General features: G+C 42.0%; 1 protein-coding gene across 1 annotated transcript; it reads left to right on the forward strand.

Moving 5' to 3' along the window:
• The first annotated feature begins 19,391 nt into the window (after positions 1-19,391).
• On the forward strand, positions 19,392-33,026 carry LOC138355173 (myosin light chain kinase, smooth muscle-like). The gene is made up of 2 exons (XM_069309999.1): positions 19,392-19,479; positions 32,512-33,026. Exons 1-2 carry the CDS (start codon positions 19,392-19,394, stop codon positions 33,024-33,026), a joined length of 603 nt encoding a protein of 200 aa, XP_069166100.1.
• Positions 33,027-72,089: the final 39,063 nt, after the last annotated feature.

Raw genomic sequence — 72,089 nt, forward strand, 5'->3', positions numbered from 1 at the left:
CTTTGTTGCACGCTAATTTGGCTGCAATGTCTGTCTCATTATGATGGGTTATATTTATGTGTGAAGGTATCCTTATAAAGAAGATTCGAGACCCTTTACTCTGTGCAACTATTAGTTCATATATAATTGGTAGTATGAGGTTCTTGCTGTCGATCTTCCAGGAGAAGTTTTCGATTGCTTAAAGAGCAGACTTCGAATCACAAAATATTATTCCTCCTTCAATTTTTTTAATGTACTGGTAGCTAGTTGTAATGCTGCTAGTTCTGCTTGTGTGGAGGTCAGCCAGTTGGTTAACCTGACACTGACAGTCTTTGTGCAAATATTATTTCTAAAAAACCTACATGCTTCTGCAGTCCGTCTAGTGGAAGATTGGACTGAGCCGTCGGTGTAGACACAGTGCTCGTGAGATCTTAAATTCTCGACGGAGGAGGCAATTGTTTCGAGTGTGACAGCTTTGAGAAGAGCAAGATTCTTATTATCTTTCTTGGTGACAGGTGTGTATGATACGTGAATGGTGGGGTACAGATAAAGAGGAATATCAGAGACTGGTAGATTGCACTTAAAAGGAATGTTGAGTTTAATGAGATTGTAGGCATTTTTTCTCAGCCATTTATCATAAAAGGGGTGAGTTGGTATGTCGGCACCAGTCAATAGGGTGTTAACAGCACTAAATAATTTGTCTCTGAGCAATGCAGGAGATGAAGGATCTCTCATGACTTTAAGGCAAAAGGTAGTGTTGACTTGCATGATTCTCTCTGGTATGGTTGGAAGCTTCAGTTCTTCCCTCATGTTGATGATTTTTATGCATCTTGGGGCACCAAGAATTATCCTCATGGCTTCATTCTGTACTACTTCAAGTTTGTCCAACACAGAGGAGGGGAAATTAATTAAGTGCAAAGCATTATAATCAACGAGAGATCTAACAAACATCATATAGAATAGTCTAGCATATTTAATATTGATACCAATATTCTTACCGGTAAGTGTTTTCAGTAGTTTTAGTCTTTATTTTAACCTACGGTGTAGATCATTTACAATGTCACTGTTAATACCAACTCCAAGGTATTTGTACTGCCTACACGTTTCAATGTTCTGGATGTTGACCTTGAAAGTTATAGGGACATGAGTTTTCTCTTGGGGATGGAGAACTCTGGATTTAGTTATAGAGATAACAAGACCGCATTCAATGCTTTTAGCAGCGACTGAATCAAGTAGAGCTTGCAGTCTAGTTTGGGTATTTGCAACAATGCATATGTCATCGGCATAACAGATAACAGCTTCGTCAGGCAGTGTAGGAATATCAATTGTTAATTTGTGCATAAGAACATTGAACAGTGTAGGACTTAGCACTCCACCCTGGGGTGTACCCAACTCAAAGGGTGTACAAAGTTTGCTTTTGACCCCCTTGAAAAGGACTGAGGCGGTTCTGTTACTCAGGTAACCCTTCAGCCATATCAACAGTCTTCCTTTAACTCCAAAAGAGGCTATTTGTTCTAAGATTATTTCTCTGATGCTGTGATGTTTTGGAGTTTGGAGTTTGGAGATCAATAAATGGCGCCTGAGAGTTTGGTCCCTCTGATAAAATATTCAGCAAAGCAAGTTTGTGTGCTTCTTCCAGGAAGGAAACCATACAGGTTAGGGTCAAGGTGGTCTTAATTTGAAACATTAGTCTGTCGAGGATAATCCTCTCAAGAACTTTACACATGCACGACGTCAGAGAAATGGGTCAGAATTTTTGTGAATTAGGCTTGGGTATGGGTATTATGAGTCCCTGTGTCCAGGTAAGACACCCTGCCTTAGGCTTTGATTAAACAATTCTAGCAAAGGGCTATATGGCAGCTCAGCAAGTACTCTCATTGTGTTGTATGTGATGCCATCCTCTCAAGGATAGGTAGCCTGACCTTTCTTGAGTGCATTTTTAATTCAAAGGGGGTTATGCCTTAGTTATCATCAGGCCCCATCTCACTACACGCAATTTCAATATTGATGTTACGTTTGATTTTGGTACTAGCCAGATGGTGTTGTACATCTAGGGGCAGGCTGCTTATACTAGCAGTGCTTGCATATTGTTGAAGCAGCATGTCGGCATAGTCTACAGGTGAATGGTGATCAAGTTGACGACTGCTAGGAGAGAAATCTTTTTAATTTTATTCCACATTTAGGATGAGGATGTTGCATGATTGATGCCTTGCAAAAACTGTTCCCAGTGCTGGTTATACACAGGTTCCTTTAGCTCTCTAAACTCTCGGCTGGCTTTAAGAAATATGTTGAGGATGTCAGATGTTTTATGTGTTTTATACTGCTCAGCTAGGAATAGAACAGGGGCATGCAGGGGCTTAAGGCGTGAGTCAGTGAACCACCTCTGTCCCTTCCTCACTGTTTTGAGTCTTGTGGATTTTACAATACTGTCATAAAAAGTGGTTACTTCAGTGACCAGGACCTCATATAATGCATTGCCAGTAGTAAAACAGTAAGTGTTATACCATTCGGAAATGCGGAATTTGAAGTGCATGTGTAAATTTTCTGGGATATTAATTATCGTTTTTTCAAATCTTAGGGGTTTGACATTATTGATAGTAAATGAACTGAATATGGTAAAGTGATCACTAACTAATTCGTGAACAATTGATCCTCCGACAGCATTATCGATGAGACCGTGACCAATGACATAATCAAGCCTGCCACCCATGAGGTGTGTGACGTTAGAGGAGTCAAAGTTGAATACGGACATGTTATTATCTCTTAAGCATTTTACAAAGATCCTGCCATTCCTGTTTGTTTTGGTGTCACCCAGGCTAGTGTGTCTGCCATTAAAATCACCCATAACAATGGTTTGAAAGCTGCTGGTGATTTTTGGAAGAAAAGCTTCCACCATTTGATCGCACCTAATATGTACATTAACTAAGTTAATAAAGCCGGTCGCTATAGCAATCTGAAACTGCTGGTAATATGATTCGTCACTTTTTTGTTTTTTAACATGTTTACACACTAGGTTCCTTTTAACATACGTCAATATACCGACATCATGTGAACCAACATTTGAGAAAGCTACATAACCTGAGAGTTTGGGTGGCGTTTTATTCTTTGTGTTTGCAGTGTATGGTTCCTGCAGGCTAAATTACATCAATGTTGTTGGCACCAGCGTGCATCACTAGATCAAACAGCCTCCTTCGCACGCTTCTCACATTCCACGTGAGAAATTTAAGACTGAGTTGGTCGTGGACACTGGCATTCATAAACCTGACGAAGAGAAGTGTTTACAAGGTTCACAAGTTGCAGACAATTGCGTACTAGTGACAATTGTTTAGTCATCAATGTCAAAGAGTTCTTTCATCTGTGACAAGGTCAGTTGTTTGCCTCCATCTTTCCTAATATTTACAATCATTTCATGTTCATCAAGAATCAAAGAGGTACAAGAGGTATTGTTTGTAATGAGTTCTTGAGAGCATTTGCTAATTACAGTTAAGACACTCGGGTTTTCATATGTTACACTCGGCACAGCGGTACGGCACAGCGGTAATCAGCACTGAAGGGGGGTCAATACTTGCTTGAGACGTGTCATCACTTACATCACTGGAAGACATTTCACTAAATACTTGGACGTTCACTTCACTCATCGGATGTATCTCCATTAATTTATTAACAAGTCGTGCTGGAGCAGAACAGCTCTACAATTAATCCCCTTGGACGTAGTGTTATGGGTTGTATTGTGCTCCCATTATCAACACACATTCATCATCAACAATAAGGGCAGTGTCTTTTCCGATTCCTATTCTATCTAGCTTATTACAGGCCAGTATATTACATTTAGGATATATTCCGGTCTGGACACGTAGCAAGCCACCCAACGGGGTAAATATTATTTAATATAGGCTGTCATATTAGGTTACTGCGATTATTTGGAGTGGCATTTGACAGGTGTAAATGAAGAGGAAGAAGAATAACATCTACCTGGCACCCAAGTAACGAGTGGTTATACTAGCCTCACCCACGAGGATTATTTGGTGTTATCATCCTTGTTCATAACTGGTGGACCAGGCCCACTATATACAGATAAGGCCTCTCCATTTTAGTTAATTACACGTATAGTCTAATACTGTAGTGAATGTCTACTTACCAATAATTTATACTGAGGACTATATAAACCATAATCCCCCAGAATGTGTAAAGAAAGCGATTTGTGAGAATTTTGAATCATACAGTCCATTTTAAACATCAAGCAGTTTGCTATCGAAAATATAAATTAAAGTTACATATAATTACTATTTAAATTAACCCTAGAAGGGTTATTATTATTAGAAGTGGATTTAAATTAATATAAACTAAATAAATATAAATTCCACAGGTCAATTCCCCACATTAGTGGTTATTAAGGAAGGGGATGAACTAGAAATACTACACTGGTCCATCAATGAAAAATGTAGTGCAATAAATTGATAAACAGTATACAAACATATACATTAGCCACTCACAAGGCCGGCGGCGCTAGCCCTTCAGAAACTCTCGACCCCCTCAGTGGCTTCGTGGAGCACACCCACCAATTTCGTGGCGTTAATATTCGTGAAGTGACAGCGCTTAAATTATAACCAGCCAAATTAAGGCTACACCTTCGAGAGTATAAATACACTGAATTTCTGGTGCTTAGTTTACACAACGTTGTATACATTTTACAATAAGTGTAATACAATATGCAGTTATTTATTTCCTTTTTCTTCACCTCAAGCGAAGATGACCTTTAGCGAACTCCTCCTCCTCCAATATATATATATATATATATATATATATATATATATATATATATATATATATATATATATATATATATATATATATATATATATATATATATATATATATATATATATATATATATATAATATATTATATATATTATATATATATATATATATATATATATATATATATTATATATATATATATATATATATATATATATATATATATATATATATATATTGGAGGAGGAGGAGTTCGCTAAAGGTCATCTTCGCTTGAGGTGAAGAAAAAGGAAATAAATAACTGCATATTGTATTACACTTATTGTAAAATGTATACAACGTTGTGTAAACTAAGCACCAGAAATTCAGTGTATTTATACTCTCGAAGGTGTAGCCTTAATTTGGCTGGTTATAATTTAAGCGCTGTCACTTCACGAATATTAACGCCACGAAATTGGTGGGTGTGCTCCACGAAGCCACTGAGGGGGTCGAGAGTTTCTGAAGGGCTAGCGCCGCCGGCCTTGTGAGTGGCTAATGTATATGTTTGTATACTGTTTATCAATTTATTGCACTACATTTTTTCATTTGATGGACCAGTGTAGTATTTCTAGTTCATCCCCTTCCTTAATAACCACTAATGTGGGGAATTGACCTGTGGAATTTATATTTATTTAGTTTATATTAATTTAAATCCACTTCTAATAATAATAACCCTTCTAGGGTTAATTTAAATAGTAATTTATATGTAACTTTAATTTATATTTTTCGATAGCAAACTGCTTGATGTTTAAAATGGACTGTATGATTCAAAATTCTCACAAATCGCTTTCTTTACACATTCTGGGGGATTATGGTTTATTTATATAGTCCTCAGTATAAATTATTGGTAAGTAGACATTCACTACAGTATTAGACTATACGTGTAATTAACTAAAATGGAGAGGCCTTATCTGTATATAGTGGGCCTGGTCCACCAGTTATGAACAAGGATGATAACACCAAATAATCCTCGTGGGTGAGGCTAGTATAACCACTCGTTACTTGGGTGCCAGGTAGATGTTATTCTTCTTCCTCTTCATTTACACCTGTCAAATGCCACTCACAAATAATCGCAGTAACCTAATATGACAGCTATATTAAATAATATTTACCCCGTTGGGTGGCTTGCTACGTGTCCAGACCGGAATATATCCTAAATGTAATATTACTGGCCTGTAATAAGCTAGATAGAATAGGAATCGGAAAAGACACTGCCCTTATTGTTGATGATGAATGTGTGTTGATAATGGGAGCACAATACAACCCATAACACTACGTCCAAGGGGATTAATTGTAGAGCTGTTCTGCTCCAGCACGACTTGTTAATAAATTAATGGAGATACATCCCGATGAGTGAAGTGAACGTCCAAGTATTTAGTGAAATGTCTTCCAGTGATGTAAGTGATGACACGTCTCAAGCAAGTATTGACCCCCCCTTCAGTGCTGATAGTACCGCTGTGCCGAGTGTAACATATGAAAACCCGAGTGTCTTAACTGTAATTAGCAAATGCTCTCAAGAACTCATTACAAACAATACCTCTTGTACCTCTTTGATTCTTGATGAACATGAAATGATTGTAAATATTAGGAAAGATGGAGGCAAACAACTGACCTTGTCACAGATGAAAGAACTCTTTGACATTGATGACTAAACAATTGTCACTAGTACGCAATTGTCTGCAACTTGTGAACCTTGTAAACACTTCTCTTCGTCAGGTTTATGAATGCCAGTGTCCACGACCAACTCAGTCTTAAATTTCTCACGTGGAATGTGAGAAGCGTGCGAAGGAGGCTGTTTGATCTAGTGATGCACGCTGGTGCCAACAACATTGATGTAATTTAGCCTGCAGGAACCATACACTGCAAACACAAAGAATAAAACGCCACCCAAACTCTCAGGTTATGTAGCTTTCTCAAATGTTGGTTCACATGATGTCGGTATATTGACGTATGTTAAAAGGAACCTAGTGTGTAAACATGTTAAAAAACAAAAAAGTGACGAATCATATTACCAGCAGTTTCAGATTGCTATAGCGACCGGCTTTATTAACTTAGTTAATGTACATATTAGGTGCGATCAAATGGTGGAAGCTTTTCTTCCAAAAATCACCAGCAGCTTTCAAACCATTGTTATGGGTGATTTTAATGGCAGACACACTAGCCTGGGTGACACCAAAACAAACAGGAATGGCAGGATCTTTGTAAAATGCTTAAGAGATAATAACATGTCCGTATTCAACTTTGACTCCTCTAACGTCACACACCTCATGGGTGGCAGGCTTGATTATGTCATTGGTCACGGTCTCATCGATAATGCTGTCGGAGGATCAATTGTTCACGAATTAGTTAGTGATCACTTTACCATATTCAGTTCATTTACTATCAATAATGTCAAACCCCTAAGATTTGAAAAAACGATAATTAATATCCCAGAAAATTTACACATGCACTTCAAATTCCGCATTTCCGAATGGTATAACACTTACTGTTTTACTACTGGCAATGCATTATATGAGGTCCTGGTCACTGAAGTAACCACTTTTTATGACAGTATTGTAAAATCCACAAGACTCAAAACAGTGAGGAAGGGACAGAGGTGGTTCACTGACTCACGCCTTAAGCCCCTGCATGCCCCTGTTCTATTCCTAGCTGAGCAGTATAAAACACATAAAACATCTGACATCCTCAACATATTTCTTAAAGCCAGCCGAGAGTTTAGAGAGCTAAAGGAACCTGTGTATAACCAGCACTGGGAACAGTTTTTGCAAGGCATCAATCATGCAACATCCTCATCCTAAATGTGGAATAAAATTAAAAAGATTTCTCTCCTAGCAGTCGTCAACTTGATCACCATTCACCTGTAGACTATGCCGACATGCTGCTTCAACAATATGCAAGCACTGCTAGTATAAGCAGCCTGCCCCTAGATGTACAACACCATCTGGCTAGTACCAAAATCAAACGTAACATCAATATTGAAATTGCGTGTAGTGAGATGGGGCCTGATGATAACTAAGGCATAACCCCCTTTGAATTAAAAATGCACTCAAGAAAGGTCAGGCTACCTATCCTTGAGAGGATGGCATCACATACAACACAATGAGAGTACTTGCTGAGCTGCCATATAGCCCTTTGCTAGAATTGTTTAATCAAAGCCTAAGGCAGGGTGTCTTACCTGGACACAGGGACTCATAATACCCATACCCAAGCCTAATTCACAAAAATTCTGACCCATTTCTCTGACGTCGTGCATGTGTAAAGTTCTTGAGAGGATTATCCTCGACAGACTAATGTTTCAAATTAAGACCACCTTGACCCTAACCTGTATGGTTTCCTTCCTGGAAGAAGCACACAAACTTGCTTTGCTGAATATTTTATCAGAGGGACCAAACTCTCAGGCGCCATTTATTGATCTCCAAACTCCAAACTCCAAAACATCACAGCATCAGAGAAATAATCTTAGAACAAATAGCCTCTTTTGGAGTTAAAGGAAGACTGTTGATATGGCTGAAGGGTTACCTGAGTAACAGAACCGCCTCAGTCCTTTTCAAGGGGGTCAAAAGCAAACTTTGTACACCCTTTGAGTTGGGTACACCCCAGGGTGGAGTGCTAAGTCCTACACTGTTCAATGTTCTTATGCACAAATTAACAATTGATATTCCTACACTGCCTGACGAAGCTGTTATCTGTTATGCCGATGACATATGCATTGTTGCAAATACCCAAACTAGACTGCAAGCTCTACTTGATTCAGTCGCTGCTAAAAGCATTGAATGCGGTCTTGTTATCTCTATAACTAAATCCAGAGTTCTCCATCCCCAAGAGAAAACTCATGTCCCTATAACTTTCAAGGTCAACATCCAGAACATTGAAACGTGTAGGCAGTACAAATACCTTGGAGTTGGTATTAACAGTGACATTGTAAATGATCTACACCGTAGGTTAAAATAAAGACTAAAACTACTGAAAACACTTACCGGTAAGAATATTGGTATCAATATTAAATATGCTAGACTATTCTATATGATGTTTGTTAGATCTCTCGTTGATTATAATGCTTTGCACTTAATTAATTTCCCCTCCTCTGTGTTGGACAAACTTGAAGTAGTACAGAATGAAGCCATGAGGATAATTCTTGGTGCCCCAAGATGCATAAAAATCATCAACATGAGGGAAGAACTGAAGCTTCCAACCATACCAGAGAGAATCATGCAAGTCAACACTACCTTTTGCCTTAAAGTCATGAGAGATCCTTCATCTCCTGCATTGCTCAGAGACAAATTATTTAGTGCTGTTAACACCCTATTGACTGGTGCCGACATACCAACTCACCCCTTTTATGATAAATGGCTGAGAAAAAATGCCTACAATCTCATTAAACTCAACATTCCTTTTAAGTGCAATCTACCAGTCTCTGATATTCCTCTTTATCTGTACCCCACCATTCACGTATCATACACACCTGTCACCAAGAAAGATAATAAGAATCTTGCTCTTCTCAAAGCTGTCACACTCGAAACAATTGCCTCCTCCGTCGAGAATTTAAGATCTCACGAGCACTGTGTCTACACCGACGGCTCAGTCCAATCTTCCACTAGACGGACTGCAGAAGCATGTAGGTTTTTTAGAAATAATATTTGCACAAAGACTGTCAGTGTCAGGTTAACCAACTGGCTGACCTCCACACAAGCAGAACTAGCAGCATTACAACTAGCTACCAGTACATTAAAAAAATTGAAGGAGGAATAATATTTTGTGATTCGAAGTCTGCTCTTTAAGCAATCGAAAACTTCTCCTGGAAGATCGACAGCAAGAACCTCATACTACCAATTATATATGAACTAATAGTTGCACAGAGTAAAGGGTCTCGAATCTTCTTTATAAGGATACCTTCACACATAAATATAACCCATCATAATGAGACAGACATTGCAGCCAAATTAGCGTGCAACAAAGATGAAGTTGAATTAGATCTAGGTATCCCCATCTCTACTGTCAAAACTGTATTGGTCCAAACACTCAGGTCTGATAGGAAAGAAATTACTGACTCCCAACGACCTGAAAGTACTTGTATTAAAAGCTATGATTTGTTCAGATCTGAAACCTATATCTATGGGCAGAACAAAACGTCCACCAGACTGTGCGACACAGTGGTTGCCAGGATCAGGTTGGGTCACCGTTACCTGTGGGAGGTGGCTATAGGTGACGGATCTTCCAATCCTGAGCACTCCAGGTGCAAACTCTGTGAGCAGAAACTGCGGCTTGATCTCGCACACTGCATCACCGAATGCCCAGTTATTAGACCTTTCAGACCAGTTGGCAATGAGGTACCTGGAGCTTTGCAATTACTTTATGCACTCTCGTATTCTTGAAGATATCCTCACAGTGTACCCAAAATTTGCCAGTGCAGGCTACTAAACATATGGCCTTGTATGGCTAACCATCCTGCGAGATGGGAACTTTTATTACCACTGCTACCTTATTCACTCTTGTGTTGATAATATCCTCAAAATGCATCCAGAGTCTGCCAGTGCAGACTGCTTATCACATGCTTCTGTATGACTAACCATCCTGTGTGATGGGGATTTTTTAGCATCACCTAGTTAGCTTTTTTGACACACTGTACTCCACTTCATATAGTCTAGGGTAGCTGCACAAATGCAGCTGTACCTCATGTATTAATAAAAAAAAAAGAGACTGCTGGCCCTCTCCACTGACTGCCCGACTGTCTTGTCCAGATGCGTCAAGAAGTGGGTTAAATGACCCAATGTTACTCTATTTTGGTACTGATATTAATTTGATTCAGGGGAAATGTTTTTATGATGTTTAAAGTCCAGAGCTTGGTGTATTAAGAATATTTCCCAGTATTTGGTGGTGAAACTAATAGTGAAGTGTGGCAATGATATCTCGTTTTCTATGGGAGGAAATTTCCAATGTGCCATGTCTTCTATGAGTTAATTTGTTTATTTCAAAACAGCAGCAATATTATCTGTGTATTGTATTAAATGTTAGTAAATGGTGTCGGTTTTTCCGACAAGTCCCAGTCTCCGCTCTCCATGCTCATTCAAACACATCCTCATGCCCTTCCCTTCTCCACCTTCATTGTTCATACACAAACTGGGCACGTCTCCTTCATCCATGCACACACACACACATACACACACACACACACACACGCACACACACACACACACACACACACACACACACACACACACACACACACACTCACACTCACACTCACACACACTCACACACACACACACACAACATATGTGATGTGGTGGAGGCTGACTCCATACACAGTTTCAAGTGTAGATATGATAGAGCCCAATAGGCTCAGGAATCTGTACACCTGTTGATTGAGGGTTGAGAGGCGGGACCAGAGAGCCAGAGCTCAACCCCCGAAAGCACAACTAGGTGAGTACAACACACACAAACACACACACAGGGGCCGGTGGCTGAGTGAGTAGCATGCTGGACGTGTGATCCTGTGGACCGGGGTTCGATTCCCGGCGCCGGCGAGAAACAATGGACAGAGTTTCTTTCATCCTGATGCCCCATGCTACCTAGCAGTAAATAGGTACCTGGGAGTTAGTCAGCTGTCACGGACTGCTTCCTGTGTGTGTGTGTGTGTGTGTGTGTGTGTGTGTGTGTGTGTGTGTGTGTGTGTGTGTGTGTGTGTGTGTGTGTGTGTGTGTGTGTTAAGAAAAAATATTAGAAGTTAGTAACAAGTTGATTGAAAGTTGAGAGGTAGGCCAAAGCCCCGCCTCTCGAAAAAGTCCATTCAACCCCCGCAAAAACAACTTGGTGAATACAACTAGGTGAATACAGCATGTATCAGGGGGACCCACAAGAATGAGAGGCAATGAGGAACCAGCGAAATTCGACCTAGTCTTCACTCTGAACAACTTCAACATAAGGAAAATCGGTTTAGAGGCTCCCGTGGGAATGAGCGATCAGTGTACTGATGTTAGAGAAGTGAGAACGCTAGCGAGAGGCACTGGCATTGGTACTGCAGCAGAAATTTCGGGTTAGTTTCGTCTCCACCCAAAACTACATGACTTAGCTGCTGCCCATCAAGAGATAATATATGGAGACTTAATACGCCATAACTGACAGTTATCTTCAAAAGTAATCAGCCATAAATAGCCAATTTCCATTGTGCCCGCCTGTCTACGACCCCGCTGCCAGACGTACACCATTTAATGAAGGGGCCATGAGTTCCAAATACGCCAAAAGTATGGAATAAATGAAAACTAGTTCGATTTAATTCAAGGTTTTTTGACGAGGTGTATATGAAAAGGGATTCATCTGGTCCTAGTCTCAGCATCGTAGCATAAATAAGAACGGAGAAAAAATATTGAATTAGGTGTCAAAAATTTTCCAAAATGGTCAAAAATTAACATCAAACACAAATATCAACTGAAATCATGTCTATGACTCTCAGCTATCACAATAGCATATATTAAAAAATAATAATTATTAGTTTTATCCCCCCAAAAAATAAGTTACAAAAAAAAACAATTATTTTTTTTTTTTTTTTATTTTATGTTTCTTATTTGTTTATGAGACGATTTGCATGAAACTTATACACCTGACCGCACGTAAGCCTATCTGTAAGGTTGCCAATTTTGGAGGAAATTGGTTGATGTCAACCTTAACCACAGATGGCAGCACCTTAGATTTAAATTTTTAATGATTTATTTTTCAAGTAACATAAACGTAGTCCCTACTCTTTCATTTTTATTCAATTTACATGAAACTTACACCTTATATGTAAAGTTTATGTCTTTAAAATCTGATGCCAGCGTTTTTTTCTAAGTTTATTTATTGATTTTAAATTAGCAATAAACATGATATATTTGCATAATTTTTTTTTTTTTTTGGGGGTGGGGGAGCTTTGACTATTTGTATTAGTAAAACTAAACGTATTTTGGAAAATTCGCGGCATTAGATCCTTTATTATATGCTAACGTGTCAGAAAAGTGTCATAGAATGATTATATTTGAAACGTGTGGTTGTAGGTTCTTACTGAAAATGTGTAAAATTCCTTGTAAAAGAAAAAAAAATTATAGCTCCCTTTCTATTTAGGCTGCAGGACTGAAACGTGGGACAATTGCAGCCCTTTTCATATACAACTAGTCAAAAAAGATTTGTTAACATTGAACAAAGTTTGAAAAACTAATTCATGCCTCCTCTTTCGTCCACTACCAATCTCCATGTATCTACCTCTGTAAACATTACCAAGTATCTACCACCGTAAACATGTCCAAACATGGCAACAAGCAAGGAAGAGGGGTAAGGCCTCTCGCTCATTCTCCTTGATACCAAGAGATCTAAATGAAACAATGTCAACACTGCCATCGTTGTCAGTGTTGGTAAACACAGCATCTGGCGTTTCCCTCCCTCCCTCTCAGCCGCCTCCAAGAGAGGCGGGCCGAAAGAGCCAGAGCTCAACGCCCGCAAGCACAGCTAGGTAAATAGAACTAGGTGAATACACACACACACACATGAACACACTCTCCTATTCTCCTCCCTTTCATTGTCCTCCATTCCTTAACCAATCTTTATATACTATTTCCATTACTGCGACCAGAATGTTGCACATAGAATGCAAATCTGTCATCCGAACAAAACTTTTTAAAGTTAGTATATGAAGTGATTATTATTTCAACTATTGCTAAAGTCTGTTGACATTAGCAATAATTGAGTTGACATCCACAGGCTTCGTGAAGGAGGAGCTGTGACTCCGTTCAAGGAGGCACTGTGCTGCCCGCGACCCATGTATCACACTCCCGATAAACTCAAGTTCAATCCGTTTTTATCAGTTACGGAAATAAATCAATATACATCAATACTGACCAACATTGATGGATTAATCGAATGAATAAATGTGAATAAACATGTTTATCCATGGCACTAGATATAATTTGAAAAACAGAACTTACGGCAATATGGAAGATTAAAGCTATTACACATGCACACACATCTACAAGAACCAATTACACACCTCTTCCGTGACTCGTTCAGGAGCGCAGCAGAGAGCAGTCACCAGGAGAACGTTCCTCATCAACTCGCAGATATAGTAGACCAGATTATTCTGGACCGTCGTAGCGGAGGTCAGCAACGCGAAGAGCATAGCTGTGATCGAGACCAGGGAGCAGACCATGATGAAAGTGACGGGCGCAGCGAAGTAGCTGTTGAGGGAACGCTGCAAGTCTTGCAACTTGAGTGTGAGACACACAGCTTCATCCACAGCTCTGGAGGTCAACCTCCGGCGGGTCCAGTGATCCTCAGCGTCGTCCCAGTGTTGGTCAACGACGGCAGATTGAACTTGGACGACCGTTTGATCACTTAAGTTGAGAGGTCTATCTTCTGGTATACCAATAACATTAGATGGAAGTATACTAGAGAAACTATATGACATAATCAATGCTAATGAATAGAAAAATGTGATCAAGTTTGCGATTACTGTATATAACAATACAAAAACTACAAAACAGTTTGCAACGCCGAATATTGCTGCGAATGACAAAAAACTATCCACATGTGCTCCCTCAAATGCCTTAGCAGCGTTGTACCAGATAATTGCATACTGAACGACCACACTAGTTTGAGTAAAAACGAACAATCCAAATAGAAGGTTGTCGACAGAAGAATTCTGCAAGTGGGACGGGATGAGATCAAGGACTATGTTGATCTGGTCGATGATCCGAGCTAGCCGAGGACTGTTGAGCAGGTGGTGAACATTGACGAACAACCCAAGTGTGATGATGGTGACGTTGGTCAGCCACTGAGTGGCTATCAGTGTCGACATGGATGCGAGTGTCACATTCTCGCTATAAACCGTCAAACTATATGTAACTTGGGCCGCCACAAACTGACAAATTACAACAATCCTACTTGTCCAGGCCCACACCACCAGACACGGGCTCCTCCTCAGAGCGCGGGGGAACCTGGCAGCTGAAGAGGACTCAGACTTGCTGGCAGCAAGACTCTTCCTGCCGTCTTGACTCGCTGTCTCCAGCGACGCCCGGGTCGCCCATCTGTACGGCAACCCTCCGAAACCCCGCATTAAGAGGCAACATGTACGAAGTATTGTCAATACCGGAATCTTCATGTAGGTTTTCCATGATTTAACGGTCATGTTCTTAGGCAGTCAAGAGGTAGAGGGCGGCGTCAGCTGCCAACCGGTGTCAGCAGCTAGTGGTAGAGGGCGGCGTCAGCTGCGAACTGGTGTCAGCTGCTAGTGGTAGAGGGCTGCGTCAGCTGCGAACTGGTGTCAGCAGCTAGTGGTAGAGGGCGGCGTCAGCTGCGAACAGGTGTCAGCAGCTAGTGGTAGAGGGCGGCGTCAGCTGCGAACAGGTGTCAGCAGCTAGTGGTAGAGGGCGGCGTCAGCTGCGAACAGGTGTCAGCAGCTAGTGGTAGAGGGCGGCGTCAGCTGCGAACAGGTGTCAGCAGCTAGTGGTAGAGGGCTGCGTCAGCTGCGAACTAGTGTCAGCAGCTAGTGGTAGAGGGCGGCGTCAGCTGCGAACTAGTGTCAGCAGCTAGTGGCAGAGGGACCAGTCAGCTGAATACGAAGAACAGGGCAACACTGGAGGGAGTATGAGTTGCATCCAATTATAATATACATAAAAAATACCTTTCACAGCAGCACGGTTCTCAGGGCTCTATTAGTGAAGAGGAGTCGTAGTTGCTGGTTGAAAGGCCATATATAAGTGGCTCTTGACAGCTATGGAGTTTTGAGATCGATGATGACTGACAGGATAAAATTGCCAGACAACCGCCTGTCAGAGGGTGAAGGAGGTGGGCAGAAATTATTGGCTTGCATTAGCAGCAAACACCTTGTTGACGTGTCAGTCAACATTATCGAACAAACCGTCGGGTCACGGAATAACAGCTTCAGGTGTTCTCTTGCTCTTGGTACAACTGACTCATTTCCAGATCAGCTTTATATTAACATGAAAGGAAAAGAATCGAGGAAACTACCGCAAACATCTCTGTCCTTCAACCTTGGACAGACTCAACCAGACAGTCAAAATACAGACACACACACACACACACACACACACACACACACACACACACACACACACACCCACACACACACAATCTTGCCTTGCCTTACAGGCTTGATAGAATTCTACGATCAGGTGACAAAGGTTAAGCAAGAAAGAGAGGGCTGGGCGGACTGCATTTTCTTGGATTGTCGGAAAGCCTTTGACACAGTACCGCATAAGAGGCTGGTACATAAGCTGGAGAGGCAGGCAGGTGTAGCTGGTAAGGTGCTCCAGTGGATAAGGAGTATCTAAGCAATAGGAAGCAGAGAGTTACGGTGAGGGGTGAGACCTCCGATTGGCGTGAAGTCACCAGTGGAGTCCCACAGGGCTCTGTACTCGGTACTATCTTGTTTCTGATATATGTAAATGATCTCCCGGAGGGTATCGATTCATTTCTCTCAATGTTTGCGGACGATGCTAAAATTATGAGAAGGAATTAAACAGAAGAGGACTGTTTGAGGCTTCAAGAAGACCTAGACAAGCTGAAGGAATGGTCGAACAAATGGTTGTTAGAGTTTAACCCAACCAAATGTAATGTAATGAAGATAGGTGTAGGGAGCAGGAGGCCAGATACAAGGTATCATCTGGGAGAGGAAATTCTTCAGGAGTCAGAGAAGGAAAAAGACTTGAGGGTTGATATCACGCCAGACCTGTCTCCTGCAGCACATATCAAGCGGATAACATCAGCGGCATATGCCAGGCTGGCCAACATACGAACGGCATTCAGAAACTTATGTTAAGAATCATTCAGAACTTTGTATACCACATATGTCAGGCCAATCCTGGAGTATGCAGCCCCAGCATGGAGTCCATATCTAGTCCAGGATAAGACTAAACTGGAAGTAAGTAAGTAATTATCAAAAGAAGGCACCAAACCGGGAAGGCTATGTAGCACCATGTTACGGCCCTCTCGGGTCGCAACTGGGTTCGTACTCTGATGTCGTTAGAGGAAGGGTATCCGGCCCCAAGCCAGTAGTGGCTTTCAAGGGATGAGATCCGTAACGCAAGTAACTTAAAGGGGAAGGGAAATAAAGTCAAGAACTTAATACTATAATTATTACCATCACCAATAAATAATATATAAAAGGTTACACAGGGGAAGGGGTATTAACACTTATTTACACTGTCGTCTTCTTCTGAAGACTCTGGATCCTTTCGATGCCAAGTTCTCAGTGCTCTCGTGGCCTCACGACGAATCCTTCGAAAAGCTGAGTCTACCCCGGCCACAGGCCAGCCAAAACACAGTTCCACTGGGGGCACCGCCGTGGGGCCGTCAACCACAAGTCCAGCAGAACAGCTGGCAGGTTCCGGATCAGCAACGCTGGTCAGGCCACTCCACGAGCGATACTAGGGTAGCGCCCTAGTCAGGAGCCTCGTGTGATACCACAGATCACTCTCCTGTCCACAATACCCCAGTGGTCAATCGTCTCCAGCAGTCGGTCCCGGGTACGACAATCCTTCAACTGCCACTTCACTGGCAGGGTAACACCACAGTGTTCCTCCGGGAGGCGACTCACAGCTGCTGCAGCAAAGCACTTGGTATGGGGATGGCTGCCTTGGGTAGACTGACTCAACTTCCCTTACAGCAGTCCCAGGTCGACTCTGTAAGCAGACACGTCATCAATAACAGGGACACACTAAAGCACCTCACTTACAGGCTCAGACACAAACGACCGACGTATCAAATCCATAGATGGCGTTGTCGTCTGAGCACCACCTCACCAGAGGTCAGCAACGGCTGTGTTGTGGGCTGAACAGGACTGGAAACTGGCCCTTGTGGCCAGTACACTTCGTCCTCACCAGGTGTCGTCGTCCATTTGGAGGGGGTTTCGGGAGCTGACCCACAGATGGCGCGGTCGTCACTGCTCCGTGCTCGGACGCTGGATTCGGGTCCGTAACACACCATCAAATGCACAGAATAATCAGAGGGCGCTAAATATCAACAAGGATGCTAATACGAGAACAAAATCGCATAAGGCGAACGATATCAAAAGTATCTGAGTCACCAAGAATTCTATTGAGGGACAGGTGACCGCGAGGGGTGGTCGGAAAGAAAGACACACGCTCGTCCTGGAAGTCAGGACATTCAAGAAGGACATGCACGACCGTAAGAGGGACAATGCAACTAGGACAATAAGGAGCAGGGCAGCGCTCCATCAAGTGACCATGGGTTAAGCGAGTATGGCCAATACACAACCTCGCCAGAGCTGTTTCCTATCGCCGGTTATGGTGGTAGGAGGACGGCCACGAGGAAACACAACATTTAAGAGTACGTAGTTTGTTACCAGCAACAGACGACCAAGAAGCCTGCCAAAGGGTAAGGACGGAGGAATGGATAACCGGGTAAAAGTCGGAATATGGAATACCATTACGAGAGACGGGACAAGAGCGGACAGCTTCCTTGGCGGCAGCATCCTCACGCTCATTTAAAGACACACCAATATGGCTGGGAACCCAACAAAACTCAACCGACTTAAATTTACTGTGAACAAGAAACAGCCAATGCTGGATCTCGACAACTACTGGATGAACCGGATTAAAGGACTCGTGAGCCATGAGGGCACTACGAGAGTCAACAACAACTACAAAGGAAGACTGACAACGAGAAAGCAGGAGACAAAGAGCACAGAGAATAGCATAAAGCTCCGCTGTAAAGATGCTAGTAACCGGAGGTAAGCGACACATATAAGTGCGATCAGGAAAAACAACAGAGTAGCCAACACCGTCCGCAGACTTAGACCCATCGGTGAAGACAGAAACGGAGACCCATCGGTAAGACAGAAACGGAGCGGGAGTGAGAAGAAAAGTGCTCAAGGAAAAGGTGTTTTAGAACCGTAGGAAGGGTAAAAGCTTTAGTGATACGGGTCAAGGAAGTACAAAACCGCGGAAGAGGGACTCTCCACGGGGGCAAAGAAGGAACAACACGAGGAGAAACATTAGAAATATGAACGGAAAGAAAATCCTGTAGGCAAGATAACCGGACAGAAAGAGAGAGGTGGTGAAGAGGAACAGGAACTGCAGGAGGGGTAAAAGTTAAAGCACGACAGAGGCGAGAGGAAGGATGTTGTAAGGACCGCGCAAGATAGCGAAGACAGTAGCCATCACGGCGGTCTTGGAGAGACAGGACGCCAGTGTCAACATACAAGCTAAGGACGGGAGTCGAACGAAAGGCACCAGAACTGAGGCGCAACCCAGTATGGTGCAAAGCATCACGACGGCGAAGAGTAGGAGAAGCAGATGAGTAAGCAGGGCAACCATAATCGAGCTTAGACAGGACGAGAGAGGAATGTAAAGCAAGGAGAGTGCGCCTATCTGCCCCCCAAGAAGTATGGGACAAGACCTGAAGGAGGGTAAGGGCCTTAGAGCACTCAACACGGAGGTAAGAGATATGGGGAGACCAAGACAAACGATTGTCAAGGAATAACCCCAAAAGCTTCGCAGAATCTTTGTACTCAAGGGGATGACCATAAAGTGACAAAGAGGGACGAAGAACGACCCGTTTCCGCGTAAAAGTCATGGCACAAGTCTTAGAAGTAGAGAACTTGAAGCCATGATCGGTGGCCCAAGACGACACGGCATCAATTGCAAGTTGAAGCCGGTGCTGAAAAAGAGGCGAATCATCACCCTGACAGCAAAGGGTAAGATCATCGACATAGAGCGGAGAAGACACCTGAAGGAAGATAGGAAAGAAGACCATTGAGGGCAACCAGAAAAAGAGTAGTGCTCAGAACACTACCCTGGGGCACACCTTCGTATTGCTGAAAAGAGGCAGAGGGAGAGGAAAGGGAGCAAAAAAGGAAAAAGGAAAAAGAGAGAGAGTGGTACCAAGGCGCACCCGAAAGGAACGACGAGAGAGGAAGCTGCGGAGAAAAAGAGGGAGATGACGACGAAGGCCAAAAGAATGAAGTTAAGATAGAATATGATATCGTCAAGTGGTGTCATAAGCCTTTTCCAGGTCAAAAAGGACGGCAACAACGGAGGTCTTCGCAGCAAAAGCAGTACGAATATAGACCTCCAAGTTCACCAGGACATCTGTCGTGCTGTGGCACTTGTGGAAACCATATTGAGAAGGGGAGAGGAGGTGATGGTGTTCCAGGAACCATATCAGACGAACGTTAACCATACGTTCAAAGAGTTTACCCAGAGACCCTGGTTTGCGAACAGGGAGGACAACAGCATCGATCCAGTCCTCAGGGACTGACGACGACTCCCAGATCCGATTATACAGACTCAGTAAATACTGGGACGTGCACGGAGGAATATGGCGAAGCATCTCATAATGAATACCATCGGAGCCCGCCGCTGTAGAACCGCACAGGGCCAGGGCAGAACGAAGTTCAGAAAGAGAGAAAGGATGATTATAGGGAAGCTGAAGACGAATGCAGAAATCTAAAGGACAAGACTCAAGGACAGGTTTATGAAGAAGGAAAGATTGGGGAAGATGGAGACCAGAGCTAACAGAAGAAAAGTGGGAACCCAGTTCGGAAGCGACCTGCAACGGGTCCGCCACAAGAGTGTCATGGAGGTGAAGGACCGGTGAAACATCGGGAACGAACTTACCCGCTATCTTGCGGATATGCTTCCAGATCTGGGGCAGAGGAGTTTCAGACGTAATTGTTGAGACATAAGATGCTCAACATTCACGTTTAGCCATACGAATGGCCCTACGGGCCACCGCACTCGCTTTCCGAAAGAAAAGAAAAGAATCGGCCGTCTGCCTACGGCGGTGCCTCTTCCAGGCTGCACGCTTACAGCGGACAACCCGAGCACAATCCGCATTTCACCAGGGAACGCACTTCCGCGGACCCCGAGAGGAAGAGCGAGGAATAGAGCGGAGGGCAGCGTAGAAGACAGTGTCATGAAAAAGGAGGAGAGCGCGAGGGAGAGGCAGAAGGGAGAGGTCAGAGAGAGCAGCACTGAGGGTAAAAAGGTTCCAGTCCGCTTTAGCAAACTGTCACCTAGGAAAAGAGAGAGAAGGGCGAAACGAGAAAAAGGAAACAAGGATAGGGAAATGATCACTGCCATGGAGGTCATCAAGAACCTGCCACGTGAAATCTAAGTAAAGAGAAGAAGAGCAGAGAGAAAGATCAAGACTGGAAAGGGTGCGAGTCCGAGAGTCCAAATGAGTGGGCTCACCAGAATTCAGAAGAGACAGGGAAGAAGAGAGGAGAAACGGCTCAAGGAGGCGACCCCGGGTATTCGTCAGAACGTCACCCCAAAGGGAATGACTACAATTGAAGTCCCCCAGCAGGAGCACAGGCTCCAGCAAGGAGTCCAAGAGGTGTTTCAAATCAGGAAGAGAAAGCGGGACACTCGGGGGGAGATAAATGGAACAAACTGTGTACCATTTCCCCACAAAGATACGAGCAGCAGAACAATGGAGAGGCAAAGGAAAAAGTAAAGGAACAAAGGGAACATCAGCACGAATCAAGAGAGCAGAAGAATTAGGAGCCCCAGCAACGGTTGGGGGGGGGGAGAGAAAGGAATAGCCACGAAAACGACCAGGACGAGCACCAAGCATCGGCTCCTGGAGACAGACACAAAGGGGCAAAAACCGCGAAATCAGAAGTTGGAGTTCGAGGAAATTGGCATATAAACCTCGAACGTTCCATTGAAGAATAGACATCGACGAGAAGGTAAAGGACAACAACAGAGAACAAGGAAGTAACAAAGGCGAAAGAGCAACACAGCACGTTAAAGAATATTAGGGTCAGGATCAGGGTCAGCAAAGTCAGGGTTAGGGGGCATGGGTAAACTGAGCAAAGATGGAGGGAAGGAAGCGGGCGAACAGATCAGAGGTGGGCGGGCAGGGTCCGGAGGAGGAGACAACGCAGAGGAACAGTCAAGGACAGCAGCAGGTAGAGGGGGAGGAGAAAGAGGGGAGCGCACCTCAGCAAGAGCAGCAACCGAAAGGGAAGCAGGCGCCAAAGAAACCTCCATAGCAGGAACAGGGGCGCAATCACTGAAATGGCAGGGGAAGGGGCAACAGAGCCAGAAGTAGGGGCTGAGGAAGAAAGCGAAGCCTTCTTACCCGCCGGGGAGGAGGAAGGAGAGGAGCCAGGCTTACGCTTCTGACTTAAAGAGACCAGTGTCCCAGCAACTACTTGCCGGGCAACGGATTCCAGTGTCTCAACAGGAGAGGCTGAACGAGAGCACACACGACGGCCGTTAGGAGAGCGATGGACATCCGCCTGCACCGACAGGCGGCGGGGAGAGCCGATAGATGGAGGAAGAGGATGAGAAGGAGGATCGGAGGAAGAAGACACAGGAGACATGACAGACCGGGTAGAAAGAAGGGGAACCCCACACAGAGGACCAGGAGGGGGACCCCTCGGGACAGAACGCAAAGGAACAGAGGAGGGGGCAGTAGGCATATCAGGGTCCAAGGCCCGGAAGTCTGAGTCTGGTTGTGAGTCTGAGGAATGAGGGAATGACGAGGAGAGGAAGAGCGCAACACGCGAGCATAAGGCGGGAGCCGGCGAACCTGGCGCCTCGCCTCAGGAAAAGATAAACGCTCCCGGTGTTTCAAGTTGAGGACGGCTGCCTCAAGCTTGTAATGGATACAGGCGCGGGAGAAGGTAGGATGGGCCTCACCGCAGTTGAGGCAGCGAGCTTGGGGAGAAGTGCACTCCGACTTAGAGTGACCTTCACCCCCACACAAAGACAGAGAGAGACAATCCCAGAGCAGCGGAGGGCACCATGCCCAAACCTCCAGCACTTGTTACAAAGTCGAGGAGAAGGAATATACTTCTGGACAGAGCACCTAGCACCAGCAAGAATGACAGAGGATGGAAGGGTCCTACCATCAAAGGTGATCTTCACAACACGAAGGGGTTGACGGCGACGACAACGAGGGGGACGAGTAAACGAGTCAACCTGGAGGACAGAATGGCCTTGGGCATCAAGGATATGCCGAATATCATCGTGGCAATCCTGCAGATTCCAAACACCGGTTGCAACATGGGGTGGAAGGAGAATAGTGCCAACACTGGCATTCATCCGAACATTCTTCGAGACCCAAACAGGGATCTCGCCAAGGCAAGATAAGGCAGCCAAGCGGGAAGCTGCATCCTGAGAAGGAGCAGCAACGACACGTGTACCGAGACGAGTGGGGTTGAAGGTAACCGACGCATCCACGCAATCTACAAGATGCCGATGGAGGGAGAAATCATCAGGAGGCGCAGAATCAAGAGGGAGGAGATCAAAGTATTTGGCCCGTAAAGCGGGACCAAACAAGGCCTGATACACGTCAGTACGAGAAGGAATCGAGAGAGTGCGGCCATGGCGTGAACGGCGTTGAGAACCCCTAGAGAGAGAGGGGTCAAAAGGCGCAGTAGTCACAACGAGAGACTTAGCCGCACCAGGGGACGAAGTGGTCACCACTGGGGGCTGGAGGCTCAACCCAACCACAGAGGAGGGAGGGGAGCTGGGGGAAGAAGTCAGGATGGTCAAAGGAGGAGCAAGGTCGGGGCGCAATGCAGCGGAGGCTACAGAGGCGGTCACCCAAGACAGGCCGACTCGGGGGCTTGGTCGCCCACCCCACGAGCCCGAGAGGGTACATCAGAAACATTTAACGACATAGGTACGAAGAGTGATAAATTCATCCACGAATGTGCCCCCATACCCACCATGGAGCCACAATTAGAGGCAGGACACCCAACAGGAAGCTATCGCCGATCATGCCGGGGCCCCCTAGGGGTGCGTCGTGAGTATACGCACCACAAACGCCACCTTAAGAACCATCAGTCCGTCGAAATCGGGTTCAGTGACGAAAGGGGAATTGACAATAAAAGGTTCCCCTCGCTCGAGATGTTGGGTACAACAGTTCTACCGGTGCAAGAGTATGCCTCCTCAAGCACCCGGGCGTCAAAATAGAAGAAGTCCAAAGAAATAATCCAAAACAAGCAAAGGTCGGCAGGAAACGACAAGCAGATAGGAGAAGAGGGGGGAGAAAAACGAAACATAATGAAAAGGAAAAGCGATCCGGCACAATTAGAGAAGACAGCAGCAGGAGTGCAAGGCCAGAAAAGGACAGAGGACTGTCCCACGGAGCATCACACTCTGGCAGCCGTCCACGAAGCACCCTCACGACGCCAATGGGCCGGATGGGGAGGGGGCACAGGTCTGTAAACAAACATCAACATGGGTTCTGGAAAGGGAAATCTTGCCTAACAAACCTTTTGGAATTCTATGATAAAATAACGAGGATAAGGCAGGACAGAGAAGGTTGGGCAGACTGCAATTTTCTAGACTGCAAAAAAGCCTTTGATACAGTATTGTACATGTGACTGCTATTCAAACTTGAGAGGCAGGTGGGAGTGGGTGGAGAGGCCCCTAGCATTAGTAAGGAACGACCTAACAGGAAGGAGCCAGAGTTACGGTAAGGGGCGAGAAGTCGGATTGGCGAACAGTAACGAGTGGAGTTCCTCAAGGATAGGTGCTGGGACCAATTCTATTTCTAATATACGTTAATGACATGTTTACAGGAGTAGAATCCTACAAGTTGATGTTCACGGATGACGCAAAGTTGATGACAAGAGTTGTGACAGATGAGAATTGTAGGATTCTCCAAGAGGACTTGAACAGGTAGCAGAGATGGTCAGAGAAATGGCTACTGGAGTTCAACACGAGCAATGTAAAGTTATGGGAATGGGACTAGTTGATAGGAGACCAAAGAGACAGTACACAATGAAGAGGAACTCCCTACTTGTGATGACATGAGAAAGAGACCTGTGCGTGGACATAACACCTAACCTAACTCCTGAGGCACATATAAATAGGATATCGACAGCACCATACTCTACACTTGCAAAAGTTAGAACATCATTCAGAAATCTAAGTAAGGAAGCACTTAGGGCACTTTACACTGTTACGTGAGGCCAGTCTTAGAGTATGCAGTCCCACCATGGAGTGCCCACCTGAAGAAACACATCAGGAAACTGGAAAAGGTTCAGAAGTTTGCAACGAGACTCGTCCCAGCGTTACGTGGGATGGGGTATGAAGAGCGCCTGAAGGAACTGAGCCTTATGACACTAGAAAAAAGAAGGGAGAGGGTGATATGATAGGAATGTATAAAATATTCAGAGGGATTGACAGAGTGGGCATAGACGAAATGTTCACACGGTATAGTAACAGAACGAGGGGACATGGGTGGAAGCTGGAAACTCAGATGAGTCACAGGGATGTTAGGAAGTTTTCTTTTAGCGTGAGAATAGTGGAAAAATGGAATGCACTTAAGGAGCAGGTGGTGGAAGCAAATTCTATTCATAATTTTAAAACTAGGTATGATAGGGAAATAGGACCGGAGTCATTGCTGTAAACAACCGATGGCTCGAAAGGCGGGATCCAAGAGTCAATGCTCGATCCTGCAGACACAAATAGGTGAGTACACACACACACACACACACACATACACACACACATACACACACACACACACACAAGGGTGAACAAGGATAAACTATTCAACACTGGTGGGACGCGAACAAGGGAACACAGGTGGAAACTGAGTACCCACATGAGCCACAGAGACGTTAGAAAGAACTTTTTCAGTGTTAGAGTAGTTAACGGATGGAATGCACTAGGCAGTGATGTGGTGGAGGCGGACTCCATACACTGTTTCAAATGTAGATATGATAGAGCCCAGTAGGCTCAGGAATCTGTACACCAGCTGATTGACAGTTGAGAGGCGGGACCGAAGAGCCAAAGCTGAACCCCCGCAAGCACAAATAGGTGAGTACACACACACACATATATATATATATATATATATATATATATATATATATATATATATATATATATATATATAATTGAAAATTCACACCCCAGAAGTGACTCGAACCCATACTGCCAGGAGCACTATGCAACTGGTGTACAAGGCACCTTATCCACTCGACCATCACGACCGGACAAAAGCTGATGGTAGCCGAGGCTATTTCCCCATCACCCCGCCGGCACTCTGATGGTAATCTTGGGCATAGTATTTTAACAAATCACCTCATTCTTTGGGGCACATGTGAGGAACACAAATGCAAACAAGCCTGAATGGTCCCCAGGCATACATGCAACCGAAAACTCACACCCCAGAAGTGACTCGAACCCATACTGCCAGGAGCACTATACAACTGGTGTACAGGGCACCTTATCCACTCGACCATCACGACCGGATAAAAGCTGGTGGTAGCCGAGGCTATTTCCCCCATCAGTCCGCCGGCATTCTGATAGCAATGTTGGGCATAGTATTTTAACAAATCACCTCATTCTTTGGGGCACACGTGAGGAACACAAATGCCAACAAGCCTGAATGGTCTCCAAGCATACATGCAACTGAAAACTCACACCCTTGAAGTGACTCGAACCCATACTGCCAGGAGCACTATGCAACTAGTGTACAGGGCACCTTATCCACTCGACCATCACGACTGGACAAAAGCTGATGGTAGCTAAGGCTATTTCCCCATCAGCCCCCGGCACTCTGATGGTAATCTTGGGCATAGTATTTTAACAAATCATAATATTTTGTACGGTCGTGATGGTCGAGTGACATAAGGTGCCCTGTACACCAGTTGCATAGTGCTCCTGGCAGTATGGGTTCGAGTCACTTATGGGATGTGAGTTTTCAGTTGCATGTATGCCTGGGGACCATTCAGGCTTGTTCGCATTTGTGTTCCTCACGTGTGAGGAATACAAATGCGCTCCCAGACTCATTAGAGTCTGGGAGCATTAGAGCATTCCTTTTTGTTATATAATGTAACTCATCATGTTATTGTGGCATTGCTCTCTCTCTCTCTCTCTCTCTCTCTCTCTCTCTCTCTCTTTCTCTCTCTCTCTCATCTCTCTCTCTCTCTCTCCACATCTTCTCTTCACGAGCTTTGTCCTTACTTTTCATTTTTTCTTTACATATATATATAAAAGTTCTTACATCCTTGTAAAGGCCACTAGCGCTTGTAATGCCACTAGCACTTGTAAAGCCACTAGAGCCCATAAAGCCACCAGCACTTCTAAAGCCACTAGCGCTTGTATAACACTAGCACTTGTATAGCCACTAGCGCTTGTAAAGCCACTAGCGCTTGTAAAACCACTAGTGCTTGTAAAGCCACTGTTGCCTGTAAAACCACAAGCACTTGTAAAGCTACTAGAGTTTGCAAACCACTAGCGCCTGTAAGGCACTAGTGCTTATAAAACCTATATCTCTTGTAAAGCCACTATGGCCTGTAAGACCACTAGTGCTTGTAAAGCCACTAGTGCTTGTAAAACCAGTAGCACTTGTAAAGCCACTAGTGCTTGTAAAACCACTAGTGCTTGTAAAACCACTAGCACTTGTAAAGCAACTAGCGCTTGTATAACCAGCAGCAGCTTGTAAAGCCACTAGTACTTGTAAAACTAATAGCGATTGTAAAGCCACTAGCGCTTGTAAAACCACTAGTGCTTGTAAAACCACTAGTGCTTGTAAACCACTAGTGCTTGTAAAACCACTAGCACTTGTAAAGTCACTAGTGCTTGTAAAACCACTAGCGCTTGTAAAGGCACTAGCGCTTGTAAAGCCATTAGCGCTTGTAAAGCCACTAGCGCCCTGTAGAGCCACTAGAACTTGTAAAGCCATGAAATTGTTTTTGCTACTAAGGCATTAACATTACTCTGTACCTTACAAATTGCACAGCTGGTGAAGAATTATCTTCCTTTGGCTTTGACCTGTGATGCATGTAGATTATTGATTCTTTTGGCATAGTCTGCATCTGCATAGGCTGTGCATTGATAAATGGCATGTGCCTTCCTGACAGAAAAACATCTTGGGCCACTTGTAGCTACTTTGGTTCTATCTGTCTTAGGAGCTTGATTTCCTACAGTTAAATTAACTGTAGGGTATTATAGAATATGAGCCAACATTACTCTGTTTCCACTTTGCAGATGATGAGTTTTGTTGCTTTGATTTCTGATTGTCAGTTTGGACATTTTTGTTTTTGTCCAAAGATTTACTTTAGTGATTTTTCTTGTGAATTGATATTGTTACACATATGTAACAACTGTAAGTATGTAATTACATGCAAGTAGGTCATACAAGCATGTAACAACTTGTACTCCTCAAGGATTTCCTTAAAGGATGAATTGTATCGGCAATAATGTGTATTTAAATTATTCATGATGTGATGAAGCATTTTGCTTTTTATTTATCGGCTTTGCCTTTTTCTATTAAGTAAATCTCTTTGAGATGCTTAATTGCATTCAGATTTTCTGAGGCTGCTTTCACTACAGTGAAAGTATGAGATTAGGTGATTAAGATTATATTCTTGGATTAAGATAGTTATCTTAGATGGATGATAATATTTGGATTGACATTGTCAATGGCTGTTAGCCTTCAGATTATAGATTAGTGATGAAGGGCTGTTTAGCCATTCAGATTGTGATGTGAGATTAAGATGGGTCTTAATCCCCAATGGTAGAGTATTGTAGCAAGTGATGATGACATTTGTCTATCATCCGATTTAAATGGCCCTGTAGGCTGTTGATTAAGATTAATGATTTGATGTTTAGCTAAGTGATGACTTTCATTCAACTGATAGATGTGGCCAGGAGGCCTTCAAGTTTTTTTATTAGTATCCAATGTACTTATCATGTAACAATTGTATGGTTTGATCAGTAATCTTCATCTGTGAATGACAAATTAGCAATGATCTGCAATGCCTTTCCTCTTACTTGGTTTTGTAAACATAAAAATTTAATAGTCTTAGTGAGAGAAGCATTAGAGTGTATTAAATAATCAAAAGCTCTCCAGAAGGTATCCCAATTATGTTCAGCTTTGGCCCTCAAAACAAGGTAATTCTACCTTTGGGAGTTTGGCTGCTACATGTGGGATAGTTGAGGTACCAACTGTCTGCATGTGCTCACATTTGGTTGGGCTACTGCTGGCAATGCTAGTTTGATTAAACAATCTAATTGATCCTGGATTTTAGTTTCATAAATGGGTGTTTCAGCTCTGATATCCTGAAGTTCCCTTTGGGTTAAATCAGCGTTAGCTCTTTCTGCTAAATAAGTTTCAGAAAAGGTCTTTGATTTGATCAAATTTTTCAACTAAACTTTTTATTAATGTTATTCAAGATGATTAAATCAAAAGATACTTGATTAGCTAACTTTTGACATTTGTCAATCAGTTGAGTTAGGAGATTTTTGACACTTTATAAGTATCCTTTTCTTTCATGTTGCTGTAGCAGTTGAAGAATTAGAAATCATCTGGATTTTCCGCGTTTCAGAGTTTCCGAGATATTTTCTCTTTTTTGATATAAGTATGTATAATGTTAATGTATTTTGAAAAATGAGCTATCCTGTCTACTTAGGTAATGATTCCAAAGATCGTCCTTCTATTCCTCCCTGGAATCTGGACTTAACAGGTGCTCAATTATTAAAAGTAATAATTTGGTTTATCATCCGAATGCACCAAATCGGTAAATTTTGTAATATTTTTTTAAAAAATAGTAAATGACACTATTTTTGCAAAATTATTACAAGATCTATTACCCTAATTAGGGTTTGATAAAATACAGTAGAATGCCTACTGATTTTACCTGAAATAGGGTTTGATACAGTTGATTTTGGATATATATTGTAATGAAATGTTCCTATAGTGTTAAAAACACTTTTTTAAATAGTATTTTGTAATGAGCAGCTCTGAAAATCAGTTGATTACAATAATGCTAGATAATACACTTAATGTGTGTATATATGTTACCACAATTGAGGTCTATAATGGTATATATGAGTAAGATGTAATTGTGTCTTTGACACTGATAAAATTAAGTACTGTGATTTTTTACCACAAAACTGAAATTAGTATGCTATGAATGCTTACTAGGTAATGGATATGGTGGTTTAAACCACTGCAAACAATTTGTTTACTTAGATATACAGATATGATAAATATTGGCTGCTAACTAGGTTAGGCTAGAATGTAAAAAATTATTCCAAAGCAAAAATCAAGAAGTTTCTTATGTATTTGCCATTGAAATATGATCTAGTTTCTAGACTATCTAGGTTCAGGAATAATCATCCGTTCGAAGGACCATTAATGTATTCACCTAGTTGTGTTTGCGGGGGTTGAACTTTGCTCTTTGGCCCGTCTCTCAACTGTTTACTAAATACAATTTTTTTTCCACACCATACACACACACACACCCAGGAAGCAGCCCGTGACAGCTGACTAACTCCCAGGTACCTATATACTGCTAGGTAACAGGGGTATTCAAGGTGAAAGAAACTTTGCCCATTTGTTTTTGCCTTGTGCGGGAATCGAACACGTGCCACAGAATTACGAGTCATGCGCGCTATCCACCAGGATACAAGGCCCCATGTGGGGGAAAACTTGCTGGAATTGATGTGAGAGGAGGACAACTAGAGTGCTAAATTAATATGAGTGCTAAAGTGAGTAATAGAGTGCTAAAATATGGTACTAAATTAAAAATTACTGTATGCAAATTTAATTCAACTAAAGTCTCTAGCTAGGGTCGTAAATCCTAGCTCCTCTTTTCCTAATGACAGACTGTGTAAGGGTCAGGTGGGGTGAATGAATTAGTTGATTGAAGATCCAGTCCACCTGTAGGCAATTATCTCACATTAGATTGTGTTTTTATACAAGAATAAGATTTTAATAAATTCAGTTCTATGACTGAACACTGGTTCTGTTTAAAGCTGGGATTAAAACATGTACATAGTCCAGCCTAGCACTATAACTATCAACAGCCAATATTAATATACTATATACACAACAATTTAAATTGTGGATGTATATTAAAGGACCTTAAATGTGGTCTAAGTACTATTAACTAAGTACTAAAGATTATATTCAATTGGAGGAACTTAAATGATAAATTAAAGATAATTGAGCAAGCAATTGTTAACTTAATATATATGTTCATGGATATATATAAATATATATAGATATATTCAATTTATATGAAGAGGTTCAGTCACCTTGACTGAAACTCTTCCTAGACTAGGGATACTTATGGAGCAGTGAACCTCATGAGTGTCTAGTGTCTGGGAAAAGATTCAGTTGCTGTAAGATTAATGAATTCTCACTGAAATATGAGGCGTTGCCTCACCATATAACCGACAGACTGACTTGTTAGATATATTAAAGTTATACAAGCATACAATTGGCCAATTAATTTACTAACTAAATAACATTCAATATGCTTCTCTGAATGCTGGATGCCTGTCTGACAAGTGTGCTAGACTGGATAACTCTCTTGTCGAGTTTAGGCACGATATTTTATATCACAGCTTTGTTGTAGATTGTACTGGTAGCGTTGCTACGTGATTATGTCCTAAATTGCATTGCAATAGGTTAGGATAGGTGATGATGGTGGAGGTGGAGACAGTGTCACTTTGTGTGATCCACTCTACATTTATATAGAAATGTTCTAGGAATTTGTAGATATATTGTCCAGGTATTCCCTCTTTCTAGAGAGTAATCACTGGTGATAAAGATAATTTGATAAGGTGTCCTGAGCTAATCAATTTTCACTAAGCACCGTGGCACATGTTCACTGTTTGTAAACACATGAGTTCTAGCCTCGTGGTGTGGTGGGTGCTTCTCTCCCAGCATATGATTAAGATAAGATATGATTATAATATAATTAGATATAGGATATTAAGATTATAAGTATTACTGGATAGTACTATTGATTCTTGTTAAGGATTTGATTTAATCCCTACCGTAAATCGATTCAATTGTTCCAATAGTTTTTTAATTAAGAAATCCTACTAGAAGCTTCTGGATCCATGAGAAATCATGCAAAAAGTCACATAGGCACCTATAGGGCCCCATGGTGTATGTGATCATAGGTGGCATTGTCTAGTAGGATCAAGATGTACAATGAATCTGTTGGTTCTGATATGATATTGTTATGATTTAGATACGATATAGAAATAATACATTTCTCAGATAATAATATAGATATAGTGGGTAAAAATTTCACACATTTAAAGCCAGGAGTGCTTGTAAAACCACAAGCGCTTGTAAATCCACTAGCGCTCGTAAAACCACTAATGCTTGTAAAACCACTAGCGCTTGTAAAACCACTAAAGCTTGTAAAGTCACAAATGCTTTTAAATCCACTAGCACTTGTAAAGCAACTAGTGCCTGTAAAACCACTATCGCTTGTAAAGCCACTCATGCTTGTAAAACCACTTGAGCTTGTAAAGCCAAGAGTGCTTGTAAAACCATTAGTGCTTGTAAAACCACTAGCACTTGTAAAGCAACTAGTGCTTGTATAACCAATAGCGCTTGTAAATCCACTTGTGCTTGTATACCCAATAGCTCTTGTAAAGCCACTATTGCCTGTAAAACCACTAGCACTTGTAAAGCCACTTGTGCTTGTATACCCACTAGTGCTTGTAAAGTCACTAGTGCTTGTAAAACCATTAGCGTTTGTAAAACCACTAGTGCTTGCAAAGCCACTAGCGCTTGTGTAACCAACAGTGCTTGAAAAGCCACTGGTGCTTCTAAAGCCACTAGTGCTTGTAAAACCACTAGCGCAAGCCACTACCGCTTGTAAAACCACTAGCGCTTGTAAAACCACTAGCGCTTGTAATGCCACTACTGCTTGTAAAACCACTAGTGCCTGTAAAATCACTAACACTTGTAAAGTAACTAGTGCTTGTAAAACCACTAGCGCTTGCAAAGCCATTAGCTCTTGTAAAGCCACTAGCGCTCGAAGAGCCACTTGTGCTGGTAAAACCACTAGTGCTTGTAAAGCCACTAGCGCTTGTGAAGCCACTACCGCTTGTAAAACAACTAGTGCTTGTAAAACCTCAAGCGCTTGTTAAAGCACTAAAGCTTGAAAAGCCACTGGTGCCTGTAAAACCACTAGCGCTTGTAAAACTACTAGCGCTTGTAAAACCTCAAGCGCTTGTTAAAGCACGAAAGCTTGAAAAGCCACTAGTGCCTATAAAACCGCTAGCACTTGTGAAACCACTAACGCTTGTAAAGCCACTAGGGCCTGTAAAACCACTAGCCGTTTTAAAGCCACTAGCACTTGTAAAGCCATTAGTGCCTGTAAAACCACTAGCCCTTTTAAAGCCACTAGCGCTTGTAAAGCCACTAGAGCTAGTAAAGCCACTAGTGCTTGAACATCCACTAGCACTTGTAAAACCACTAGAGCTTGTAAAACCACTAGCTTTTGTATAGCCATTACCATTTGTAAAACTACTAGCGCTTGTTAAATCACTAGCAGTTTTAAAGCCAGTAGTGCTAATAAAACCACTAGCGCTTGTAAAACCACTAGTGCTTGTAAAACCACTAAAGCTTGTAAATCTGTTAGTGCCTGTAAAGCCAATAGCACTTGTAAAGGCACTTGCTCTTGAAAACTACTAGCGTTTGTATAGCCACTAGCATTTGTAAAACCACTAGCACTTGTAAAGCTGTTAGCGCTTGTAGAGTCACTAGCGTTTCTCAAACCATTAGTGTTTCTAAAAAATCAGCGCTTGTAGAGCCAACAGCGCTTGTAAAGCAACTAGCGCTTGTAGAGCCTCTAGCGCTTGTAAAGTGTCTAGCGTTTATAAAACCATTAGAGTTTGTAAAACCTCCAGCGCTTGTAGAGCCACTAGCGCTTGTAAAGCAATTCGCGAATGTAGAGCCACTAGCGCTTGTAAAACCACTAGTGCTTGTAGAGCCACTAGCGCTTGTAAAACTACTAGTTCTTGTAAAACTACTAGCGCTTGTAAAACCATTAGCACTTGTACAACCACTAGTGCTTGTAAAGCCACTAGCGCTTCTAAAGCCACTAGTGCTTCTAAAGCCACTAGCGTTTGTAAAGCAACTAGCGCTCGTAAAACCACTAGCGCTTGTAAAGCCACTAGCGCATGTAAAGCCACTAGCGTTTGTAAAGCAACCAGCGCTTATAGAGCCACTAGCGCTTGTAGAACCACTAGCGCTTGTAAAGCAATTAGTGTCTGTAAAACCACTAGCGCTTGTAATGCCACTAGTGCTTGTAGAGCCACTAGCACGTGTAAAACCACTAGCGCTTGTAAAACCACTAGTGCTTGTAGAGTCACTAGCACTTGTAAAACCATTAGCGCTTGTAGAGCCACTAGCGCTTGTAAAGCCACTAGTGCTTGTAAATCCACTAGTGCTTGTAGAGCCACTAGCCCTTGTAAAACCACTAGCGCTTGTAGAGTCCCTAGTACTTGTAAAACTACTAGCGCTTGTAGAGCCACTAGTACTTGTAAAGCCATTAGTGTTTGTAAAGCCACTAGCGCTTGTAAAGCTACTAGCGCTTGTAGAGCCATTAGCACGTGTAAAACCACTAGTGCTTGTAAAACTAATAGCGCTTGTAAAGGCACTAGTGCTTGTATAAGCCCGGGCGCTTGTAAAACCACTGATGCTTGAAAACCACTAACGGTTGTAAAGCTACTAGTGCTAGTAAAGCCACTTTTGCTTGTAAAACCACTAGCGCTTGAATAGCCACTAGCACTTGTGAAACCACTAGCGCTTGTAAAGCCACAAATGCTTGTAAAACCGCTAGAGCTTGTAGAGCCACTAGGACTTGGGCTAGTAAAACCACTAGCACTTGTATAACCACTAGCGCACTTAGAGCCACTGGAGCATGTAATGCCACTAGTGCTTGTAAAACCACTTGCACTTGTAAACCCATTAGTGGCTATAAAATCACTAGTGCTTGTAAAGCCACTAGTGCTTGTAAAGCCACTTGTGCTTGTAAAACCACTAGCGCTTGTAAAGCCATTAGTGCCTGTAAAACCACTAGCGCTTGTAAAGTCACTTGCGCTTGAAAAGCCACTAGTGCTTGTAAAACCATAAGCGCTTGTAAAACCACAAGCGTTTGTAAAGCCACTAGCGCTTGTAAAACCACTAGCGTTTGAAAAGCCACAAGCGCTTGTATAACCACTAGCGCCTTTAAAGTCACTGGTGCTTGTAAAGCCATTAGTGCCTGTAAAACCACTAGCGCTCGTAAAGCCATTAGCGCTTAAAAGCCAGGATCACCTGTAAAAACACTAGCGTTTTTAAAACCACTAGCGCTTGTAGAGCCACTAGCGCTAATAAAGACACTAGCTCCTTTCGCGCCACTAGGGCTTGTAATGCCACTAGCGCTTGTAAAGCCATTAGCGCCTGTAGAGCTACTAGCTCTTCTACAGCCACTAGTGTTTGTAAAACCACTAGCGATTGTAAAACCAATAACGCTTGTAAAGCCACTAGTGCTTGTAAAGCTACTAGCGCTTGTAAAACCACTAGAGATTGTAACACTAATAGCGATTATAAAGACATTAGCGCTTGTATAACCACTAGCGTTTGTATAGCCACTAGCATTTGTAAAACCGCTAGTGTTTGTAAAGCTACTAGCGCTTGTAAAGCCACTAGCGGTTGAATAGCCAAGAGCACTTGTAAAGCAACTAGCGTCTGTAGAGCAACTAGCGCTTGTAAAGCAACTAGCGCTTGTAGAGCTACTAGCACTTGTAAAGTTACAAGCGCTCATAGAATCACTAGCGCTGGTAAAGCAACTAGCGCTGGTAAAGCAACTAGCGCTTGTAGAGCCACTAGAACTTATAAAGTTACTAGCGCTCGTATAGTCACTAGCGCTTGTAAAGCCACTAGAGCTTGTAAAACCACTAGCGCTTGTAAAGCCACTAGCTCCAGAAGAGCCATTAGCACTTGAAGAGCCACTAACGCTTGTAAAGCCACTAGAGCTTGTGAGACCACTAGTGCTTGTAGAGCCACTAGCGCTTGTAAAGAAACTATCGCTTGTAGAGCCACTAGCGCTTGTAGAGCCACTAGCGCTTGTAAAACCACTAGTGCTTCTAGAGCCACTAGCACTTGTAAAACCACTAGCGCTTGTAGAGCCACTAGGACTTGTAAAACTACTAGCGCTTGTAGAGCCACTAGTACTTGTAAAGCCATTAGCGTTTTTAAAGCCACTAGCGCTTGTAAAGCCACTTGCGCTTGTAAAGCAACTAGTGCTTGTAAAACCACTAGCGCTTGTAAAACCACTAGCGCTTGTAAAACCACTAGTGCTTGTAAAGCCAGTAATGATTCTAAAGCCATTAGCGCTTGTAAAGTCACTAACGCTTGTAAAGCCACCAGCGCTTGCAAAGCAACTAGCGCTTGTAAAATCACTAGCACTTGTAAAGCCACTAGCGCTTGTAGACCTATTAGCGCTTGTAAAGCCACTAGCACTTGTAAAGCAACTAGGGCTTGTAATGCCACTAATGTTTTTAAAACCTCCAGCACTTGTAAAGCCACTAGCCCTTGTCAAGTCAATACCGCTTGCAAAACCACAAGTGCTTGTAAAGACGTTGGTCCCTGTAAAACTACTAGCGCTTGTAAAACCACTAGCACATGTAAAGCCAATAGCGCTTGTAAAGCCACTAGCGCTTGTAAAACCACTAAAGCTTGTGAAGCCTCTAGCTCTTGTAACGCCACTAGCGCTTGTAAAGCCACTAGCGCTTGTAAAGCCACTAGTGCTTGAGAAGCCACTAGCACTTGTTAAACTACTAGAGCTTGTAAAGCTACTAGCGCTTGTAAAGCCACTAGCCCTTGTAAAACCACTAGCCTTTGGATACCCACTAACGTTTGTAAAACCACTAGTGCTTGTAAAACTACTAGCGCTTGTAAGACAACTAGTGCCTGTAGAGTCACTAGCACTTGTAAAGTTACTAGCGCTTGTAGAGCCACTAGCGCTTGTAAACCCACTAGCGCTTGTTAAACCACTATCACTTATAAAACCACCAGCACTTGTAAAGCTACTAGCGCTTCTAATACCACTAGTGCTTGTAAAGCAAGTAATGCTTGTAAAGCCTTTAGCGGTTGTAAAGACACTAGCGCTTTTAAAGCCACTAGCGCTTGTAAAGCCACCAACGCTTGAAAAGTCACTAGCGCTTGTAAAGCCACTAGCGCTTGTAAAGCCACTAGCGCTTGTAAAACCACTAGCGCTTGTAAAGCCACTAGCTTTTGAGAAGCCACTAGCAATTGAAGAGTCTCTAGCGCTTGTAAAGCCACTACAGCTTGTGAAACCACTAGTGCTTGTAGAGCCACTAGCGCTTGTAAAGCAATTAGCGCTTAGACCCACTAGCGCTTGTCGAGCCACTAGCACTTGTAAAACCATTAGCGCTTGTAGAGCCACTAGCGCTTGTAAAACTACTAGCGTTTGTGAAGCCACTAGTACTTGTAAAGCCATTTCCGCTTGTAAAGCCACTATCGCTTGTAAACCCACTAGCGCTTGTAAAGCTACTAGCGCTTGTAAAAGGACTAGCACTTGTAAGGCCAGTAATGCTTGTAAAGCCATTAGTGCTTGTAAAGCCACTAGTGCTTGAAAAGCCACTAGCGCTTTTAAAGCCACTAGCGCTTGTTGTGGGGAAATTCCAGGCAGCTAATCTCTCTTTTTCAAATTGATTTAATAAAATAAAGTTATGTCTTATTTATTTTCTTTAGTAAGTAAGAATTAATTAAGTGGACTGTATATACTGGTAAACTGCCTGAAATCTTCTTACACACTATTGGGAGGGACAATTGGTAGCCTAAACCACTTTCTTATGGCTCCTTCTTAAACTATCAATTGTTTACCTTTAAATCTATTATTTCAGTTATTTCATTATATAGTGTACCACATATGGTGGTCTAAACTACTAATATAATAATTAATTATAACTACTGCTACTAAAATCATAAATGGCTTAGCTATGCCAGTAGAATGGGCCTAGTAAGGCGTGTAGGTGTAGCCTCAAGATGGGTGTGGCCCTGCCTCTTTGTGCCACGTAATGGCGGCTGGTGGGAAGGACAAGGCTTGGCAAACAAGTAGTTAATTATGTGTATGAACCAACTGTCTGCGCAGATTCTTGCTGCTCCTCTCACAATTTACCTGTATGGGATGCAAGGAATTAATCAAAGTTCCCTAAACATATCAATTACAGGTATGACATGAACTGTGAGGGTTGTAATGGGGTTCAGGTACGGTGTATTTGGGGATCTTCCACGACTTAACCATCTACTATTTATATTAAACAGTGCACTGGAATAATATACAATACTTGGCAGACGGATACAGTCGTTGTTGTGATGTTGTTAGGCTGTGTTGTTGGTGTTGACACGTAAATGGGGTGTCTTGCTGTTACACCAGTTCTAAGACAGCGTGGTAGGCTGGTCCCCTGTTTGTTGTTATTGTCTATATGGACGCCTTCTCCCTCGGGGCAACGCCCTTATGCTCTGGTTCCTCACTCAAAGTAATTTTACATTAACAAGGGAACCTAGCTACAATACTGTGTAAATAATTATATTCAGTCTTATTGATTACTTTTTTGTTAACTTTAGAGACTAAACTAGTCTATTAACAATGTTTCATAATGTAAATATACAATGACTTCCATGACGTCACGGAGTCGATGACGTCACGGAGTCTCCCATTTTCCATCCTGAAGGGAGTACAGACTAGGGGAGACTGTGTTATTTGTGTGTGTGTGGTTGTGTGTGTGTCGGTTTCCCGACATAATTCCCAGGGGGCAGAACACGGGTCGAAGTCCTGGTAAGGACTGCGATCACTTTATTCTTCTCCCTCAGAATTATAGTGCTGCTTTAATTTGAGTTTACATTGTTGTGCAGCAGTCCGTTGGGGACGTATGTCCCGTACTGGCGTATCGGGTGCTGGAAGTCGTTGTACGTCTTCTTTCCTGGCCAGTTCTAAAGGTACTAATTTCTCTAAAGTTTTGAGAGTAGTGTTGCCTTTACATTTTACTTTCACTATTCTCAAGATGCCCTGGCTGTCTGGATGAACAGAGACTATTTCTCCTATAGGCCACTCCGAGCGTGGTCCGTCACTATCCACCAGAACTATGTCACCAGGGTTCAAGTTAATTCTGTTATAGGGATTGTTTGCCCCGTAATGATACTCCCTCAGAGCTGTTAGGTATTCACGAGTCCATACGTCATTCCACCGACTTATCACCCTTGAAAGATGTTTGAAACGTTGAACCAAATCACTCTCTTTGACATATGAAGGATCCTCTGGCTCCTCATCTGTAAGGGACACAAGTGTTTTGAGAGGTCTCCCATACATCAAATGAGCTGGACTTAATGGTTCACGCTGCAAAGCATCATCAGAGAGGTAGGTAAGTGGTCGGTTGTTAACTCGTGCTTCTATTTCTATGATTACTGTTTGAAGCTCCTGAAGGTCAATCTTTTGGCGGTTAGGGTTTTCCGTAAAGACCGTTTCACCGTACCAACCATCCGTTCATAGGAGCCTTCATGCCATGGTGCTCTGGGAGGTATGAATTTCCAATAGCACTGCCGTTGAGTTAGGGCTGTGCGTACCTTTGGGTGTGTCCAGATTTTCCTCAGGCATGCTTCTCCTGCCACCAAGTTGGACCCATTGTCTGAAATCATTAACTTGGGACAAGATCTACGTGAAGCAAACCTGCGGAAAGCCTGTAAGAATGCTTCGGCACTCATATCGGGAGTCACTTCTAGATGGACTGCCCTTGTTGTTGCACAAGTAAAAAGACATAAGGCCTTTACTGGTTTCTTGTCTTTAGTGCCTGTCAGTGTCAGTGCTCCTGTGAAATCTACTCCTGTTGTCTCAAAAGGATGAATATGTACGACTCGTTCCTTCGGAAGTGGAGGAGGGCCAGGATATGGACACACTCTGGCATCGTATCTCCGGCATACAACACAGGATTTGATTATGGATTTTACTGTCTGTCTACCTTGGGGTAGCCAGTACTGTTGTCTTAATTCTGTGAGAGTATCTAATACCCCACCATGCAGAGTGCAGTATTTGTGTATATGTAACACAATTAGTTTGCTTACTATGTGGTGACGAGGGAGCAATATTGGATTTTTTGCTTCCAGATCTATGTCAGCATGTTGTAAGCGTCCTCCGCATCTTATCAAGTTATAATTGTCAGTGTCTAACCAGAGACCCAGATCATGTTGTAGCTTCTTAGGAACATTGTCAATTTCTGTCCCGAATGTGTCGGTCTGAGCTCTTTTAACCCAGTACCTTAAGGCACTAGGGAATTTATGCTTGATTCCTATTTTCTTAGGAAAATCAAACACTACTTGGGTGACACCTACAAGTTTGTTCAATTCAGAGTACCGAGCAGGATCAATTACCAAAGTCCGAGGTAGTTCCGGGTTCTCAGTGGGAACAGTGACATTGGTCACAATGACTTGTGGCTTTTGTTCAGGCCACTGGTCGCAGATTAGCCACTGAGGTCCATTGAACCACATCTCGGCCTTTGTTAATTGCCGTAAAGTCAGGCCTCGGGAGAGATAGTCAGCTGGATTCTCTTTAGTAGGTACATATCTTAGTTTATACCCTGCTGACAACTCTCGTATTTCCTTAACGCGGTTACTCACGTAAGGATTCTTACTGTTATTGTTTTTAACCCACTGTAGCACTGCCTCATTATCTGACCATACTACTGTTTCTTTAAAGTGGATGTGGCTTAAGGCCTTGATCAGATAATGAGCCAATCTTACACCTAGCAGTAAGGCTGTTAATTCCAGTTGTGGCAGTGATCTTTTCTTTAAAGGTGCCACTCTGGCCTTTGATGTGAGCAAATTGGCTTGCCCATTTGAGACCAGGTAAGCTACTGTACCATAAGCCTTTCCTGAGGCATCACAAAATACATGCAGCTTAATTGGTTCCTTTTCATTTACTGTTGTGTTCCTAGGGAACTTGACAGACTCTAGGATACTTAAATCTTTCACTAACCCTTGCCATTTTTCCTGTAGGGCAGGTGTTAGAAGATCATCCCAGCCTATCTTTTGTTGCCAACATTCCTGTATTATCATCTTCCCATTAATTAGTATTGGACTTAATAAGCCTAATGGGTCGAAGGGTTTGCTGACTTGTGATAGCAATTTTCTCATTGTTAAGTTAGTGGTATCTGTCTCCACTGACTTGATTGTCAACTGATCGGTTGTCGTGTTCCATTGGACACCTAGTACTTTTGTCATCTCGGGTACTTGGTAGTCGGGAAATTCAGTTGTAATCAGTTGTTTTAATTTGTCATTGTTAGAGACCCAAGACTGGAGAGGCATATTGGCTCCCATTAATTCTCGATTGGCCTCATGGTATATGTCCAACAGCTTACTTTCAATGTTGGCTGTTCCTTGAAAGTTATCCACATACAGGTTTTCGCTAATTTCTGTCTTGTTCGGGCTATTGGACTTCTTCAAGTGCGTATCCAAGGTAGCTTGAAGCAGAAATGGTGAGCTTGTGGCTCCGAACAAAACAGATGCAAACCGATAAGTGATTATTTCACTGTTTGGATCATTAGGATTCTTAATCCATAGGAACTTTGTGTAGTTCCGGTCTTCTTCTTGAAGACCTACCCTAAGGAATGCCTTGCTAATGTCGGCCGAATATGCATAAGTCCCTATACGAAACTTTAACAGCACGTCATAAAGCCTTTGTGTTAGGCTTGGGCCTGTTTGAAGGCAATCATTTAACGAAACACTATTCTGCCCCATCTTAGCACTGCAATTAAATACTATCCGTACTGGGGTAGTCGCAGAATCCTTCTGAACATGGTGGTGTGGCAGATAATGTCCTTCCTTTGGGTTATCATTTGTTACAACTTCGATAAATTTGTCATCGAGCTGCTTCTGTATTATTTCATGGTACAACTTCAAGTTCTCAGGTTGTCTTTGTAAACGTAACACCTGTGATCTTAATTGATTTTGTGCCATGAAGTAGTTGATGGGTAGCTGAGGGTGATTCAGCTTCCATGGTAACCTGACCCAGTACTGATTATCTTTGTAGATAACTGAGTCTAGGTATTGTTTATAAGTCCAGTCATCATCTGGAATAGGTTGTTCAGGGACAATGCCCAGAGTTGCCAGGTCCCATAACTTATATACTGGGGGATCAAGCTCATCCTCGGAAATGTCTCTGAGTTGCAGTGGAGACTGTTCTCCTAGTCATGCAACCATTACTGTGTTGGCATGTTGGTGATCCACAGGTGCGGGTTGTTTTAGCCGTAATACTGGGCCTGTTAGTAAATAGCCACCTGCAGATGGTAACACGTTCATACCGTGGTAATCTTCCTTTCCTATGATAAACTTATGGTAGACATCTGATCCCATAAGGATTCCAATATCGGAAAGGTTGTCCAATGTAATGTTATCAGCCAAAGGAATTCCCTTTTCTTCCAGGAATTTGGCTGTTGTTCCTAGACCTTCTATATACAGGTCTGTTGGAAATCTATCTACTACTAGTGCTGGTACTTTTCGTACATAACCTCCTAGTCGTACTGTGGGTCGTACTACCCTGTAAGTTCGGGCTCCTGAGTTAGTCAGGAATCCTGCTATGTTTATCCGTGTCTCCTCTACAGGTGTGAGTTTCAGTTTATCTACCAACTCCTTGGATATAAAGGTCAGTTGGGACCCTTGATCAAATAATCCACGTACGGTGGCTTTATTCTTTCCATTTCTAATGATCAATCGTGCAGTAGGTAGAGCTGATTTATGGTTAGACCTGGTTGTGAAGACACTTATGTCAGGTAACACAGTACAAAGCTTTACTGATGCTGTAGCTCCTTCCTCCTCCTGTGGTTTGGGAGACTTTATACTTGTGTCCCCACAAAGTGCAGTATGGTGTTGACCCTTATGGCACTTAGTGCAGATGCGCATTGCTGTTGTGCAATTGTCGGGATGATGTTCCCTTATACACTTGCTACATCTACGTAACTCCTTGAGTCGTTTTATGCGTGTTGCACGATCAGGGTAGCGTCTGCAATTGTACATGGAATGTCATTGCTCACAAAACACACATGGTCTCCAGACATTAACAGTATCTTGAGGAGTCACCGTTTTGGGTGACGCGTTAACTGTAGGTTTGGAGGGACCAACTGCATATGTTCCTACACTGCCCTGATTCCACTTTGTGGAGGGGGAAGATGTCTTAGCTTTGTTTGGAGTACCGTTTGTACTCTGTTGTTTACTATTAGTAGCAGACGTAGGTTTAGATGTCGTTTTTTCTTCTGGATTAACTCTTTCTCGTTCTATGATGGTTTGTAAACCTTTTGTAATCTCATTTACAGTCAAGGATGACTTACCTACTAATACAAACAACTTATCCAGTATGTCCCTGGGTAATTTTCGTGTCATATGGACTTGTATTATCCAGTCTGACTCATCCAGGTTCACTTTATTTTTAAGTGCCTTGAGCATGGACTCAAGCTCCAATCTGAAGGTTTGGAGTGAGACTGCAGTATTATTTGGAGGTTTAATGTCTAACAGTCTCTGTGTTAGAATTCTGATAGTCCTTTCAGGTTTAGCGTAATTATCTTTCAGGAGTTGCACTGCATTGTCATAATCATCATCTGTGTGATTTAGATTACAAACTTCCTGATACGCTTCATCCTTCAAGACACTCTGTAAGTATGTAAACTTTGTTGTTTTTGGCACATTAGCATTATAATCCACAGAATCGACAAATTTGCTCCAGAAACCGTCCCAACTCTCGTCTTCTGTTCCAGAAAAAGTTGGTAAACTAAGTGATGGCAATTTGACTTCTGGTGCTGTCTGTTTCTGGGAAGTTGTGGTTACAATATTTATATTAGCTTTATGGGCATGTATGATATCATCAAAGTATTGCAACTGTGTAAACATTGTATCTTCATAATCGGAATGTTCTTGTATAACATCTTGTAATGTTACTCCACCAACACTGGTATTCTGAAGTAAAACTTGATATTCTTTCATTTGTTGCAACACGCGGTCATATTTGTTCCGTGCAAGCCTAAGATAATTTTCCAATGCTACATAGTTAACTGGAGTTTGTTTACTCATGTTTTCACATGTGCTAATCTGCCGTGATAAATGATCCCTCAATCCTGTGAGGGTTATTTGGACATTTGTGACAGTAGACATCTTGGAAGTACTTGTTAGTCGTATAGACTAGTGTCAGGACTATTTATGGCACTTGTATTAGTAAAGCCACTAGTTTCCGAACTAGAGCTGTTTATCATTTATTTAAATATACACTGTATAATCATACACACTATAATTTGAGTGGTAGACCTGTATCAATGCTGGTATCCGCAAGTTAGCCCATCATTATCACTCTTGGCTGGTACAGAGACACAGGTTAACACTCAAAGGTGAAATGATTATAGATAAATTGTACTAATGTTATATTGATATCATATTGACAACACAACTCGGGTTGTCTTAAATACTGCATAAAAATATGTACTTGCTAGGTTGTAATATGTGTTCAACTCTATACAAGTGTAAAATTCTTACCCTTACACCAGGTTAGCACAATAAATTAGACTAGGTTGCTGTACAACACCAGCCTAAAATGTTCTACCCTTGTGCAAGAATTAGTAGTAAATGATGTGGCATGCAGTAAATGTTACAGTAATGGCAATGATAATGCAATAATTACAAAAAAACATTTATAAGTAACTTATAAGTAAAGTAGCCTCTTATCAACCTCTTGTAATGAAATGAAAAAAAACACAATTGTTCCTTTGGTACTGTCAGAACAATAATAGTGCTTGTTGTAAGTTCTGTTTGCTATGAGATTGAAAAGTTAGGCTAGAAAAAATGCAAAAAATATAGCAGTGTCTTCCTGCTATAATGTGTGTAGGTAATATTGCACTATCACTATATGTATGTATAATATCTAGTTCAAAGGACTAAATATAATCCGGTTCCGTAGGACCAAATAATGTGGGGAAATTCCAGGCAGCTAATCTCTCTTTTTCAAATTGATTTAATAAAATAAAGTTATGTCTTATTTATTTTCTTTAGTAAGTAAGAATTAATTAAGTGGACTGTATATACTGGTAAACTGCCTGAAATCTTCTTACACACTATTGGGAGGGACAATTGGTAGCCTAAACCACTTTGTTATGGCTCCTTCTTAAACTATCAATTGTTTACCTTTAAATCTATTATTTCAGTTATTTCATTATATAGTGTACCACATATGGTGGTCTAAACTACTAATATAATAATTAATTATAACTACTGCTACTAAAATCATAAATGGCTTAGCTATGCCAGTAGAATGGGCCTAGTAAGGCGTGTAGGTGTAGCCTCAAGATGGGTGTGGCCCTGCCTCTTTGTGCCACGTAATGGCGGCTGGTGGGAAGGACAAGGCTTGGCAAACAAGTAGTTAATTATGTGTATGAACCAACTGTCTGCGCAGATTCTTGCTGCTCCTCTCACAATTTACCTGTATGGGATGCAAGGAATTAATCAAAGTTCCCTAAACATATCAATTACAGGTATGACATGAACTGTGAGGGTTGTAATGGGGTTCAGGTACGGTTTATTTGGGGATCTTCCACGACTTAACCATCTACTATTTATATTAAACAGTGCACTGGAATAATATACAATACTTGGCAGACGGATACAGTCGTTGTTGTGATGTTGTTAGGATGTGTTGTTGGTGTTGACACGTAAATGGGGTGTCTTGCTGTTACACCAGTTCTAAGACAGCGTGGTAGGCTGGTCCCCTGTTTGTTGTTATTGTCTATATGGACGCCTTCTCCCTCGGGGCAACGCCCTTATGCTCTGGTTCCTCAAAGTAATTTTACATTAACAAGGGAACCTAGCTACAATACTGTGTAAATAATTATATTCAGTCTTATTGATTACTTTTTTGTTAACTTTAGAGACTAAACTAGTCTATTAACAATGTTTCATAATGTAAATATACAATGACTTCCATGACGTCACGGAGTCGATGACGTCACGGAGTCTCCCATTTTCCATCCTGAAGGGAGTACAGACTAGGGGAGACTGTGTTATTTGTGTGTGTGTCGGTTTCCCGACACTTGTAAAACCACCAGCGCTTGTAAAGCCACTTGTGCTTTTAAAGCCACTAGCGCTTGTAAAACCACAAGCGTTCGAAAAGCCACAAGCGCTTGTAGAGCCACTAGCGCTTGTAAAACTACTAGCGCTTGTGAAGCCACTAGTACTTGTAAAGCCATTTCCGCTTGTAAAGCCACTATCGCTTGTAAACCCACTAGCGCTTGTAAAGCTACTAGCGCTTGTAAAAGGACTAGCACTTGTAAAGCCAGTAATGCTTGTAAAGCCATTAGTGCTTGTAAAGCCACTAGTGCTTGAAAAGCCACTAGCGCTTTTAAAGCCACTAGCGCTTGTAAAACCACCAGCGCTTGTAAAGCCACTTGTGCTTTTAAAGCCACTAGCGCTTGTAAAACCACAAGCGTTCGAAAAGCCACAAGCGCTTGTAGAGCCACTAGCGCTTGTAAAACTACTAGCGCTTGTGAAGCCACTAGTACTTGTAAAGCCATTTCCGCTTGTAAAGCCACTATCGCTTGTAAACCCACTAGCGCTTGTAAAGCTACTAGCGCTTGTAAAAGGACTAGAACTTGTAAAGCCAGTAATGCTTGTAAAGCCATTAGTGCTTGTAAAGCCACTAGTGCTTGAAAAGCCACTAGCGCTTTTAAAGCCACTAGCGCTTGTAAAACCACCAGCGCTTGTAAAGCCACTTGTGCTTTTAAAGCCACTAGCGCTTGTAAAACCACAAGCGTTCGAAAAGCCACAAGCGCTTGTAGAGCCACTAGCGCTTGTAAAACTACTAGCGCTTGTGAAGCCACTAGTACTTGTAAAGCCATTTCCGCTTGTAAAGCCACTGTCGCTTGTAAACCCACTAGCGCTTGTAAAGCTACTAGCGCTTGTAAAAGGACTAGCACTTGTAGAGCCAGTAATGCTTGTAAAGCCATTAGTGCTTTTAAAGCCACTAGTGCTTGAAAAGCCACTAGCGCTTTTAAAGCCACTAGCGCTTGTAAAACCACCAGCGCTTGTAAAGCCACTTGTGCTTTTAAAGCCACTAGCGCTTGTAAAACCACAAACGTTCGAAAAGCCACAAGCGCTTGTATAACCACTAGCGCCTTTAAAGTCACTGGTGCTTGTAAAGCCATTAGTGCCTGTAAAACCACTAGCGCTTGTAAAGCCATTAGCGCTTAAAAGCCAGGAACACCTGTAAAAACACTAGCGTTTTTAAAACTACTAGTGCTTGAAAAGCCATTAGCGCTTGTAGAGCCATTAGCGCTTATAAAGACACTAGCTCCTGTCGCGCCACTAGCACTTGTAAAGCCACTAGCGCTTGTAAAGCCATTAGCGCCTGTAGAGCTACTAGCTCTTCTACAGCCACTAGTGCTTGTAGAGCCACTAGCGCTTGTAAAGAAACTATCGCTTGTAGAACCACTAGCGCTTGTAGAGCCACTAGCGCTTGTAAAACCACTAGTGCTTCTAGAGCCACTAGCACTTGTAAAACCACTAGCGCTTGTAGAGCTACTAGCACTTGTAAAACTACTAGCGCTTGTAGAGCCACAAGTACTTGTAAAGCCATTAGCGTTTTTAAAGCCACTAGCGCTTGTAAAGCCACTAGCGCTTGTAAAGCAACTAGCGTTTGTAAAACCACTAGCGCTTGTAAAGCCAGTAATGCTTCAAAAGCCATTAGCGCTTGTAAAGCCACTAACGCTTGTAAAGCCACCAGCGCTTGCAAAGCAACTAGCGCTTGTGAAACCACTAGCACTTGTAAAGCCACTAGCGCTTGAAGAGCTATTAGCGCTTGTAAAGCCACTAACACTTGTAAATCAACTAGGGCTTGTAATGCCAATAATCCTTTTAAAACCTTCGGCACTTGTAAAGCCACTAGCCCTTGTCAAGTCAATACCGCTTGCAAAACCACAAGTGCTTGTTAAGACGTTGGTCCCTGTAAAACTACTAGCGCTTGTAAAACCACTAGCACATGTAAAGCCAATAGCGCTTGTAAAGCCAATAGCGCTTGTAAAACCACTAAAGCTTGTGAAGCCTCTAGCTCTTGTAACGCCACTAGCGCTTGTAAAGCCACTAGTGCTTGTAAAGCTACTAGCGCTTGTAAAGCCACTAGCCCTTGTAAAACCACTAGCCTATGGATACCCGCTAGCGTTTGTAAAACCACTAGTGCTTGTAAAACTACTAGCGCTTGTAAGACAACTAGTGCCTGTAGAGTCACTAGCACTTGTAAAGTTACTAGCGCTTGTAGAGCCACTAGCGCTTGTAAAGCCCTTAGTGCCTGTTAAACCACTGTCGCTTATAAAACCACCAGCGCTTGTAAAGCTACTAGCGCTTCTAATACCACTAGTGCTTGTAAAGCAGGTAATGCTTGTAAAGCCTTTAGCGATTGTAAAGACACTAGCGCTTTTAAAGCCACTAGCGCTTGTAAAGCCACCAACGCTTGAAAAGTCACTAGCACTTGTAAAGCCACTAGCGCTTGTAAAACCACTAGCGCTTGTAAAGCCACTAGCTTTTGAGAAGCCACTAGCGCTTGAAGAGTCTCTAGCGCTTGTAAAGCCACTACAGCTTGTGAAACCACTAGTGCTTCTAGAGCCACTAGTGCTTGTAAAGCAACTAGCGCTTAGACCCACTAGCGCTTGTCGAGCCACTAGCACTTGTAAAACCATTAGCGCTTGTAGAGCCACTAGCGCTTGTAAAACTACTAGCGCTTGTGAAGCCACTAGTACTTGTAAAGCCATTTCTGCTTGTAAAGCCACTATCGCTTGTAAACCCACTATCGCTTGTAATGCTACTAACGCTTGTAAAAGGACTAGCACTTGCAAAGCCAGTAATGCTTGTAAAGCCATTAGTGCTTGTAAAGCCACTAGCGCTTGAAAAGCCACTAGCGCTTTTAAAGCCACTAGTGCTTGTAAAACCACCAGCGCTTGTAAAGCCACTTGTGCTTTTAAAGCCACTAGTGCTTGTAAAGCCACTTGCACTTGTAAAACCAATAGCGCTTGTAAAGCCAGTAATGCTTGTAAAGCCACTAGCGCTTGTATAGCCACTAGCGCTTGTAAAGCCACCAGCGCTTGTAAAACCAATAGCATCTTTAAAGCGACTGGTGCTTGTAAAGCCATTAGTGACTGTAAAACCACTAGCGCTTGTAAAGCCATTAGCGCTTGTAGAGCCACTAGCGCTTTAAAGACCCTAGCTCTTGTTGCGCCACTAGCGCTTGTAAAGCCGCGCTTTAAAGACCCTAGCTCTTGTTGCGCCACTAGCGCTTGTAAAGCCACTAGTGCCTCTAAAGCCATTCGCGCTTGTAGAGCCACTAGCTCGTGTAAAGCCACTTGCGCTTGTAAATTCTCTGTCGCTTGTAAAGCCACTAGCTCTTCTACAGCCACTAGTGCTTGTAAAACCAATGGCGCCTGTAAAGCCACTAGTGCTTGTAAAGCCACCAGCGCTTGTAAAACCACTAGAGCTTGTGAAGCCAATAGCGATTATAAAGTCACTAGCGGTTGTTCAACTACTAGCGTTTGTATAGCCACTAGCGTTTGTAAAACCACTAGTGTTTGTAAAGCTACTAGCGATTGTAAAGCCACTAGCATTTCTAAAATAATTAGAGTTTGTAAAACCACTAGTGCTTGTAGAGCCACTAGCACTTGTAAAGTTACTAGCGCTTGTAGAGTCACTAACTCTTGTAAAGCCACTAGCGCTTGTAAACCACTAGTCCTTGTAAAACCACTAGCTCCAGAAGAGCCACTAGCGCTTGTAAAGCCACTATCGCTTGTAAAGCCACTAGAGCTTGTAAGACCACTAGTGCTTGTAGAGCCACTAGCGCTTGTAAAGCAACTAGCGCTTGTTGAGCCACTAGCGCTTGTAGAGTCACTAGAGCTTGTAAACTCACTAGTGCTTGTAGAGCCACTAGCACTTGTAAAACCACTAACGCTTGTAGAGCCACTAGCACTTGTAAAACTACTAGCGCTTGTAATGCCACTAGTACTTGTAAAGCCATTAGCGTTTGTAAAACCTCTAGCGCTTGTAAAGCAAATAGCGCTTTTAAAACCACTAGCGCTTGGCTTGTAAAATTACTGGCTTGTAAAGCCAGTAATGCTTGTAAAGCCATCAGCGATTGTAAAGCCACTAACGCTTGTAAAGCCACCAGCGCTTGTAAAGCAACTAGTGCTTGTAACACCACTAGCGCTTGTAAAGCCACTAGCACTTGTAGAGCTATTAGCGCTTGTAAAACCATTAACGCTTGTAAAGCAACTAGCGCTTGTAAAGTTACTAACGCTTTTAAAACCTCTAGCGCTTGTAAAGCCACTACCGCTTGCAAAACCACTAGCGCTTGTAAAACCACTAGCGCTTGTAAAGACACTGTTCCCTGTAAAACTACTAACGCTTGTAAAACCACTAAAGCTTGTAAAGCCTTTAGCTCTTGTAACGCCTCTAGCGCTTGTAAACCCAGTAGCGCTTGTAAAGCCACTAGTGCTTGAAAAGCCACTAGCTTTTGTAAAAGTACCAGAGCTTGTAAAGCCACTAGCTCTTGTAAAGCCAATAGCACTTGTAAAACCACTAGCCTTTGGATAGCCACTAGCGTTTGTAAAACCACTAGTGCTTGTTAAAGAACTAGCGTTTGTAGAGCCACTACCGCTTGTAAATCCACTAGCGCTTGTAAAACAACTAGCGCTTGTAAATCCACTAGCGCTTGTAAAACAACTAGCGCTTGTAGAGCTACTAGCACTTGTAAAGTTACTAGCGATTCTAGAACCACTATCGCTTGTAAAACCACCAGCGCTTGTAAAGCTACTAGCGCTTATACAACGACTAGCGCTTGTAGAGCAAGTAATGCTTGTAGAGCAAGTAATGCTTGTAAAGGCACTAGCGCTTGTAAAGTCACTAGCGCTTGTAAAGCCAGTAATGCTTATAAAGCCACTAGCGCTTGTAAAGCCACTAGCGCTTGTAAAGCCACTAGCGCTTGTAAAGCCATTAGCGCTTGTAAAACCACTAGCGCTTGTAAAGCAACTAGTGCTTGTAAAGCCACTTGCGCTTGTAAAACCACTAGCGCTTGTAAAGCCAGTAATGCTTGTAAATCCACTAACGCTTGTAAAGCCATTAGCGCTTGTAAAGCAACTAGCTTTTGAGAAGCCACTAGCGCTTGTAAAGCCACTACAGCTTGTGAACCCACTTTTGCTTGTAAAACCACTTGCGCTTGTAAAGTCACTAGCGCTTGTAAAACAACTTGCACTAGTAAAACCACTAGTGCTTGTAAAACCACTAGCGCTTGTAAAGCCACTAGCGCTTGTAAAGCCACTAGCACTTGTAAAGCATCTAGCTCTTGAAGAGCCACTAGCGCTCGTAAAGCCACTAGAGCCCTTGAAACCACTAGTGCTTGTAGAGCCACTAACGCTTGTAAAGCAACTAGTGCTTGAAGAACCACTAGCACTTGTAGAGCCACTAGCGCTTGTAAAACCACTAATGCTTGTAGATCCACTAGCACTTGTAAAACTGCTAGCACTTCTAGAGCCACTAATACTTGTAAAGTTATTAGCGCTTTTAAAGCCACTGGCGCTTGTAAAACCACTAGCGCTTTTAAAACCACTAGCGCTTGTAAAGCCAGTAATGCTTGTAAAGCCACTAGGGCTTCCAAAGCAACTAGCGCTTGTAAAGCCACTAGCGCTTGTAAAGCCACTAGTGCTTGTAAAGACACTAGCTCTTGAAGAGCCACTAGCACTTGAAGAGCCACTAGCGTTAGTAAAGCCACTAGAGCTAGTGAAACCACTAGTGCTTGTAGAGCCACTAGCGCTTGTAAAACCACTAGAGCTTGGGAAACCACCATTGCTTGTAGAGCCACTAGTGCTTGTAAAGCCACTAGCGCTTGTAAAGCCACTAGCACGCATAGCGTTGCGGCTGTTTCTATATATAATAAAGCCCTAATGTTCTACAGTGAAAATATTGTCTAAACCGTTGTCAGTTCTTTGTGCTCTCTTCAGTTAAAGAAGAAAATGAGATTGACAGAAAGTTTGAGTGAGATTTTAGAAAGACTGGAGAGAGTTCCAGTGTGTGAAGAGCCAACTTCATTTTAACAAAGTCAGTCTTAGTTGCACCAACGACAGACTTTCTAGAGGTCTTCTTTTATGTGTTATAGAAAATGGTTAACTCTTGAAGGGATACTGCCACCAATATGTGTGTAATATTAATATTTCATTGTGTTGGGGGACAAGAAGCCAGAGTGTATTCATACACGTTAAGCTTTTATCCTGGTCATCACCCCTCCCCCCCCCAAGGCTGAATTACTGACCACGCCCAGGATGCAACCCCACAACAAGCTGACTAACTCCTCAGTTCTTAGTCACTGCTAGGGGAGCAGGCGCATTTGGTGAAAGAAAATGTGCCCAACTAATTCTGCCATGCCCCGGGATTCGAACCCGGAATTCTTGAATGTGTGTCGAAAACGAACCCGACTATACTACCAGGACTCTCATGCAGGATGCTAGGTTGAGATTACGATCGCAGATTCTGATTAAAGGCATTAAAGTTTATTTGAAGAGAGATCGATAGTAAAAAATCAAGTGCACATGCAAAATATGAATGTTGATCTGGAACCCATAAGTGGATGAATAAGTTAACTAGGCATTAGTATAGCCACTAGCGCTTGTAAAGCCACTAGCGCTTGTAAAGCCATTAGCGCTTGTAAAGCCACTAGCGCCCTGTAGAGCCACTAGAACTTGTAAAGCCATGAAATTGTTTTTGCTACTAAGGCATTAACATTACTCTGTACCTTACAAAATTGCACAGCTGGTGAAGAATTATCTTCCTTTGGCTTTGCCTGTGATGCATGTAGATTATTGATTCTTTTGGCATAGTCTGCATCTGCATAGGCTGTGCATTGATAAATGGCATGTGCTTCCTGACAGAAAAACATCTTGGGCCACTTGTAGCTACTTTGGTTCTATCTGTCTTAGGAGCTTGATTTCCTACAGTTAAATTAACTGTAGGGTATTATAGAATATGAGCCAACATTACTCTGTTTCCACTTTGCAGATGATGAGTTTTGTTGCTTTGATTTCTGATTGTCAGTTTGGACATTTTTGTTTTTGTCCAAAGATTTACTTTTAGTGATTTTTTCTTGTGAATTGATATTGTTACACATATGTAACAACTGTAAGTATGTAATTACATGCAAGTAGGTCATACAAGCATGTAACACTTGTACTCCTCCAAGGATTTCCTTAAAGGATGAATTGTATCGGCAATAATGTGTATTTAAATTATTCATGATGTGATGAAGCATTTTGCTTTTTATTTATCGGCTTTGCCTTTTCTATTAAGTAAATCTCTTTGAGATGCTTAATTGCATTCAGATTTTCTGAGGCTGCTTTCACTACAGTGAAAGTATGAGATTAGGTGATTAAGATTATATTCTTGGATTAAGATAGTTATCTTAGATGGATGATAATATTTGGATTGACATTGTCAATGGGCTGTTAGCCTTTCAGATTATAGATTAGTGATGAAGGGCTGTTTAGCCATTCAGATTGTGATGTGAGATTAAGATGGGTCTTAATCCCCAATGGTAGAGTATTGTAGCCAAGTGATGATGACATTTGTCTATCATCCGATTTAAATGGCCTGTAGGCTGTTGATTAAGATTAATGATTTGATGTTTAGCTAAGTGATGACTTTTCATTCAACTGATAGATGTGGCCAGGAGGCCTTCAAGTTTTTTTATTAGTATCCAATGTACTTATCATGTAACAATTGTATGGTTTGATCATAATCTTCATCTGTGAATGACAAATTAGCAATGATCTGCAATGCCTTTCCTCTTACTTGGTTTTGTAAACATAAAAATTTAATAGTCTTAGTGAGAGAAGCATTAGAGTGTATTAAATAATCAAAAGCTCTCCAGAAGGTATCCCAATTATGTTCAGCTTTGCCCTCAAAACAAGGTAATTCTACCTTTGGGAGTTTGGCTGCTACATGTGGGATAGTTGAGGTACCAACTGTCTGCATGTGCTCACATTTGGTTGGGCTACTGCTGGCAATGCTAGTTTGATTAAACAATCTAATTGATCCTGGATTTTAGTTTCATAAATGGGTGTTTCAGCTCTGATATCCTGAAGTTCCCTTTGGGTTAAATCAGCGTTAGCTCTTTCTGCTAAATAAGTTTCAGAAAGGTCTTTGATTTGATCAAATTTTTCAACTAAACTTTTTATTAATGTTATTCAAGATGATTAAATCAAAAGATACTTGATTAGCTAACTTTTGACATTTGTCAATCAGTTGAGTTAGGAGATTTTTGACACTTTATAAGTATCCTTTTCTTTCATGTTGCTGTAGCAGTTGAAGAATTAGAAATCATCTGGATTTTCCGCGTTTCAGAGTTTCCGAGATATTTTCTCTTTTTTGATATAAGTATGTATAATGTTAATGTATTTTGAAAAATGAGCTATCCTGTCTACTTAGGTAATGATTCCAAAGATCGTCCTTCTATTCCTCCCTGGAATCTGGACTTAACAGGTGCTCAATTATTAAAAGTAATAATTTGGTTTATCATCCGAATGCACCAAATCGGTAAATTTTGTAATATTTTTTTAAAAATAGTAAATGACACTATTTTTGCAAAATTATTACAAGATCTATTACCCTAATTAGGGTTTGATAAAATACAGTAGAATGCCTACTGATTTTACCTGAAATAGGGTTTGATACAGTTGATTTTGGATATATATTGTAATGAAATGTTCCTATAGTGTTAAAAACACTTTTTTAAATAGTATTTTGTAATGAGCAGCTCTGAAAATCAGTTGATTACAAATAATGCTAGATAATACACTTAATGTGTGTATATATGTTACCACAATTGAGGTCTATAATGGTATATATGAGTAAGATGTAATTGTGTCTTTGACACTGATAAAATTAAGTACTGTGATTTTTTACCACAAAACTGAATTAGTATGCTATGAATGCTTACTAGGTAATGGATATGGTGGTTTAAACCACTGCAAACAATTTGTTTACTTAGATATACAGATATGATAAATATTGGCTGCTAACTAGGTTAGGCTAGAATGTAAAAAATTATTCCAAAGCAAAATCAAGAAGTTTCTTATGTATTTGCCATTGAAATATGATCTAGTTTCTAGACTATCTAGGTTCAGGAATAATCATCCGGTTCGAAGGACCATTAATGTATTCACCAAGTTGTGTTTGCGGGGGTTGAACTTTGCTCTTTGGCCCGTCTCTCAACTGTTTACTAAATACAATTTTTTTTCCACACCATACACACACACACACCCCAGGAAGCAGCCCGTGACAGCTGACTAACTCCCAGGTACCTATATACTGCTAGGTAACAGGGGTATTCAAGGTGAAAGAAACTTTGCCCATTTGTTTTTGCCTTGTGCGGGAATCGAACACGTGCCACAGAATTACGAGTCATGCGCGCTATCCACCAGGATACAAGGCCCCATGTGGGGGAAAACTTGCTGGAATTGATGTGAGAGGAGGACAACTAGAGTGCTAAATTAATATGAGTGCTAAAGTGAGTAATAGAGTGCTAAAATATGGTACTAAATTAAAAATTACTGTATGCAAATTTAATTCAACTAAAGTCTCTAGCTAGGGTCGTAAATCCTAGCTCCTCTTTACCTAATGACAGACTGTGTAAGGGTCAGGTGGGGTGAATGAATTAGTTGATTGAAGATCCAGTCCACCTGTAGGCAATTATCTCACATTAGATTGTGTTTTTATACAAGAATAAGATTTTAATAAATTCAGTTCTATGACTGAACACTGGTTCTGTTTAAAGCTGGGATTAAAACATGTACATAGTCCAGCCTAGCACTATAACTATCAACAGCCAATATTAATTTACTATATACACAACAATTTAAATTGTGGATGTATATTAAAGGACCTTAAATGTGGTCTAAGTACTATTAACTAAGTACTAAAGATTATATTCAATTGGAGGAACTTAAATGATAAATTAAAGATAATTGAGCAAGCAATTGTTAACTTAATATATATGTTCATGGATATATATAAATATATATAGATATATTCAATTTATATGAAGAGGTTCAGTCACCTTGACTGAAACTCTTCCTAGACTAGGGATACTTATGGAGCAGTGAACCTCATAAGTGTCTAGTGTCTGGGAAAAGATTCAGTTGCTGTAAGATTAATGAATTCTCACTGAAATATGAGGCGTTGCCTCACCCTATAACAGACAGACTGACTTATTAGATATATTAAAGTTATACAAGCATACAATTGGCCAATTAATTTACTAACTAAATAACATTCAATATGCTTCTCTGAATGCTGGATGCCTGTCTGACAAGTGTGCTAGACTGGATAACTCTCTTGTCGAGTTTAGGCACGATATTTTATATCACAGCTTTGTTGTAGATTGTACTGGTAGCGTTGCTACGTGATTATGTCCTAAATTGCATTGCAATAGGTTAGGATAGGTGATGATGGTGGAGGTGGAGACAGTGTCACTTTGTGTGCTCCACTCTACATTTATATAGAAATGTTCTAGGAATTTGTAGATATATTGTCCAGGTATTCCCTCTTTTCTAGAGAGTAATCACTGGTGATAAAGATAATTTGATAAGGTGTCCTGAGCTAATCAATTTTCACTAAGCACCGTGGCACATGTTCACTGTTTGTAAACCCATGAGTTCTAGCCTCGTGGTGTGGTGGGTGCTTCTCTCCCAGCATATGATTAAGATAAGATATGATTATAATATAATTAGATATAGGATATTAAGATTATAAGTATTACTGGATAGTACTATTGATTCTTGTTAAGGATTTGATTTAATCCCTACCGTAAATCGATTCAATTGTTCCAATAGTTGTTTAATTAAGAAATCCTACTAGAAGCTTCTGGATCCATGAGAAATCATGCAAAAAGTCACATAGGCACCTATAGGGCCCCATGGTGTATGTGATCATAGGTGGCATTGTCTAGTAGGATCAAGATGTACAATGAATCTGTTGGTTCTGATATGATATTGTTATGATTTAGATACGATATAGAAATAATACATTTCTCATATAATAATATAGATATAGTGGGTAAAAATTTCACACATTTAAAGCCAGGAGTGCTTGTAAAACCACAAGCGCTTGTAAATCCACTAGCGCTCGTAAAACCACTAATGCTTGTAAAACCACTAGCGCTTGTAAAACCACTAAAGCTTGTAAAGTCACAAATGCTTTTAAATCCACTAGCACTTGTAAAGCAACTAGTGCCTGTAAAACCACTATCGCTTGTAAAGCCACTCATGCTTGTAAAACCACTTGAGCTTGTAAAGCCAATAGTGCTTGTAAAACCATTAGTGCTTGTAAAACCACTAGCACTTGTAAAGCAACTAGTGCTTGTATAACCAATAGCGCTTGTAAATCCACTTGTGCTTGTATACCCAATAGCTCTTGTAAAGCCACTATTGCCTGTAAAACCACTAGCACTTGTAAAGCCACTTGTGCTTGTATACCCACTAGTGCTTGTAAAGTCACTAGTGCTTGTAAAACCATTAGCGTTTGTAAAACCACTAGTGCTTGCAAAGCCACTAGCGCTTGTGTAACCAACAGTGCTTGAAAAGCCACTGGTGCTTCTAAAGCCACTAGTGCTTGTAAAACCACTAGCGCAAGCCACTACCGCTTGTAAAACCACTAGCGCTTGTAAAACCACTAGCGCTTGTAATGCCACTACTGCTTGTAAAACCACTAGTGCCTGTAAAATCACTAACACTTGTAAAGTAACTAGTGCTTGTAAAACCACTAGCGCTTGCAAAGCCATTAGCTCTTGTAAAGCCACTAGCGCTCGAAGAGCCACTTGTGCTGGTAAAACCACTAGTGCTTGTAAAGCCACTAGCGCTTGTGAAGCCACTACCGCTTGTAAAACAACTAGTGCTTGTAAAACCTCAAGCGCTTGTTAAAGCACTAAAGCTTGAAAAGCCACTGGTGCCTGTAAAACCACTAGCGCTTGTAAAACTACTAGCGCTTGTAAAACCTCAAGCGCTTGTTAAAGCACGAAAGCTTGAAAAGCCACTAGTGCCTATAAAACCGCTAGCACTTGTGAAACCACTAACGCTTGTAAAGCCACTAGGGCCTGTAAAACCACTAGCCGTTTTAAAGCCACTAGCACTTGTAAAGCCATTAGTGCCTGTAAAACCACTAGCCCTTTTAAAGCCACTAGCGCTTGTAAAGCCACTAGAGCTAGTAAAGCCACTAGTGCTTGAACATCCACTAGCACTTGTAAAACCACTAGAGCTTGTAAAACCACTAGCTTTTGTATAGCCATTACCATTTGTAAAACTACTAGCGCTTGTTAAATCACTAGCAGTTTTAAAGCCAGTAGTGCTAATAAAACCACTAGCGCTTGTAAAACCACTAGTGCTTGTAAAACCACTAAAGCTTGTAAATCTGTTAGTGCCTGTAAAGCCAATAGCACTTGTAAAGGCACTTGCTCTTGAAAACTACTAGCGTTTGTATAGCCACTAGCATTTGTAAAACCACTAGCACTTGTAAAGCTGTTAGCGCTTGTAGAGTCACTAGCGTTTCTCAAACCATTAGTGTTTCTAAAAAATCAGCGCTTGTAGAGCCAACAGCGCTTGTAAAGCAACTAGCGCTTGTAGAGCCTCTAGCGCTTGTAAAGTGTCTAGCGTTTATAAAACCATTAGAGTTTGTAAAACCTCCAGCGCTTGTAGAGCCACTAGCGCTTGTAAAGCAATTCGCGAATGTAGAGCCACTAGCGCTTGTAAAACCACTAGTGCTTGTAGAGCCACTAGCGCTTGTAAAACTACTAGTTCTTGTAAAACTACTAGCGCTTGTAAAACCATTAGCACTTGTACAACCACTAGTGCTTGTAAAGCCACTAGCGCTTCTAAAGCCACTAGTGCTTCTAAAGCCACTAGCGTTTGTAAAGCAACTAGCGCTCGTAAAACCACTAGCGCTTGTAAAGCCACTAGCGCATGTAAAGCCACTAGCGTTTGTAAAGCAACCAGCGCTTATAGAGCCACTAGCGCTTGTAGAACCACTAGCGCTTGTAAAGCAATTAGTGTCTGTAAAACCACTAGCGCTTGTAATGCCACTAGTGCTTGTAGAGCCACTAGCACGTGTAAAACCACTAGCGCTTGTAAAACCACTAGTGCTTGTAGAGTCACTAGCACTTGTAAAACCATTAGCGCTTGTAGAGCCACTAGCGCTTGTAAAGCCACTAGTGCTTGTAAATCCACTAGTGCTTGTAGAGCCACTAGCCCTTGTAAAACCACTAGCGCTTGTAGAGTCCCTAGTACTTGTAAAACTACTAGCGCTTGTAGAGCCACTAGTACTTGTAAAGCCATTAGTGTTTGTAAAGCCACTAGCGCTTGTAAAGCTACTAGCGCTTGTAGAGCCATTAGCACGTGTAAAACCACTAGTGCTTGTAAAACTAATAGCGCTTGTAAAGGCACTAGTGCTTGTATAAGCCCGGGCGCTTGTAAAACCACTGATGCTTGAAAACCACTAACGATTGTAAAGCTACTAGTGCTAGTAAAGCCACTTTTGCTTGTAAAACCACTAGCGCTTGAATATCCACTAGCACTTGTGAAACCACTAGCGCTTGTAAAGCCACAAATGCTTGTAAAACCGCTAGGGCTTCAAGAGCCACTAGGACTTGGGCTAGTAAAACCACTAGCACTTGTATAACCACTAGCACACTTAGAGCCACTGGAGCATGTAATGCCACTAGTGCTTGTAAAACCACTTGCACTTGTAAACCCATTAGTGGCTATAAAATCACTAGTGCTTGTAAAACCACTAGCGCTTGTAAAGCCATTAGTGCCTGTAAAACCACTAGCGCTTGTAAAGTCACTTGAGCTTGAAAAGCCACTAGTGCTTGTAAAACCATAAGCGCTTGTAAAACCACAAGCGTTTGTAAAGCCACTAGCGCTTGTAAAACCACTAGCGTTTGAAAAGCCACAAGCGCTTGTATAACCACTAGCGCCTTTAAAGTCACTGGTGCTTGTAAAGCCATTAGTGCCTGTAAAACCACTAGCACTCGTAAAGCCATTAGCGCTTAAAAGCCAGGATCACCTGTAAAAACACTAGCGTTTTTAAAACCACTAGCGCTTGTAAAGCCATTAGCGCTTGTAGAGCCACTAGCGCTAATAAAGACACTTGCTCCTGTCGCGCCACTAGGGCTTGTAATGCCACTAGCGCTTGTAAAGCCATTAGCGCCTGTAGAGCTACTAGCTCTTCTACAGCCACTAGTGTTTGTAAAACCACTAGCGATTGTAAAACCAATAACGCTTGTAAAGCCACTAGTGCTTGTAAAGCTACTAGCGCTTGTAAAACCACTAGAGATTGTAACACTAATAGCGATTATAAAGACATTAGCGCTTGTATAACCACTAGCGTTTGTATAGCCACTAGCATTTGTAAAACCGCTAGTGTTTGTAAAGCCACTAGCGGTTGAATAGCCAAGAGCACTTGTAAAGCAACTAGCGTCTGTAGAGCAACTAGCGCTTGTAAAGCAACTAGCGCTTGTAGAGCTACTAGCACTTGTAAAGTTACAAGCGCTCATAGAATCACTAGCGCTGGTAAAGCAACTAGCGCTTGTAGAGCCACTAGAACTTATAAAGTTACTAGCGCTCGTATAGTCACTAGCGCTTGTAAAGCCACTAGAGCTTGTAAAACCACTAGCGCTTGTAAAGCCACTAGCTCCAGAAGAGCCATTAGCACTTGAAGAGCCACTAACGCTTGTAAAGCCACTAGAGCTTGTGAGACCACTAGTGCTTGTAGAGCCACTAGCGCTTGTAAAGAAACTATCGCTTGTAGAGCCACTAGCGCTTGTAGAGCCACTAGCGCTTGTAAAACCACTAGTGCTTCTAGAGCCACTAGCACTTGTAAAACCACTAGCGCTTGTAGAGCCACTAGGACTTGTAAAACTACTAGCGCTTGTAGAGCCACTAGTACTTGTAAAGCCATTAGCGTTTTTAAAGCCACTAGCGCTTGTAAAGCCACTTGCGCTTGTAAAGCAACTAGCGCTTGTAAAACCACTAGCGCTTGTAAAACCACTAGTGCTTGTAAAGCCAGTAATGATTCTAAAGCCATTAGCGCTTGTAAAGTCACTAACGCTTGTAAAGCCACCAGCGCTTGCAAAGCAACTAGCGCTTGTAAAATCACTAGCACTTGTAAAGCCACTAGCGCTTGTAGACCTATTAGCGCTTGTAAAGCCACTAGCACTTGTAAAGCAACTAGAGCTTGTAATGCCACTAATGCTTTTAAAACCTCCAGCACTTGTAAAGCCACTAGCCCTTGTCAAGTCAATACCGCTTGCAAAACCACAAGTGCTTGTAAAGACGTTGGTCCCTGTAAAACTACTAGCGCTTGTAAAACCACTAGCACATGTAAAGCCAATAGCGCTTGTAAAGCCACTAGCGCTTGTAAAACCACTAAAGCTTGTGAAGCCTCTAGCTCTTGTAACGCCACTAGCGCTTGTAAAGCCACTAGCGCTTGTAAAGCCACTAGTGCTTGAGAAGCCACTAGCACTTGTAAAACTACTAGAGCTTGTAAAGCTACTAGCGCTTGTAAAGCCACTAGCCCTTGTAAAACCACTAGCCTTTGGATACCCACTAACGTTTGTAAAACCACTAGTGCTTGTAAAACTACTAGCGCTTGTAAGACAACTAGTGCCTGTAGAGTCACTAGCACTTGTGAAGTTACTAGAGCTTGTAGAGCCACTATCGCTTGTAAACCCACTAGCGCTTGTTAAACCACTATCACTTATAAAACAACCAGCACTTGTAAAGCTACTAGCGCTTCTAATACCACTAGTGCTTGTAAAGCAAGTAATGCTTGTAAAGCCTTTAGCGGTTGTAAAGACACTAGCGCTTTTAAAGCCACTAGCGCTTGTAAAGCCACCAACGCTTGAAAAGTCACTAGCGCTTGTAAAGCCACTAGCGCTTGTAAAGCCACTAGCACTTGTAAAACCACTAGCGCTTGTAAAGCCACTAGCTTTTGAGAAGCCACTAGCAATTGAAGAGTCTCTAGCGCTTGTAAAGCCACTACAGCTTGTGAAACCACTAGTGCTTGTAGAGCCACTAGCGCTTGTAAAGCAATTAGCGCTTAGACCCACTAGCGCTTGTCGAGCCACTAGCACTTGTATAACCATTAGCGCTTGTAGAGCCACTAGCGCTTGTAAAACTACTAGCGCTTGTGAAGCCACTAGTACTTGTAAAGCCATTTCCGCTTGTAAAGCCACTATCGCTTGTAAACCCACTAGCGCTTGTAAAGCTACTAGCGCTTGTAAAAGGACTAGCACTTGTAAAGCCAGTAATGCTTGTAAAGCCATTAGTGCTTGTAAAGCCACTAGTGCTTGAAAAGCCACTAGCGCTTTTAAAGCCACTAGCGCTTTTAAAGCCACTAGCGCTTGTTGTGGGGAAATTCCAGGCAGCTAATCTCTCTTTTTCAAATTGATTTAATAAAATAAAGTTATGTCTTATTTATTTTCTTTAGTAAGTAAGAATTAATTAAGTGGACTGTATATACTGGTAAACTGCCTGAAATCTTCTTACACACTATTGGGAGGGACAATTGGTAGCCTAAACCACTTTGTTATGGCTCCTTCTTAAACTATCAATTGTTTACCTTTAAATCTATTATTTCAGTTATTTCATTATATAGTGTACCACATATGGTGGTCTAAACTACTAATATAATAATTAATTATAACTACTGCTACTAAAATCATAAATGGCTTAGCTATGCCAGTAGAATGGGCCTAGTAAGGCGTGTAGGTGTAGCCTCAAGATGGGTGTGGCCCTGCCTCTTTGTGCCACGTAATGGCGGCTGGTGGGAAGGACAAGGCTTGGCAAACAAGTAGTTAATTATGTGTATGAACCAACTGTCTGCGCAGATTCTTGCTGCTCCTCTCACAATTTACCTGTATGGGATGCAAGGAATTAATCAAAGTTCCCTAAACATATCAATTACAGGTATGACATGAACTGTGAGGGTTGTAATGGGGTTCAGGTACGGTGTATTTGGGGATCTTCCACGACTTAACCATCTACTATTTATATTAAACAGTGCACTGGAATAATATACAATACTTGGCAGACGGATACAGTCGTTGTTGTGATGTTGTTAGGCTGTGTTGTTGGTGTTGACACGTAAATGGGGTGTCTTGCTGTTACACCAGTTCTAAGACAGCGTGGTAGGCTGGTCCCCTGTTTGTTGTTATTGTCTATATGGACGCCTTCTCCCTCGGGGCAACGCCCTTATGCTCTGGTTCCTCACTCAAAGTAATTTTACATTAACAAGGGAACCTAGCTACAATACTGTGTAAATAATTATATTCAGTCTTATTGATTACTTTTTTGTTAACTTTAGAGACTAAACTAGTCTATTAACAATGTTTCATAATGTAAATATACAATGACTTCCATGACGTCACGGAGTCGATGACGTCACAGAGTCTCCCATTTTCCATCCTGAAGGGAGTACAGACTAGGGGAGACTGTGTTATTTGTGTGTGTGTGGTTGTGTGTGTGTCGGTTTCCCGACATAATTCCCAGGGGGCAGAACACGGGTCGAAGTCCTGGTAAGGACTGCGATCACTTTATTCTTCTCCCTCAGAATTATAGTGCTGCTTTAATTTGAGTTTACATTGTTGTGCAGCAGTCCGTTGGGGACGTATGTCCCGTACTGGCGTATCGGGTGCTGGAAGTCGTTGTACGTCTTCTTTCCTGGCCAGTTCTAAAGGTACTAATTTCTCTAAAGTTTTGAGAGTAGTGTTGCCTTTACATTTTACTTTCACTATTCTCAAGATGCCCTGGCTGTCTGGATGAACAGAGACTATTTCTCCTATAGGCCACTCCGAGCGTGGTCCGTCACTATCCACCAGAACTATGTCACCAGGGTTCAAGTTAATTCTGTTATAGGGATTGTTTGCCCCGTAATGATACTCCCTCAGAGCTGTTAGGTATTCACGAGTCCATACGTCATTCCACCGACTTATCACCCTTGAAAGATGTTTGAAACGTTGAACCAAATCACTCTCTTTGACATATGAAGGATCCTCTGGCTCCTCATCTGTAAGGGACACAAGTGTTTTGAGAGGTCTCCCATACATCAAATGAGCTGGACTTAATGGTTCACGCTGCAAAGCATCATCAGAGAGGTAGGTAAGTGGTCGGTTGTTAACTCGTGCTTCTATTTCTATGATTACTGTTTGAAGCTCCTGAAGGTCAATCTTTTGGCGGTGTAGGGTTTTCCGTAAAGACCGTTTCACCGTACCAACCATCTGTTCATAGAAGCCTCCATGCCATGGTGCTCTGGGAGGTATGAATTTCCAATAGCACTGCCGTTGAGTTAGGGCTGTGCGTACCTTTGGGTGTGTCCAGATTTTCCTCAGGCATGCTTCTCCTGCCACCAAGTTGGACCCATTGTCTGAAATCATTAACTTGGGACAAGATCTACGTGAAGCAAACCTGCGGAAAGCCTGTAAGAATGCTTCGGCACTCATATCGGGAGTCACTTCTAGATGGACTGCCCTTGTTGTGGCACAAGTAAAAAGACATAAGGCCTTTACTGGTTTCTTGTCTTTAGTGCCTGTCAGTGTCAGTGCTCCTGTGAAATCTACTCCTGTTGTCTCAAAAGGATGAATATGTACGACTCGTTCCTTCGGAAGTGGAGGAGGGCCAGGATATGGACACACTCTGGCATCGTATCTCCGGCATACAACACAGGATTTGATTATGGATTTTACTGTCTGTCTACCTTGGGGTAGCCAGTACTGTTGTCTTAATTCTGTGAGAGTATCTAATACCCCACCATGCAGAGTGCAGTATTTGTGTATATGTAACACAATTAGTTTGCTTACTATGTGGTGACGAGGGAGCAATATTGGATTTTTTGCTTCCAGATCTATGTCAGCATGTTGTAAGCGTCCTCCGCATCTTATCAAGTTATAATTGTCAGTGTCTAACCAGAGACCCAGATCATGTTGTAGCTTCTTAGGAACATTGTCAATTTCTGTCCCGAATGTGTCGGTCTGAGCTCTTTTAACCCAGTACCTTAAGGCACTAGGGAATTTATGCTTGATTCCTATTTTCTTAGGAAAATCAAACACTACTTGGGTGACACCTACAAGTTTGTTCAATTCAGAGTACCGAGCAGGATCAATTACCAAAGTCCGAGGTAGTTCCGGGTTCTCAGTGGGAACAGTGACATTGGTCACAATGACTTGTGGCTTTTGTTCAGGCCACTGGTCGCTGATTAGCCACTGAGGTCCATTGAACCACATCTCGGCCTTTGTTAATTGCCGTAAAGTCAGGCCTCGGGAGAGATAGTCAGCTGGATTCTCTTTAGTAGGTACATATCTTAGTTTATACCCTGCTGACAACTCTCGTATTTCCTTAACGCGGTTACTCACGTAAGCATTCTTACTGTTATTGTTTTTAACCCACTGTAGCACTGCCTCATTATCTGACTATACTACTGTTTCTTTAAAGTGGATGTGGCTTAAGGCCTTGATCAGATAATGAGCCAATCTTACACCTAGCAGTAAGGCTGTTAATTCCAGTTGTGGCAGTAATCTTTTCTTTAAAGGTGCCACTCTGGCCTTTGATGTGAGCAAATTGGCTTGCCCATTTGAGACCAGGTAAGCTACTGTACCATAAGCCTTTCCTGAGGCATCACAAAATACATGCAGCTTAATTGGTTCCTTTTCATTTACTGTTGTGTTCCTAGGGAACTTGACAGACTCTAGGATACTTAAATCTTTCACTAACCCTTGCCATTTTTCCTGTAGGGCAGGTGTTAGAAGATCATCCCAGCCTATCTTTTGTTGCCAACATTCCTGTATTATCATCTTCCCATTAATTAGTATTGGACTTAATAAGCCTAATGGGTCGAAGGGTTTGCTGACTTGTGATAGCAATTTTCTCATTGTTAAGTTAGTGGTATCTGTCTCCACTGACTTGATTGTCAACTGATCGGTTGTCGTGTTCCATTGGACACCTAGTACTTTTGTCATCTCGGGTACTTGGTAGTCGGGAAATTCAGTTGTAATCAGTTGTTTTAATTTGTCATTGTTAGAGACCCAAGACTGGAGAGGCATATTGGCTCCCATTAATTCTCGATTGGCCTCATGGTATATGTCCAACAGCTTACTTTCAATGTTGGCTGTTCCTTGAAAGTTATCCACATACAGGTTTTCGCTAATTTCTGTCTTGTTCGGGCTATTGGACTTCTTCAAGTGCGTATCCAAGGTAGCTTGAAGCAGAAATGGTGAGCTTGTGGCTCCGAACAAAACAGACGCAAACCGATAAGTGATTATTTCACTGTTTGGATCATTAGGATTCTTAATCCATAGGAACTTTGTGTAGTTCCGGTCTTCTTCTTGAAGACCTACCCTAAGGAATGCCTTGCTAATGTCGGCCGTATATGCATAAGTCCCTATACGAAACTTTAACAGCACGTCATAAAGCCTTTGTGTTAGGCTTGGGCCTGTTTGAAGGCAATCATTTAACGAAACACTATTCTGCCCCATCTTAGCACTGCAATTAAATACTATCCGTACTGGGGTAGTCGCAGAATCCTTCTGAACATGGTGGTGTGGCAGATAATGTCCTTCCTTTGGGTTATCATTTGTTACAACTTCGATAAATTTGTCATCGAGCTGCTTCTGTATTATTTCATGGTACAACTTCAAGTTCTCAGGTTGTCTTTGTAAACGTAACACCTGTGATCTTAATTGATTTTGTGCCATGAAGTAGTTGATGGGTAGCTGAGGGTGATTCAGCTTCCATGGTAACCTGACCCAGTACTGATTATCTTTGTAGATAACTGAGTCTAGGTATTGTTTATAAGTCCAGTCATCATCTGGAATAGGTTGTTCAGGGACAATGCCCAGAGTTGCCAGGTCCCATAACTTATATACTGGGGGATCAAGCTCATCCTCGGAAATGTCTCTGAGTTGCAGTGGAGACTGTTCTCCTAGTCATGCAACCATTACTGTGTTGGCATGTTGGTGATCCACAGGTGCGGGTTGTTTTAGCCGTAATACTGGGCCTGTTAGTAAATAGCCACCTGCAGATGGTAACACGTTCATACCGTGGTAATCTTCCTTTCCTATGATAAACTTATGGTAGACATCTGATCCCATAAGGATTCCAATATCGGAAAGGTTGTCCAATGTAATGTTATCAGCCAAAGGAATTCCCTTTTCTTCCAGGAATTTGGCTGTTGTTCCTAGACCTTCTATATACAGGTCTGTTGGAAATCTATCTACTACTAGTGCTGGTACTTTTCGTACATAACCTCCTAGTCGTACTGTGGGTCGTACTACCCTGTAAGTTCGGGCTCCTGAGTTAGTCAGGAATCCTGCTATGTTTATCCGTGTCTCCTCTACAGGTGTGAGTTTCAGTTTATCTACCAACTCCTTGGATATAAAGGTCAGTTGGGACCCTTGATCAAATAATCCACGTACGGTGGCTTTATTCTTTCCATTTCTAATGATCAATCGTGCAGTAGGTAGAGCTGATTTATGGTTAGACCTGGTTGTGAAGACACTTATGTCAGGTAACACAGTACAAAGCTTTACTGATGCTGTAGCTCCTTCCTCCTCCTGTGGTTTGGGAGACTTTATACTTGTGTCCCCACAAAGTGCAGTATGGTGTTGACCCTTATGGCACTTAGTGCAGATGCGCATTGCTGTTGTGCAATTGTCGGGATGATGTTCCCTTATACACTTGCTACATCTACGTAACTCCTTGAGTCGTTTTATGCGTGTTGCACGATCAGGGTAGCGTCTGCAATTGTACATGGAATGTCATTGCTCACAAAACACACATGGTCTCCAGACATTAACAGTATCTTGAGGAGTCACCGTTTTGGGTGACGCGTTAACTGTAGGTTTGGAGGGACCAACTGCATATGTTCCTACACTGCCCTGATTCCACTTTGTGGAGGGGGAAGATGTCTTAGCTTTGTTTGGAGTACCGTTTGTACTCTGTTGTTTACTATTAGTAGCAGACGTAGGTTTAGATGTCGTTTTTTCTTCTGGATTAACTCTTTCTCGTTCTATGATGGTTTGTAAACCTTTTGTAATCTCATTTACAGTCAAGGATGACTTACCTACTAATACAAACAACTTATCCAGTATGTCCCTGGGTAATTTTCGTGTCATATGGACTTGTATTATCCAGTCTGACTCATCCAGGTTCACTTTATTTTTAAGTGCCTTGAGCATGGACTCAAGCTCCAATCTGAAGGTTTGGAGTGAGACTGCAGTATTATTTGGAGGTTTAATGTCTAACAGTCTCTGTGTTAGAATTCTGATAGTCCTTTCAGGTTTAGCGTAATTATCTTTCAGGAGTTGCACTGCATTGTCATAATCATCATCTGTGTGATTTAGATTACAAACTACCTGATACGCTTCATCCTTCAAGACACTCTGTAAGTATGTAAACTTTGTTGTTTTTGGCACATTAGCATTAGATTCCACAGAATCGACAAATTTGCTCCAGAAACCGTCCCAACTCTCGTCTTCTGTTCCAGAAAAAGTTGGTAAACTAAGTGATGGCAATTTGACTTCTGGTGCTGTCTGTTTCTGGGAAGTTGTGGTTACAATATTTATATTAGCTTTATGGGCATGTATGATATCATCAAAGTATTGCAACTGTGTAAACATTGTATCTTCATAATCGGAATGTTCTTGTATAACATCTTGTAATGTTACTCCACCAACACTGGTATTCTGAAGTAAAACTTGATATTCTTTCATTTGTTGCAACACGCGGTCATATTTGTTCCGTGCAAGCCTAAGATAATTTTCCAATGCTACATAGTTAACTGGAGTTTGTTTACTCATGTTTTCACATGTGCTAATCTGCCGTGATAAATGATCCCTCAATCCTGTGAGGGTTATTTGGACATTTGTGACAGTAGACATCTTGGAAGTACTTGTTAGTCGTATAGACTAGTGTCAGGACTATTTATGGCACTTGTATTAGTAAAGCCACTAGTTTCCGAACTAGAGCTGTTTATCATTTATTTAAATATACACTGTATAATCATACACACTATAATTTGAGTGGTAGACCTGTATCAATGCTGGTATCCGCAAGTTAGCCCATCATTATCACTCTTGGCTGGTACAGAGACACAGGTTAACACTCAAAGGTGAAATGATTATAGATAAATTGTACTAATGTTATATTGATATCATATTGACAACACAACTCGGGTTGTCTTAAATACTGCATAAAAATATGTACTTGCTAGGTTGTAATATGTGTTCAACTCTAGACAAGTGTAAAATTCTTACCCTTACACCAGGTTAGCACAATAAATTAGACTAGGTTGCTGTACAACACCAGCCTAAAATGTTCTACCCTTGTGCAAGAATTAGTAGTAAATGATGTGGCATGCAGTAAATGTTACAGTAATGGCAATGATAATGCAATAATTACAAAAAAACATTTATAAGTAACTTATAAGTAAAGTAGCCTCTTATCAACCTCTTGTAATGAAATGAAAAAAAACACAATTGTTCCTTTGGTACTGTCAGAACAATAATAGTGCTTGTTGTAAGTTCTGTTTGCTATGAGATTGAAAAGTTAGGCTAGAAAAAATGCAAAAAATATAGCAGTGTCTTCCTGCTATAATGTGTGTAGGTAATATTGCACTATCACTATATGTATGTATAATATCTAGTTCAAAGGACTAAATATAATCCGGTTCCGTAGGACCAAATAATGTGGGGAAATTCCAGGCAGCTAATCTCTCTTTTTCAAATTGATTTAATAAAATAAAGTTATGTCTTATTTATTTTCTTTAGTAAGTAAGAATTAATTAAGTGGACTGTATATACTGGTAAACTGCCTGAAATCTTCTTACACACTATTGGGAGGGACAATTGGTAGCCTAAACCACTTTGTTATGGCTCCTTCTTAAACTATCAATTGTTTACCTTTAAATCTATTATTTCAGTTATTTCATTATATAGTGTACCACATATGGTGGTCTAAACTACTAATATAATAATTAATTATAACTACTGCTACTAAAATCATAAATGGCTTAGCTATGCCAGTAGAATGGGCCTAGTAAGGCGTGTAGGTGTAGCCTCAAGATGGGTGTGGCCCTGCCTCTTTGTGCCACGTAATGGCGGCTGGTGGGAAGGACAAGGCTTGGCAAACAAGTAGTTAATTATGTGTATGAACCAACTGTCTGCGCAGATTCTTGCTGCTCCTCTCACAATTTACCTGTATGGGATGCAAGGAATTAATCAAAGTTCCCTAAACATATCAATTACAGGTATGACATGAACTGTGAGGGTTGTAATGGGGTTCAGGTACGGTGTATTTGGGGATCTTCCACGACTTAACCATCTACTATTTATATTAAACAGTGCACTGGAATAATATACAATACTTGGCAGACGGATACAGTCGTTGTTGTGATGTTGTTAGGATGTGTTGTTGGTGTTGACACGTAAATGGGGTGTCTTGCTGTTACACCAGTTCTAAGACAGCGTGGTAGGCTGGTCCCCTGTTTGTTGTTATTGTCTATATGGACGCCTTCTCCCTCGGGGCAACGCCCTTATGCTCTGGTTCCTCAAAGTAATTTTACATTAACAAGGGAACCTAGCTACAATACTGTGTAAATAATTATATTCAGTCTTATTGATTACTTTTTTGTTAACTTTAGAGACTAAACTAGTCTATTAACAATGTTTCATAATGTAAATATACAATGACTTCCATGACGTCACGGAGTCGATGACGTCACGGAGTCTCCCATTTTCCATCCTGAAGGGAGTACAGACTAGGGGAGACTGTGTTATTTGTGTGTGTGTCGGTTTCCCGACACTTGTAAAACCACCAGCGCTTGTAAAGCCACTTGTGCTTTTAAAGCCACTAGCGCTTGTAAAACCACAAGCGTTCGAAAAGCCACAAGCGCTTGTAGAGCCACTAGCGCTTGTAAAACTACTAGCGCTTGTGAAGCCACTAGTACTTGTAAAGCCATTTCCGCTTGTAAAGCCACTATCGCTTGTAAACCCACTAGCGCTTGTAAAGCTACTAGCGCTTGTAAAAGGACTAGCACTTGTAAAGCCAGTAATGCTTGTAAAGCCATTAGTGCTTGTAAAGCCACTAGTGCTTGAAAAGCCACTAGCGCTTTTAAAGCCACTAGCGCTTGTAAAACCACCAGCGCTTGTAAAGCCACTTGTGCTTTTAAAGCCACTAGCGCTTGTAAAACCACAAGCGTTCGAAAAGCCACAAGCGCTTGTAGAGCCACTAGCGCTTGTAAAACTACCAGTGCTTGTGAAGCCACTAGTACTTGTAAAGCCATTTCCGCTTGTAAAGCCACTATCGCTTGTAAACCCACTAGCGCTTGTAAAGCTACTAGCGCTTGTAAAAGGACTAGCACTTGTAAAGCCAGTAATGCTTGTAAAGCCATTAGTGCTTGTAAAGCCACTGTAACAGACTAGGCTGTTGTAAGAATTATCCAGAGTGGTTTATCGACAAAAGAGAATGGGAAGCTGAGCCGCATGGTGACCTGACCCCCAGGGGAATTCGCGGTGGAAATAACCGACGCTTTGTTCATATCTGCGTATAATGAATCATCCTATAGTATTCAGTAATTTAGAGAAATTAGCCTTTACTCATTTTGCATTAAAATTGTATTGTATAATAGTACTGGATACAATATCAAGAGTATTCTAATTATTGAGTTTAAGTCACCATCAGTGACGTCACGAATCAGATCTAACTTTTGAGGCGGAGTGACCGGCGGTCATAGGTCACCAGGGGTTGACAGGTCTACTATTTCTCAAAGTTTTAATAACCATTTTTGTGATCGGGAACAGCTCTGCCATTAGATGTTTGTAATTTATTTCAGTAAAATAATTCAACCAGTCTGGATCAATTCAGTACAAACAGAGGTTAATTGTTATAACTTAAACCTTGCTAGTAATTTGGTAGAACTTTGACTGACTAGGCGGAAGGATACAATGTTCTAGTCTGGGCGAGATCAGATGAGGACAGATCAGTGTGGTCACGGAAGCAGCTGGGATAAGAGGTCAACATCTTACCTCTCCCCAAGAACAGCCCCAACACCTAGAGCTGTGGTCGCCCAAGGTATAGTTGCTATTGTTAAGTATAGAAATAGTCTCATTTGCCACTCAGGTCAAGTAGGGAGTGTTAAAGTGATAGGGAGTGAACATATTTAGATTTTGTTTTAGTTTTCTTTTAATAAATTAAATTTGTTATTAATTTGCATTTTATTGTTTCCATGTGTTTTATGTGTATACTTGTCCTGGTCACGTGGTCCACACGAGGCAGAGTTGCATTGGGCGCCGATTCTAACATCGAATCGGAATTATCATTACCGTGTAATTTATTCCACACTCAAGGTCATCGTTTATAGTGGGGATTAAGCCCCTAGGTTGATTAATTAGCGTGATCGATCCAGACCTCGATCATT

The sequence above is a fragment of the Procambarus clarkii genome, chromosome 6 (assembly GCF_040958095.1).
Source record: "Procambarus clarkii isolate CNS0578487 chromosome 6, FALCON_Pclarkii_2.0, whole genome shotgun sequence".
Taxonomy (NCBI): Eukaryota; Metazoa; Arthropoda; class Malacostraca; order Decapoda; family Cambaridae; genus Procambarus; species Procambarus clarkii.

What these genes read in the sequence shown, in the direction of transcription:
- LOC138355173 (XM_069309999.1), top strand. Translation starts at nt 19,392, where the DNA reads ATGATCGGTGGCCCAAGACGACACGGCATCAATTGCAAGTTGAAGCCG. An exon ending in CATCACCCTGACAGCAAAGG is followed by an intron (nt 19,480 to 32,511) that starts GTAAGATCATCG and finishes TAAAACCACTAG; the next exon opens with CGCTTGCAAAGCCATTAGCT.